General features: G+C 48.1%; 1 protein-coding gene and 1 long non-coding RNA gene across 5 annotated transcripts in view; both read left to right on the forward strand.

The window, feature by feature from the left end:
* The first annotated feature begins 18,028 nt into the window (after positions 1 to 18,028).
* Positions 18,029 to 48,409, forward strand: CXXC5 (CXXC finger protein 5). Of its 4 annotated transcripts, none has more exons than XM_072630487.1 (4): positions 18,029 to 18,580; positions 36,290 to 36,473; positions 43,973 to 44,967; positions 47,391 to 48,409. In XM_072630487.1, exons 3-4 carry the CDS (start codon positions 44,140 to 44,142, stop codon positions 47,433 to 47,435), a joined length of 873 nt encoding a protein of 290 aa, XP_072486588.1. In that variant the 5' UTR covers positions 18,029 to 18,580; positions 36,290 to 36,473; positions 43,973 to 44,139; the 3' UTR covers positions 47,436 to 48,409. The 4 variants fall into 4 exon arrangements, with proteins under 4 accessions (XP_072486588.1, XP_072486589.1, XP_072486587.1 ...); XM_072630488.1 differs by lacking the exon at positions 18,029 to 18,580 and adding an exon at positions 34,123 to 35,397; XM_072630486.1 differs by lacking the exon at positions 18,029 to 18,580 and adding an exon at positions 34,123 to 35,392.
* A 10,738-nt stretch (positions 48,410 to 59,147) lies between these two features.
* The window catches only part of LOC140525932 (uncharacterized), a 13,688-nt gene continuing 2,249 nt past the window's right edge, over positions 59,148 to 70,586 (forward strand). Inside the window, exons 1-2 of the long non-coding RNA XR_011974158.1 lie at positions 59,148 to 59,386; positions 69,419 to 69,507. This is a non-coding gene — a long non-coding RNA (uncharacterized lncRNA). The remainder of the gene's footprint in view (positions 59,387 to 69,418; positions 69,508 to 70,586) is intronic.

The following is a 70,586-nucleotide window of genomic DNA, read 5'->3' on the forward strand; positions in this document are numbered from 1 at the left end:
GTTTTCACATTTTGAATGATAGACTCCTTCTACCCATTTGACAGATGAAAAGACCAAAGGAGGGTAGTTAGATTGGGATTAGACTCTAGGGCAATTGAAGTTTTGACTTAAGGGTATCTTTTTTTGAAAGCAATGGGCCCCCAAGGCTGCTTTCCTAGTTTGGAGCTATAAGCTAATTGTGATAGTGCCTCCTAGAAAAGGTTATTGCATATGTTTGGGTAGTGGGGTCCTCTCCACAGTAGGTCTCAGTATTTATAGTCATAGCCCAATTTCCTGGGGGTTGGGAGCAGAACATTAGGCCTTCCCATTTCAGGTGTTCCCCTCCACTTTTCACACACTAAATCAATGTATGGAGATGTCCCAGTGCATTCTCTCTATATCTCCCTTCACCCCACTCCCTCCCACCCCTAGTATTGGAGGAGTGTGGGGTGTATGGAGAACGCACTGGGACATCCTTGATTAAGTGTATTAATAGTTAAACTCAGCTCATAGCTTAGACTCACCAGACCACGAAAAGCCTCTGCCAGTTACTCACGCTCTGTTGCTCAGCAAGAATATCCCGCTCAAGTTTTTTTCCCCCAGCTTTCTCTTTTTTTTTAGCTCCCCCCCCCCCAAACCAGGTCCACTCAACCCCACCTCAGTATGTAACTGGGAAAGGGCCCTAGCCTGGTTCCCTGGAGAAAAACCAGGACTCCCTCTCCCTCCTCGGTATCTCCACCTGCCTAAACTCAGATTCATTGTCAGCTGACAGAGGTGGCTGTGATGAACTGTGTGTGTGTGTGTGTGCGCGCGCGCGCAGCATTGTAAGAGATCTTAGCCTAGTGTGTTTGTATATCTCGAAATATATACCTATATTAATGTGCTTTGTACATAATAAGCACCTAATAAGTACCTTTCCATTTATTTACGAAGCTGGTTCAAGGTAGGGTCTGTCCTCATCCGTAAGTGTATGTATGTCTGTACAGACTCCCTCTTTGGTGGATGTGCATGCAACCATGTCTTTGTACAATTGCAAGTTTGTGAAAATCCCTGTGTCTCTGCATAAGGGAACCCCCATTCCTCCCCAGCCCTCTCTGAGATCCTAGGTCAGACCCCTCAGGCTTAGACTTTGGCCCTCCCAAGCATTCACAATCCGTTTGTTACCTTCCCCTGTTGACCATTCTTTACTCCCCCTTCATGGGGCTGATCCTCTGTTGGCAACACCTTTTCCTGCACCCAGAATTTGGAAAGCTGGAGCAAGACGGACTGGGGCCCTGGGAGACAGCGCTTTTCCACTGAGATGGCCGCCTGTGGTTATAGGAAGAAAGGGATTTTAAGGTCATAGGTTTGGTTTTCTTCCCTCAAGAAGCCATGCAGTAACATAAGGCGATGGTTGTATGTGTCTGCAGGTTGAGAAGAATCTCCGTGTGAACATCATAGATATGTGTGTGTGTCTATGGATGCACCTGTCAGCTAGTGTGTGTACCTGTGATTACGCATGTGTGCATATGTATGAGATGGGTATAGTGTTAAATATGTAAAGATGTACCTGACCCTACCCTAGGAGGGCCTCTCCTGTCTGTGTGTAGCTTCCCGTGTGTGTGTGTGTGTGTGTGTGTGTTTGTGTGTGTGTGTGTGTGTGGCATTGATCGCCTGTAATTTCCCTTTACTACAAAGGGGCAGGAATTTTTCAGTACATGTCTATATAGGTTCTTTGGGTTTCCTCTCCCCTCAAAGATACCCTAGGTCTAGGAATCCTACCTCTCTCACCTCCTTTTACCTCTAGCTTATTTTTTGGAGTAGAGATGAGGGGGAATGCCCTCAGACCCAGGTTCTCCCCGGGGAGTGGAGGTCATTGATTAGGGTCCCCTACTGCCCTGGTCACCTGGTCTCTCCTGGCTGCGGTGGAGAAGGGTGTTAACCCTGCCCCTCTGGCTCGACTCCAGTACTTATAATTGCATTCTGCTGCCTAATCCCCCAGCCAGCTCAATTAGATCTCAAATTCTAATTCATTTCCTGCCTCCCATGCTGGCCTCCATTCTGGAACCAAGGCCCTCCCCAGTCATACTGATCCTGCTAGTGCTTAGAGATCTCTGGGGAGGATTAACCCTTTAGACCCTGGTCCTAGTTTACTCATACTTAAATGGCCGGGTGACCAGAGAGAGAGATCCCTGGCTGGGGAAGGCCATGATTGGGTCCTAGCCCTTTAGCAATGACTGGTAATGTCACAACAGTCATGACACCTATCCTTTTACAAATGAAGAAACTGAGGACCATACAGTTGAAATGACATCCCTTTGTCATGCAGACAAGTCTCCCTAGTACCAAGTCCATTGATCTTTTTATTATATCTGGGTCCTGATTAGTAGGAAAAATGAATCCGGGAAATGGTTACATTATTTGAATTCTTGCTGTGTATTTCAACTGGAATGGAACCAATAACCATTTTTACATAATTATAATTCCAAATAGTGTGATTTTTGAATATGTATGTGCCATGCTGCCTCACTGTTCCTCAGTCTCTTCATCTTGGAAATGAGGGTGCCAGTATTGACTCATTTGGAACCGGAAGGTCTTGAAGGTTGATCTCTTCTACTCACAGCCTTGGTTGGTTAGATTTCTGTGGCTGGGATCTGAGGTGTGCCTGGTGCTCAGTGGAGTCTCATGCCTACTCCTGAACTCCTTTTTAACCATGACTGTCTATATTCCTCATTAGACTTTTTAGCATAATCTATGGCCTTGAGACAGCCCTCATGCTGTTGTTAGGGCTTCCTGAGTAAGTACTGTCTTTCCCACTAAACTGTAAGTTCTCGGAGGGTAGAGAGTATCACATGGTGTGCACACAGGAACTTCTCAATAACTCTTTGTGGATGGTGATAATGAGATGGTGGGGGCAATATGCATGTGAAGATCTAAGAGCCTGATTCTTCCCCAACTCACAGTTCCTTGGAGCGTCTCCCCTTCCTCCCCAGACTCCAGACTGAGCCAGGAGAGGTCAGCTGCCTCAATCCATTCCCTGAGACAGACAGGGAGCCTGTAAGGAGATTTGGGGAGGCAAGGGCTGGAGGTCACCTCCTCCTCCCCAGGAGGCTCCTCTGTGGCTGGGCTGACAGGCGGCCTGGCCTCCCTGAGGTTTGCTGGCAGCTTTGGAGACAGCTTGAAGATGCAGGGCTGCCTACAGATCAGCTCACAGAGCTGTAAAGGTCTCTCCATCCCATTACTAATCCCCCAGAGCTTCCCTCCCCCCCAACCCCTGTAACCACCTCGTCCCTGTCCTTTGCAGGAAGAGGGAAAAGAGAAATAATACTGAAGCCAGAGAGCATGCCCACAGCTCTCAGCTCTTCTGGAGAAACCCTCTGACTCCTGGTTCCTCCCTTTCCTCTGTCTTTTTCTACTCCTTTGGCCTCTGTTGTGCAGTGATCTCGGGGGTAGACTTGGATACGGAATGATTAGGCTTAGGTTTAAGGATAGACAGGCCATCCTCCATATTCCATGCCTAAGTCTTCAGCCTTCATTCAGCTGATGGAACTTTTAACTGAGCAAGTGGCCAAGGTCCTAATTTAGTCAAACCACTTTGCAGGGAGGGGTCAGGGGTTTTTAGGGTTCTAGGCTTTTGCCCAGAAGATTCTGTCTTACCTCTCTTTTGGGGGGTGCCAGTTTTCTTCCAACTTGCTCACCCCCTTTCCCCTTACATTGCAGCTGCCTCCCTACCATGGATGAATAAGTCTTAGTCCCTCCCCTTCCTTGGCAGATGTAGCATCCTTGACACCTTGAGACCACCTCCTGTTAACCCCAGGAGCTAAGCTGGCTCTTCCAGGCAGACAGGAAGTTGTTGGGGAAAGGCCTGAGCAGAATGAGAAGGCAAAGGGGGCTGCTTCTTCCAGAAGGCCCTCCAGGCTTTCTGTGTTGTGTCTCTCTGGCCTTCTCTTTTGACCTCATCCTCTGTTTCTGTGACACTGTGTCTGCCCTGTGTGTCTCTTCCATATGGTCTCTATCTTTATCCCTTTTACTCTGTTTCTGTTACCTCCATCTCCCCCTCCCACCCATATCATCCCCTATGTCTTTGTCTCTGTCTCTGTCCTTTCTCTCTCTCTCTCTTTCTCTCTTTTTTCCCCCCTTCTTTTGTTGCCATCTCCTTCTCCTGCCGGAACAGAAACCTCAGAAACCTCAGCAACTGGTCCAAGCTGCTTCTCCTCCCCAGGGTCCACCTCTTCCTGTCTCCTCCCCCCATTCCCCCCCCCCAGCTGTGCTGTCCATGAGAGAGCTGGTTTTTATTTATTTTTCTTTTTGTTTGGGAAGAGGGCAGTGGTGGCCCTGGCTACTGAGGCTCTGAGAGCCCTAGAGCTGAGAGCAGCGGGTACTCCTGCTTGGCTCCAGCCCTCACAGGAATTTGCCGGGATGGCTGATGGCTCTATATTTATCCCCCCCTTCACCAGCACTGGCCTTGAGCTAGGCAGGGCCAGGCCTGCCCAGCAACTCAAAAGGAGGGGAGGGGAAAGGAAGGGAGGTCAGGCCAGCCAGAGGACCTTAGTCAGTAGAAAATATCCAGTTCTGTCTCCCTGTACCAGTCTTTCTGGGGACCTGTCAAGGTAACTGGGCTCCAGTGGTCCCCTTACACAGGCCACCAAGTCTAACCAATGCCCTCTGCCTTTCTTTTCTCCTCCTAGCCGGGGAATAGCCTTTGTTGCATGGAGTCTGGAATCTGTCCTTCAAGTAGGAGAGGGAATCAGAGTCCCAGAATTATATCAGCACATTTAGATTCTGAGGCATGAGGCTGTGGGTGGGCCTTGTTTCCTGTATGTGTATGCATGCATGTGTTTAGGGGGTGGGGGTTGAAGTTGGTGGGACAACTGGTGGACTGAGCTGGGGGCCACTTCAGGACACTTCTCCCCTAGTGGGTGGCCTCAGGAACCACGGTCCTGCCCCTTTCCCCTCCCTTGGGCAGCTTTCTTGAAAGTCTTGTGTGGATGTGAACACGCATATGTTGGGTGGGTGTGTGCAGGGGGGTGTTGTCGGTCACTGGGAAACCTTCCCAACCCTCCCTTGGCCTCCCAAAGATCTTTACTTCTGGGAACTGTTAGCCACCTGGCCTAGTTGGGCAGATGGGGGCTAGTTGGTTCTCCCCGCTTTCCCCCAGTTCTCCTAAAGTTCCCTTATTCGGGGAGGGATCCAGAGCTCAACATCTCCCAGCCCCCTGCTTCTGCCCCTTCCCAGGGCTCTGCCCTAGGCTTGAAATCTGGTGACCAGAACTATGCAAAGTATTTTAGAACTGCCTTTCCCTGCCCTGCCCAACCCCCTTCTCCCATAGGGCCCCAACAAGTCTGGTACCCTGGACACAGTCACATGTGAACATTCACACATGCAAACACATGTTTTTCAGGCTGATGTATTTGCATACATGAAAAACACAAATTCTCACTCCTCATGCTGTCAGCCACTTCTCTGGGGGTCAGTGATGGGATGTGGGATCTTCATGGGACCAGCAATTTTGGAGGCTTAGGGTTTTCTTCTTCCCTGATTGGTAAGAACCAGTGCTCCTGGGGATCACTTAACCCCCATCCTTTTTCCAGGTGTCTTTTCCCCTGGATTTCTGCCTCCCTACCCTCCAGCTCTGCCCTTAAGGAGCCCTGCTCTGCCCTGCCTTTAGGGGAGCAAGCAGTTCTTTCTGGGTCTCTGAAGTTGGTCCTTAGTTGTTTCAGATTGAGGGAAGCAGACTCAGGACAGGACATGACAGGCCCTGCTAGTTCAAAGCTAGGCAAAGACCTTAAAGGTCCTACTGAGGAAAAGGATCTCAGGGGTCCTGTAGAGTTTGAGGGTCTAGCCAGTCATACTTCTGATTCTTGTCTGGGCCTGCAGCTCAGTATAAAGTCAGGGGACATTAGAGTTATGGATTTAGAAATAGAAGAGACCTGATAGGTCAACTAGTCCAGTCTTCTTATAGTTAAGACCTAGAGCAGTTAGGTTACTTGCCCAAGGTTACACAAGTAGTAAGTAGCAGTGGAGGGATTGGAACCCAGGTCCAGGTAGATGAGGGGAAACCTTTCCTCTTGGCTGAATTTCTGGGTGCCTCCAATTTAATTAAGAGCTGTCCAGAAACAAAGTGGACCCCTGGGTTCAGAATTGTCTCTGGTAAAGAAATCAAAGTGAATTTGTGTTTTTCATGTATTTCATGTACTCTGTTCCATGAGAAATGCACTAGCACAGAGTGTGTATGTGTGTATATATGCATATACATAGATATGCATATATGGTACATATACATATGTTTAATAATTTATTTGTCAAGCATATTCCATTGAGCACCCACTGTATATAAAGCCTCATGCCAGGCTCTGGAGCATGTGTGTGTGTGTGTGGGGGGGGGTGGAGATGAACAAGACTCAGCTAGTAATAGAGATAAAACAGACATAAACAACCACAAAACAAGGTAGCGTGTGCTAAGTGCGCCAGAGAGGGACATAGTGATGGAGAGGAGAGCCCTAAAGGAGGAAGAATCACTTTTAGCTGCGCAGAGGAAGTGCAGTTTGAGCTGAGACCTAGGATTTCAGCCAGTGGAGTTGGGCAAGTGGGGAGAATGGTGGCACACAGTTTATCCCCATGTGTCTATGTCAGTATGTCCTAGAGGCTCAGTTTCTGGGTCTGCAAAATGGAGACAATAAAACTGAGGTCACAATTGATAGGAAAAATTCTGCTTTGTAGCGTGTGGAGTGTTATATAAATATAACGTGTGTCTCCTGCTTAGCTTTAGTCATGGATGGGTGGGAACATTGATAGTCCCTGTTAGGGTTCCTTGGGAAGAGAGGGAGCAGTAAAGGATTTACTTTTCTCACGAAGGGGTAGTGGGAGCTGATGAAAATGTACATAGCTGACTTTTTTCAGGGACACACTGAAAGATCAGAGAAGCCACTTGGAAGAAAATGTAACGGGAAAATCCTGGGGCGTGCTCGCTGGGGTGTCAGTTTTCTCATCTGTAAAATGGGCTTGGCAATTCTCTGTCCTCTAGTGAGGTTCAGATGAGATCATGGGTGTGAAATCACCCTATAGCTGTAAAAGTACAAGCAGAGGCAGCAGGTCTGAGGATAAACCTGGGGGAGCTGCTTTCTTTTTCCTGGCTTTCCTACTTTCTTTTTGGCTGTTAGCCTCCAGGCTGGGTGGGGGGACTGGGAGCCCTCATTATATTCTCTCATGCTCCCCTTCTTTACCCAGAACACGACCAAACGGCTGAGCTGGGGCAGGGATTGATGGGAATTCATTGTAGAAGACTTGGAGGGAGAAGTGTGTGATGAGGAGGGACTCCTGAAAAGCTTGGCTTGGCATATGAGAAGCTGGTGGGAGGTGGGGCATGGAGCTGGCTTCCAGCCCAAGGGGATGGGAACCCCAGTGTATATGGATGCCTGTGTGTGGGAGGGCCTTGGGCATTTCCCCTCTTTCCTCTCTAATGAACCACAGGTGTTGGGAATAGTCCGGTGGCCCTGGAATGGGAAAGCACTTTGGGATCCTGTGTTGGCAAGGAGAGGAAGACAGCTCTAGACCTGTAGTGGAGTAGAGGGGTGGGCTGTTTCTGTGGCTGTCTCCCCATCCCTCACTATCTTTGCCTTTTTTGAAATCTGTGGGGAGAAGACAGGACAGGGTAGGGGACAGTCATTGGGATAAGAGTTGGGACCCCTCCCAGCTTCCTCCCTCCTCTCCCTCTGTTTAACCTCCTGGGTTGTTTTTCAGTAGCCAGCCAGTGAGGCCTGAACTTGTCTGAGCTTCCTGACATGTGTGTGCGCGCACTGTGTGGGTCTGGGGAAAACTCAGTTTCATAGGGCTGATACCCTGGGAGGTATATAGGACACTTATACCAATGATGTGTGGTGGATTGGTGTGCAGGGGGCAGGGCTCAGGACTGGGCCTAACCAGGGCTGAAGGGGAGAAGAGACCCACTTTGCTCACCTTGCCTCCCCAAAGCTGTGTAGGAAATTGGTTAATTGGACTAATGATGGGTGAGTCATCTAGTGGAGAGGGTTCAGAAGCTTCTGGCTATTCTAGGAAAAGCATTCCTGGTGGCACCTCCCCTCAGGATCTCAGAGCACCAGAAATATTAAAACTAGAAGGGATCATAGGCATCATTTAGTTTAATGCATTGTCATGTTAAGGAGAGGCAAACTGAGTCTTAGAGAAAGAAAGTGAATTGCCCAAGATCACTCACATTGGTGTAACAGTTAGAACCAAGCCTAGGACCCTGGTCTTCTCTGATGACTTGGGGTAGGAAGGGAGAGATGAGGGATAGGGTGATTTGGAGTTCTGATAGAGACTTTCTTTTATACACAAGTGGAAAGAGAAACCACCAGTCTATGCTCACCACAATTGCCCCCTTGCGTCCCCCCCATCTGGCAGTGGGGGGAGCAGGATCTGGTGGCTGGGAGGGGCTGAGTGGAGGCCTGCCATGCCTGCTGCCCCTCAGTGCCCGCCTACGCTCCCGAGTAACCATCATGAGGAAGAAACATGGGTTGCTGCTTCCAGCAACAGCAGGGCAAGCCGGGACCGCTTCCCAGCTCCCCTTGTGACTCACTCCCCGCCGGCGACTCCCCCTCCCTCCCCGCGGGGGCCTCAGCATCCCCCATCTGTGCAATGGGGAGAAGAGACCTACTGCTCCCACCCCCCTGCTGGCCAGTCCGAATGCTAAGCTGGGAATCTGATTCTCTTCCTCCCTGTGGGAATTTGGGGAGCCACTGCGGGCTGGGGAAAGCTGAGGCAGATGGTCGCAAAGACCTCCAAGGGTTATCCTCTTTCCTTTTTCTTGCCTCCAGGAAGTGCTGCCTCCTAAACCAGCCCAGGTGGCCACTCGACCCCAGCTCCAGGCTCCTTTGAGGAGCACACTCCCTACAGCCCAGCATGTTCAGGGAAGTCTTTCCTTGTGTCTGATTTGAATCCTTCCTGTGGCACTAGAAGTCCAGTCTGGTTTACATGACCCGCAAAGACCCAGTGGAGAGAGAGGGAAGGGAGGGCTCCCGGGAATGGCAGTGGGTTTGTGGGTAGACAAAGGACTGTCTGGGTGGTTCTCTGAGAGACTGTGCGTGTTGGTTGGGGGCGGGCCCCATTGGATGAGAGCATCGGAAAATCCCAGCTGGGTATCAGGAAGTGTTTCCTCTCTGACATCTGTAGGTCTCTACTTTCCCAAGGGAAGCTGTCCTGTCCAGGGCTAGGGTGGAAAGTAGAGGAGAGCCCCCAGAACTCCCCCCTTTCTCCCCATAAACCCCAGTTCTGCCCTAGGTTAGCTCTTGGTTCCCTTTCAGTCATACCTAAAATCCCTGGTACCGGAGGTAGCCAGCTTGAGTATAGCCCAGTGCTGGTGCCATCCTGGGATGAGGGAGGAGAGCCCCTATGGAGTTCTCATTTTCAAAGAGCGCCACCCCCCCGCCCCCCAACTGTAGCACTCTCAGCCCCAGAGTTATGAGCTGTGGGGATGTTGGATTACTATTTAATCAGTTTTGAGAGGTGGAGGAGACTGGGGTAGGAGGAGGTATGTGCATAATTTGGGGGGAGAATGCCTCTGAGCCCTCACCTGAGATGTTTCTAGGGAGAAGCATTTTGTAGTTGTTCCAGCTGTTTCTGGGTTTGGCCTGTTGGGTGGGGGCAGAATGTGTATAAAGGGTGGTATATGCCTTGTATTTGAAGGGAGCTGAATTCAAGGGGCTGGTTCATAGGTGATGGGGTAACTGGGGGTGGATTGGAGCCAAGTGCTACAACTCTCTGCTTCACCCAGTTATCTCACTCAGTGAAAGTCAGTGTCCAGGAGACTAGGACTGGGGGCGGTGGAAGATTCCTGAATCTAGCTGGGTCTGTCTCCATGGCTGGGCCTTGCTGGAACTGGTCACTACTGGGGTCCTTAGGGATGTGCGGGTTACAGTGACCATATGGGTTAGCCCTGAACAGCATGGAAATCCTTTCCTAGGCCTAAGCTTCTGAGGGAGACAGAGCTGATGGCCCCTCTCCACCCTGCCCCAAGGCATCTACAGAGACCTCTAGGGAAGGTGAGGGAGGGAGCAGGAGAGGAGGGAGAAAGGCTATGGTGGGAGCGGGTGGAGAGCAGAGCTCAGGAACAGCGGGTGTGAGAGCAGCCAAGTATTTGAGCTAGCTGTCAAAGACAGACAGGCATGTGGGGAATTCAGTTCTTGGGCTAGAGATCAGCCCGGCAGGGAGGGGACTGTCCACCCACCTCCCTGCAGAGCCTTAGAGGTTTTTTAGCAAAGCAGAAACTGCCCCTTTCTCCTTCTCCTCTGACGCCCCCCCTCCCCCAGCCCTTTGGGACCTTCCTGAGAAGATCAGCCTCCCATTTCAGTCTCTGCCTGTGGGTGGGGGTTCAGGTTGGGGACAGGAGGTGATAGAGTTCATTGGCTGAGTAGCCAAGGGTGCCCGGTAGCTTTATTCGCTGTGAGCAAAAATTGGGTGAGGGTTGAAATCAGGGGTGCTCTCTCTAGGGCTATTAGGTCAACACTCTAGACTTCTGGTTTTGCAGGGCAAAACTCCTGCCTCCAGGGACCAGGGTCTAGTGTCAGATGACCACAGGCCTCCCCAGGGAAAGCTGTTCAGGTGCTAAAATTGGGGATTGGGGTGGCAGAGGTGCTATAATCTGCCAGAGCCACTCCCTACATTATCCCCTCTCCCTTCTTCCAAGGGTCTAGGGGTCCAGTGAAGTACCTGGTATGAGCGATGATCTGGAGTCAGGGCAGGGACCTTGGTTATTTTAGGATAGTGATCTTGTACAGGGACCTTTCGGGGAGGGAGGGGTATGGAGTGCTTAGAGAATATAGGTGACCAAGAGGCAGATGCTGCCATTGGCTAGGGAAGGGGAGACTCTGAATTGGCATCCTTGGACACCCTTTCTAAGAAGGTTGACCCTTGCTGTCTGACAAGGTTTGTTTCCTTGTAAGCTATAGAACAAGGGGAACTTGTGCTCCCAGGTTTGAGGATGAGGCCACTCCGTGAAGAAGATGAAGTCTAGGGGCCTGAGTTTGAATCTCGAGTCTGACACTTAACCTGGGTGACTTATCTGAGACTTGGGAATATGGATTTTGCCTTCAGATTCCTACATTGTCCTGTATGAGGGAAGGGGGAGTTGAAGGTAGGATGGATTTCTGCTCGGATCATCCATTTCCTGTGCGTTACAAGGGTTACTTTAAAGTATCTTATCTGGAACAGATCTTGGGGCTGGTCACCTCGGTCCCTTTGCTACCTCTAGTGGGAAAAGACTGGTTTAGGGGAATAGTCAGAATGGGGCATGTTTAGGGGTAGCAGGGTTATTTTTAGTGGACAGCTTAGGATCTAGGCGGCTCTGGGGCAGCTGCCTGTCCCTGTCCCTCCCACTACTTCTTCATCTTCCCCCCATCCCCTCCTGCCCCGTTTGCATTTGATCTATACAGAAATATTTTCTCCGCTCTTTCTCCTCCCTCCCCTCCCTTTGCTGTTTGCTCATCAGGGAGGGGAAGAGCCCTGCCAGAGGATGGACAAGATGACCCGATAGGCTTTTCCTGTCTTGGGTTTCCATGAAATAGGAACCAGAGTGACAGCAGTGGGCCAGGCCCACAGGAGGAGACCAGAGCTGAGATGTGGAGGAGCTTAGACCCAGGAGTGGGTGTGTGTGTCTGTGTGTGTGTCTGTGTCTGTGTGTGTTTTCAGGGGGAGGGAGATGCCAGCCACAGTGCTGGCCTTCTCGAGGCCTCTGAAGGCAAAGATTATTTATCAATCTGTCCTCCCTCCCTGCCGAGCAGTCCTCCTCCACCTCCCCTGTCTCTGGTTAAAAAAAAAGTATTGGACGCTGCTGAGCTGAAGAGAAGCAGCAGGATTAGCTTGGGGAGACGTGAGTCACAGGCTCTCCCATCAGCCCCACACAGTCAGCGCCTCCGGCTGAGCAGGGGACACACACACACACACACACACACACACACACGCGCACACACACACACACACACACACACTCTCTTTCTCTGTCTCTCTTTTCCTCTGTACACACACACACTCTCTCTTTTCCTCTGTACACACGCAGACACACACATACACATGACCTGGCAGGTTATTTAAAATATCCCCAAAGTTCCCTGGGAGTTGAGCTGCCTTAATTTTTATGGGGGCAGTCAGTGTAAGTAGCCAGGGTGAGGGTGTAGAATTGGAGGGAGCCCTAGGAAATATGGGCCAAAATTCCTTGTCTGACCATAGAGCTCTCCACCACCACCCCTCTCTCTCCCTTCTCGACCCCACCCCCATGGGTGAAGTTTCCACTGTGTAGGAGGCAGAAGCATAGCAGGATTAGGGAAAGGATAAAGCATATGACCTCAGGTAAAGATTAAGACAAAACAGCAAAGTTTTCATGCTGATGCACCTTGGAGATTAAAATGAGAAAATCCAGCCCCTTGCTAGCAGTTGACAGGTCTTGGAGGGGTGGTACAGAATGGGAGAGACAAGCTGCTGGCTGGGAAGGGAGGGAGTGGAGAAGAGGAAAGAATCGAGAAAGAGAAGCGGAAAATCGATTTCCCCAGCAGCCAGGCTTTGTGTGGACAGTGGCTGCTCTCCTCTGAGGCTCCCGCCTCCCCCTCCCCCAGCAGGCATCAGGCTAGGGAGCTGTTTTTTTTTAGAGGAGGGGGGAGAACAACAGATTTCCCCACTCCCTACCCCCACAAAGTCCCTGGTGCCTGAGTTCTAGGAGCCACATGAGGTATGGGTGGAGTGACTGAGACCCCCCTCTACTCAAAGGCCTGCTGGGCTGGTTCCCAGGCCACTGCCCTGCTATTGGATAGGGCCCCAGGAGTCCTGGCTCCCAGCCCTTCCTGCTTTCACATTTCTGGATTCTCACTGGCTCCTTCAGCTGGGGAGGGTGGGAGGGGGAGGGAGGCTTTCTTGTTTTCTCTCCATTGCCCCTCCAGCAAACTGGCACAGTGGAGGCACATGACTTGGCCCTGAAACAGGGTGTCTCAGCTTTGGGGCCTTCGTCTGACCTCCCTCTCTGCAAGCCAGTTTATGTCTCTAGCTTAGAAAATGGGGAGAGGGTCTCCTAGACGGGTGACGCCTGTGGGGGAGCAAAGGTCCTAGGCTTGGGAGTCACCATTACCATGGGAACCTGGAGCCCCTGACTGTTTTTCCCCCTGCTGTGGGGGTAAATGGTGCTGGATAGTCCCCCAGCCAAGGTTTTTAACTTCACTGCCCACCAATTGTTCATTCTACAGGCAGCTGATAAATGAATGTTTAATGAGTTGGGGTCCCCTGGATAAGCAGAAAGATCACTGAGTATGGAATGCACAGTGCTCCCTGCCCCCAGGAGCATACAGTCTAATGGGGGAGCCAGACTGACACACAACTAATCATCATGGATGTGTCCGGGTCGATAGTCTAATTATAAGCTTGGGGGCCAGGGAAGGAGCGAATAGGTTGGGAGACTAAGGAGATTCTCAATCAGGGAAGATTCCAGACACACACACACACACACACACACACACACACACACACACGTGTGTGTGTGTGTGTGTGTGTGTGTGTGAGAATTCCACTGGGAGGATGAAGCAGAAACCTTGGGACCTCAGGATGTGGGAGTACAGGGTAGGGAACTGAGCTCCTTCTCTGCTTGACATTGCAACTTTAAGACGGTAAAGTGGAGAATGATGATGATGAAGGGAATTTGGCACAGTGGGAATAGCGCCAGATGTGTCCTTCCAAAGCCCTGAGCCACCACTTTTTGGGCTCAGTTTTCTCATCTGTAAAATAAAGGCATTGGAACTGTAAGGCCTGTCTAGCTCTGACGTTCTATGGATTTTCTCTTTTAGTGTATAAACCTTTCATAAGTACAAGATTCTGGGTTGGGGTGGGGAGGAGATCTGTGACAGTGTCTTTCTCGGTACATATAGAGATATAGATATGTACATAATTTAAACTTAAACATTTTTTATTGATACTTTTTTACATCCGTGACTCACTTCCCAGTGACTCCCCTGTGCCCCTCCTCAGTCCCCCTAGATTCTTCTCTTGTAGCAAATAAGTACAGTTAAGCAAAACAAACAATCCATTGGCTGTGTCTGGAAATGCATGCCTTATTTTGCTCCTGTAGACCACGCCTTTCTTCCTTGACAAGGTGTAGGGGGCATGCAAGCTTGCACTGTCAATTCTTAGAGTCACAATTGATCCCTTTATCGATCAGAGTTCTGGAGTCATTCAGAGTTGTTTCCTTTAGATCACTGTGCTCATTGTATAAATACATTGCTGGTTCTGCTTACTTCACTCTGAATCAGTTCATGTAAGATTGCCCAAGTTTCTCTTAATTTCAACTCGTCATCTTTTCTTGTGGTACATTAATAGATTCTGTTTCATTCATAATACCACAGTTTCTTTAGCCATGTGTCAGTTTATGGATACTGACTTTCCTTTCAGTTCTTTTCCTACTATAAAAAGTACTGCTAAGTGTTTTTGTGTATAAGGAACTTTTTTCCCCCTCTGCCTTTAACTTCTTTGGGATATATGTCCAGTGGTGGTATCATTGGGTCAAAAGGCATGTTCACTTGAGTGACTTTTCTAAACTATTCCAGAATGGTTTTCCAGAATGGTTCATGACCATATTTATATTTCAGGTGGAATCAGTGTAGAGAGTGGAAAGAACCCTAGACCAGGAGCTAGGAAGCCTGGTTTGTAATCCTGGTTCTGGCTGTTGCAAAGTCATGTGTCTTTGGGATTCAGAGATCTTGTCTTTATAATGATGGTAGGGAATAAGACGATTTCTTAAAATTCTTTACTTACATGACATTTGGGCCTATCTTCTTGAGCCCAAGCTATTATTCAGAGTCCCTAGGTCTGAATCTTCTACTCTGTGATTCCTGAGATCCATGCCTCCCCTGTCTTCTGACACTCTTTGACCTGGGGCTGCAGCCAGAGACTTAAGTAGGCCAAATGGTTCTGTGGCTTTTCCAGCTGAGCAAGGGCTCATTGTACAATGAGAGGGAAGCTGAGGAAAATCTTCAAGAATGAGTAGGAGGACTGGGAATGGGGAAGGACTGGTGTTGGGAGAGAAGGAAGTCAGGATTGGAGCTTTGGGGAGAGGGCAGTAGGGATCTGGAGAAGAACATTGGGAAGGGGAGGTGATGAGGGACCTCAGGCAGGGAGGGCAAGAGCCCCAAGAAAACAGTCCTCTGAAACAGGGAAGTTCAAGTAATGGCACAGGTTGGAATCCCTTCCCTAGTTCTGTGTGCTACCATCCCCCTGGAGGTTGGGTGAAGGTTTGCTCCTCTTGAAAGATATACCTTGTCCCAGTAAGATTTCCTCTAACTTAAAGTAACGTCCTCCTTCTGGGAGGCTGATGAGAGGATCATTACAGTCTGCCTGTCTTGGAACATTATAAAAGCTGTGGTCTAGGTGGACCTTAGCAAGGTAACTGGTAATACCCGGGCCCTCCAATGCAATCACCCATATGAACCAGAGGATATAGATGAATGATTGTAACATAGACCTATGTGTCATGGGGAGATGCTGTCAATCAACAAGCACCTACTGTGTACCAGGTACTGTGTTAGTCACTGGTGATAGATAAAAATGAAAAATGAAAAGATTGTCTCTGTGAGAAGAGATAGATACATGTGGTAAGGGGAAATCTGACCCAAAGGGTTGGAGTTAATCCGGGTCATTCTTAATGTCCCAGAACCCTGGCATGTCAGTGGTCATTTAGACTGTCTTGAACAGCAAGGTACAGTATCTTCCAGCAAATGCCATCTAGCTCCTACATGAAACCTCCAGTGATCACAGACTTCTAGTGGCCAGATACCCTGTTTCCTCTTGAAGAGCTTTGGTGCAGTTCTAAGTCAGTGGACAACAGACCAAGACAAAGCAAGTAAGACCTAAGGAAGAATTTGGCACCTGGTACCTGGGGTACCTCTGATAAGAGAGAGAGGAAGCTTGTCTGGATTGGGAAGGGGGTGCAGTTCCATTGTGGAGGGGCAGGGAGAGGGTGGATCAAACCTCCTCCTTCCACTTGGAAGTATTAGAAATGCAGAAAGAGTTGGGCTGGGAAGGTCTCTGATCACAACCAGAATTGAGGGAAACAGGGAGTTCACAGGAAATGAGAGAAGTGTATAAGAATCCCCAGTATGATGGTAGTTATAAAGGGAGGCAGGAAGTGTCACCATGTGCATGTAGTATGTCTGCCTCCATCCTGTGTGTTGATCCAGTTCACCTAGAAATCCACCTAGTGGTGGGAGTCAGTGATAGAGCTATTGCCAAGATCTGACTGCCTCCTGCTTTAGGATTTTAGGGTCTATTCTGGGCTGCAGCAGGTATTCAGAAGCACCCCAGGCCTCAGAGCCTCGCCAAGGGGTAGTCCTGACAAATTCTGCCCCTGGTTCTCCTGGTCTTTTCGATACCCCTTAACTGTTGCAGTGATGGGAATTCTGGATGGAAGCTCACAGGTAATATAGTTTTATTATTGATCAAAGTGTCTGTATGTAAATGGTATTGCTATTCATTCATCCTGGAAATGTTGAAAATATGCTATATGTGTAGCTTAGTGCTGGACATTATAGATGATAAGCTAATCTTTATCCTTTGGGAATTTGCCATCTCATATATCAATTATTTATACTTTTTAAAAAAATTAGACTTGAATATCAGAAGGAACTCCCCAAAAGGCTGTACCTTCTACCAGTACAGCTAACTACCTGCTCTGCAATCTGTAGTCTTAGAGAGTCGCCTAGGACCCTTAGAGGTTAAATGACCTGTCCAGAGTCATCCTTATGAGTTTTAAAGCTCTTTCAAATCCATAATTGCCATTATTCCACCTCCATACTTTGTATAAGCTGTGCCTCATGCCTGGAATGCCCATCCTTGCCATTTTGGAGTCCATCTAGTTCCATCCAGACCCAGCTTAGGCCACACCTTTTTTAACTGGCAGCTTCGTGTCTTAGTACTTCCTCCTGGCGCCCTCCACCCTCTCCTCCTCCCTTCCTATCTTGTTACTTTATTTTGGTAACAGTTTGGTGTTTCCTCACTTAAATCCATTGTTTTGTTTTGTTTTTTCCTCCCCTCGGTGGAATGTAAGTTTCTTGAAGACAGGGGCTGTTTCCTTTTCTACCTGTGAGTCTTTCTATGCCTACCACCTGACTTTGGGCCAGGCAGTGTAGGCTCTTAATGGGGATTGAACTGAATCCATTCTCTTAACACTCTGAGGAGGAAGGTTTTGAAATTTTAATGGTGGGGCAGTTGAGACAAAGAGATGGTCTGACTCCCTCCTGACAGGAAGGGTGAGAGAGCAGGCCACTGCCCCGGGCTGATGGCCTGGATTATGGACTGTGGTTTAAAAGCAGCCTATCTCTTCTGTTGGCCTCTCATTTAAGAGGTTGAGGTGTAGTGGGGTTCTCGGCCACCGGAGCTATTCCTGAGACCTCTGGGGTCCAGATGGCCTGCAGCAGATGGTGGGGGCCCAGACTTGGAGGAAGTTACCGTGTCGCTATATGTGGGTAGAGGCGTCACTTTGGCCTTTCCCCCTGTTCCAGGGCCCCCTCTTTGCCAGGGAGTGGACCTATCTGCGCTTGAAACCCAACCCCAGAGTCGCCTATTTGTTACCCTGCCTACGTGCAGCATTAGTCGTCAAGTATATGAACTCCCTGGGGCTTTGGGGAACAAAGGACTTTGTCCAAAAGGGGCTGATTATCTAATGGTGGGAGGCCTAAAGAACAGGGGAGAAGTGCTAGATTGGTGATGACGTTGTTGGGGGAGGAAGAACCACACAGATAGACTGAACTGGTCACCAGTGCCCCATGGTTCTTCCTCCTCTATGAGACCTGGGAGAGATTTGGGGCTGGGAGGGAGAATTGGTATGTAGCTCAGTGGTGTGAACATCCCGAGCTCCAGGGGCCAGGCTGGGAATGCATGTGTTTGTGATAGGTGGCCTGCCATCAGACTGGGAAATGAGGGATAGTAGGAGGGAGGAAGAGGATGGGGAATATGTGGGGAATCTGGGAGTGTGGGAGCCTGCTGGACTGGGGAGAGGGGGGAGGTAGGGAGGAAGAAAGAGACAGAGAAGGGAGAGAGGGAAGGAGAAAGGAAGCAGGGAGAGAGAACGGAAGGTATCTTTTAGGATACATTTTCAAAATCGAGTGTGAGAACTGGCTTGAGAGATTGGTTTAAAATTCACCAAGGCTCCTCTCTTTTCCTTCGTCTTTCCCCTCCACTCAGTGCCTCTGGCCTTCACCTGCACCTGGGTTCTATCCATCCATGTGTGGACCCTCCTCCAGGGAAAAGGACAGGCTCAGATTGTGGAGATGGAAACTCTCATGGGCTGAGGCCCACCTACTTGAGCTAGCAGAGTATGCTAGAGGAAGAAAATTATCCCATAAGATGCCCTTTAAATTGCTGTTTCAATCCTTTATCCCTCTTTCCCAGATTCCTACTACTCTGAGGAGGGAGGGGCATGCGTAAGGAGCTGGTCTTTAACATGGGCTTTCTCAGTGCTGTTCCTGGTTGCCTTGCCCTATTTATATTCTGTCCTGGTTCACTGTGACCCTGGGCAAGTGTTCTATCCTTGGCCCCCCAAGATGAAGTAAAGTCAGCCAAGCTGTTCCCTGGACAGCGTTGTCACACCTTCCACCAGGAGGTAGGTGGGCTAACCTTGTAGTCCTGCCACCAAAAGGATCCCTGTCTCTTCTTCCTTCTCTTCCTTCCTCTCACCAACATCCCCCCTAATTCCCAACACCTGACCTTGAAGTGCCATTTGCACAAGTGAACAATCTCTGGTCCTCTAGAAGTCCCTTCAGATCCATTACCAAAAGAACTTGAGCTATGGGAAACACAAGCCTAGGGAGGTCAAAGGCCTTAACATGTGACAGACTCAAGAAAAAGAATGGGAACAGTTCAGTCTAGTAATAGTATAGGTAGGAAAAAATGCCATACTTAGACTCAGGAGATCTGTGTTCAAATACTCCCTTTTCTGCTATATGGACATTATAGATGATAAGCTAATCTTTACCCTTTGGGAATTTGCCATCTCATATATCAGTTATTTATACTTGTAAAAAAATTACTTTTGAACGTTATAAGGAACTCCCAACGAGGCTGCACCTTATACAAGTGCAGCTAGCCATCAGGTCTGTAATCTGTAGCCTTAGCGTTGCCTGGGACACTTACAGGTGAAATGACATATCCAGAATCATCTTTATGAGGTTTAAAGCTCTACCGCTAGCTGTACCAGAATAGGCGTCACCTTTCTGAGTTCCAGTTTTCTAATCTGTAAAATGGGGAAAATCTTGGTACTACTCCCTCACAGGGTATGGAGAGGTCAATTTTTCTTTTTCTTTAATCAGTGACTTGGATAAAACCATAGAAGTTATTGTCAGATTTGCTGACATGCAGATGGGAGGGATAGTTAACACGCGGGATGAACTAAATAAGATGAAAGTTAATAGGGAAAAATGTAAAGCCCTACACAATTCAAAAAATCTTGTATGGGAGAAGGTATGGTTAGGTAGTTTGAAAAAGATCTGGAGTTGGGTTGTTGTCCTTTTAGTGGACTAAACATTAAATCTGAGTTGGTAGCGTGACATTGATATAACCACCCCACCCCCAAATTTAATTCTAACCTTAGGTTGCATTAAAATAGGCATGATGTACAGAATGAGGTAGGTGATGATACTGCTGTTTTCTCCCCTGGTCAGACCCCCATATCTGGAGTATTGTGTGCTGTTCTGGGGACCACATTTTAGGAAGGTCATCAGTGACCTGGAGTGTGTCCAGAAGATGGCAATCAGGGTGATAGCAGAAAGGAACTGGGAAAGTTTAGCCTGAGGAAGAAAAGGCCTGGGGATGGGGAACCTGAGAGTGATCTTGAACTATTGAGGGCCCTTATGCAAAAGGGGGAGAATAAATAAAAGATTTCATTCTGTTCCTCAAAGGAGGAACTTAAAATAATGGGCAGGGATTTCAAAGTAAGATAGTTTTAGACTTGATGTAAGGAAAAGCTTCCTAATAAATGGAATGAACACAAAAGTTAGATAAATGGACTACCCTTGGAGCAGGGGGTTTCCCTTTACTAGAGGTCTTTAAGCAGAGGCTGGGTGATGGCTGGACAAGCTAGGTGCAAAGTGGGATAGAGCTCAGGAAGACTTGAGTTCAAATCCACCCTCAGATACTTGTGTTTCTTTGTGACCCTGGGCCAAATCACGTAGCTGCTCTCCGCTTCAGTTTCCTTAACTGTAAAATGAGAGGTTATGATAGCGCCTCTCTCCCAGAGATATTGTGACAATAAATTGAGGTAATATTTGTGAAGAACTTAGCATATCATAAGTGCTTAATAAATGCTTCTGGTGCCAGTGGTTAGTGAGGTAGTTGAGAAGAGTCTTGGTCAGCTCTAGATGACCTCTTAAGGCCCCATCCAATTCATAGATTTAGAGATTCTCTGAAACTGATAAAAAACAGTATATCCATGAGTCGAGATATGACACCACCGCCACCACCACCACCACCTTCACCTTGTAAATACTTAATAATTATAGCAGCCAGCATTTATGTAGAGTTTTAAGATTTCCAAAGCTCTCTTATAAGTTTGATCTGCTTCCATAAGAGAGGGCAGAACCCCAGCCCCCTGCACCCCTGGGTGGCCCTATCCCCTTCCTTAAGCTGCTTGCTGGCTCCCTGGGATTATTTAGGTACAAGTTGTTTTTCTCGGTTCCTGTGTCTTCTGCTCTTCTGGTCTCTGACCTTCAGAATCACTCTCTCTAAGGCCGCCTGGCTGGTAGGGAAGTGGTGGGCGCCTCTCCTTCCCTCTCCTTCTCTCTCCATGCCTGTGTGTGAGCTAATTAATCTCAGCCCCTTTGGGAAATTAGAACGCCATGGCGGCCCCGTAAACAGTGTACTGCCTCGCCAGGCTGAGGTGACCCTGCCGATGGGTTTGAGGGGGCAGGAGTGCGATTGAGGGAAGGGGGTTTAAGCTGGCTGCTGGCCGACTCCCATAACCACCTCTTTTCTCTTTTCACTGAGCCTTCAAAATGTGTTCAGGGATTTAAATTTCTCCTTTCTCTACCTAGTATTTCTACCCTGTCTACCCAACCCCCCATTTCCACCCTTTTCCAGGGAAGCTAGCTAGCCCTGTTTGGGAAGAAACCAACGTCTTCAGTCCAGCCCCCTAATTAAGGGGTGGGAAGGTGACTGTGTCAGTCCTGGTCCTATTCTTTGCCCATCACTGTCTCAGATATAGATAGAATTATGGAGTTTTGCTTTGGGAATTAATTTGGAAAAGTTAATTAATTGAAGACTCTAGGTGCTGCCTGACCCACCATGCTTAGTCCTACCAATGTTGTGAGTTAATTTGCCTATAGCAAATATCTCTTGTCTGAAAGCTCCACTCCTGCAATGAACGGGAAACTGGGGTTTCCATGTTTTTGCTTTCCCTCTCTCTCCCTCAGCCCCCCAAATCATTGGGATGTTTCTGGTCAGGGTATGTGTGTGGTTGAGTGGGAATGTGGTGATAATAACAGCGGGGGGCCTGGATCTAAGTCTCACCTGGATCACAGTTTTTGTGTCTAGAGGAAGTCACTTCTGTGGGCCTCAGTTTCCATATATGTCAAACTTCAAGTTTCTTCCAAGTTCTGGGTTTTTTTAATAGAGACTACAGGGGTGGGGGGACAGCTAAGTGGTGCAGAAGATAGAGCACCATGCTGGGATCCGGAAGACTGAGTTCATATGTGACCTTAGATACTAGCTGTGTAATCCTGGGCAAGTCACTTAACCCCAATTACCCTCCCCCCCAAAAAAGACACTGGGACCACTTTTAGGGTTGACCTTAATCTTTTGCTTTTCCCTTGCCACCCCTTCCAAAAGCTAGTGTTCTTCCTTAGCTATGCTTCTCCCTACCCCCACTTTAGGACCCATGTCTGAGTAGTTTCTCTCCCCTAATTTCCCTGAAATCCCTTCCCACCCTGCCAGAATCCTGGGGATGGGCTTCACACTGAGAACCTGAGGCAGGGAGGCAGGCTGATTTGGTTGTCATGGGCAACAGAGTGAACATGACTTCTGGCCTCAGGATGCAGACCCCACTGGACTCTCCCCAGCTGTAAGAAAGCCCTGAGCAAAGAGTGGTAAAGTCTAGGGGCCTTTGGGGCAAATCTGGTGGCTTCTAGGTTGAATCTGGATGTACTCTAGACAAAGAATCATATTAAAATGAATAATTCCTTGAAGGGGACGTAGTGGTGATAAAAAGGTGGTTCCCATAAGGCTTGGAGGTCTGCTCTAAGTTATTTCTTTAGCTCCCACCTCAGGCTTTCCCCAGCTTTGTCTCTGTCCACCCACCCATCATTCAGTCATATCCCTTTCCCCCTCCTGAAACATACAACCTCTTTTAACTAGTTCCTCACTTCCTATACCCCTGAATTGAGAAGCAAATCCTATAAAAGGAATCCAGCTGAGAGAACTTCCCAAGCCCCTCAGGAAGGAAGGGATAGAATATGAGTGAGGCAGCCAGGCTGGTACAGTAGAAGGAGTGCTAGCCCTAGAACCAGGAAGACCACCATTCAGGTGTAGCCTCAGACACTAACTAGGTAAGCTTCGGCAGTCTGCCTCAGTTTCTTCATCTGTAAAACTGAGATAATAATAGCACCTACCTCCCAGGGTTGTGGTAAGGATAACATGAGATATTTGTAAAATGCTTTGCAAACCTTAAAAGTGTTATATAAATGCTAGATATTATTATTATCATGATCATCATCCTGGCTGTTCACCAGGGTCAGCACCAGAATAGGGTATATCCAGCACCATTTGGGATGATACCCCTTCCCATAGTTCACTGATGTGGTGATAGGGCCTAGGCTATTTGCTAGAATACTAGAGTTGGAAGATACTTAGAGACTTTTTATTTTTCAAATAAATCGAAGTCCATAGAGGGCAAGTAGATTGTCCAAGGTCACAGAGGCTATGACTGTGTGGCAGACTTAGGAGTCAAATCCAAGTATTTTAATTCCAAGTTCTTCCAGCTCTCATACTTTCTTCCCACTACTGTTTAAGTTCTGATGGCATGGCAGAGTAGGGAGTCAGATTTCTGAACTTTTGAGGAACCCCACTTTTCAAGATGGTTGGGAAATAGCTTTTCCATAAGAGTATGGGTGGAATCTTCCTCACTTTGACCCTCAGGGAAACCATTTCAGATTCAGTGAGCTGAATGTTCTGGGGCCAGTTGGAGGGGGAGTCTGGAGCAGGGTGACTATATCTTGGGCAACCGGTTGGACTCTTGGGGACTGTTGGCTATTTCTCTTCCTTCCTCCACTTCCTCTCTCTTGTCTCTGGTTCCCTTTTCTCCTGACCCAGCACCTTCTTCAGTCATTGTCCAAGCATCCTTGTGGAGTTGGAGATAGGAGGCTTCAGCACTGAGAAGGGAGCCAAGGCTGTGCATTATACCAAGAGAAATCATGAGCAAACAAGGAATACAAAGTAATCGCAATTTAATTCATGTTCACAGAAGGTATCACATAGCTTGGGCTGCTCTCTGTTTAGCCAGTTAGCATTGACCACTGCAGAAATATTTTTTGGGCTTGTTGAACCAAAATTGTTCATCAGTAAGAGACCAGTAGTGTGTAAGCCTATCCCCTCTCCTCCCAGGTCAGGAGCTCTCCCTATATCTCAAGGATGAATCAAAGCTCCTATTTTTTATCACATTTTAATGTTTAGGGAGTGCCCATGTCTACACCTGTGTGTGTAGATAGTCCAGTTGTTTTAAGGAAACAGACTCAGCGAACTTAAATGACTTGCCCAAGATCACACAGTAAATAATAATCTGAGACTTGGACCCAGGGTTCCCAACACCCATTCTGGTACTCTTTCCATGGCCCATAGCCATGTAACAATGTGGATACACTTCCCAGTCTTATTCCCTTTCAGTTTTTTTTAGTGACTTTAGGGAGTGGTGTCCAGCCTCCTTCCTGTCTGTGCAGATACCCCAGCATGAGATGAAGAAGGGAGCCACAGTTGTTACTGGCCTGTCCTGGAGGGATATAAGCGTTAATGAAATTGGAATACTCCCTTTGTCTCCTTAGCTCTTCAGAATGCTCTTAGTGTAGTGCTGTTGAGAACATAATTAAAAACACACTGACCTGGGATTCAGGAAACCTGGGTTCTAATTCTGTCACTGCCTTGCTTAGCAACCTCAAGGCAACAATGTGGCTCATTTTCCCCATCTGTTAAATGGAGATAAGGTTTCACCTTACAACTGCTGCCTTATAGGGTTGTTGTAATGATTGATTTAGCCAGTCCTTTTTGCTTTTTTAAAAAAAAATTAAAGTTTTCATTGATGTCTTTTGTTTTTAATTATATCACTCCATTCTCTGCTTCCCATCAAACCATCCCTTATAATACAGAATGAAAAAACAAGCAAACAACCAGTTCACCAAAACTAACCAACATATCAGCTGAGTCTACATTTTAATAGTCAATTGTTTTATACATTGTCACCAAAGGGAGAGAGGTTCAGTCAGTCCTGGTTGAGGGCTTTCAGGCTGTGTGCTAGACAATGATCAAGTATCCTCAAGGCACTTACATTTTATAGTCTACACAAATGACTATAATTCATGAAAGAATGTGATAAGTGCTTAAGAGAGGATATGACCAAAGATAAAAAGGAAGAAAGCAAGGGATCTGTTCAGAGGGCATCCAGTTGTCTGATCTGGCTGCAATATGGCACTGGCAAAGGGAACTAGCCAGAGATAAGGCTTGGGAAATAGGTGAGGGGAAGAGCATGGAGTTCTTCAAATACCACAGTGAGAAATAGTGATAGGGAGCCATGGCAGATTTTGGAGCTAAGTAATGACACAGTCAAATCTATAACCATTAATCTTGTAGCCTGTGTGGGAGGGATTATAAGTAAAGGTATTTGAGGGGCAGGAAAAAAATCCAGCAAAATCCTCCCAAATTAAGGAGGTGATTGTGGAAATAGAAAAGGAAAGGACTGGTTGGATTCCAAAGATTTAGCACATGACTGGATGTGAGGGGGGAGGAGTCCTGGGCCCATACAACCTTGAGCCTGGATGACTAGAAGGATGATGGGGCCATCAGCTGAAATGAGGAGGTTAGAAGAAGGACTTGGTTTGATGGGGGCAGGAGAGGAGGAATTTGAAGAGTTTGGCTTTGGACAGATGAGGTAATGGATATTAAACCCTTTGGAAAATAGAGAGCTCTCTCCAAGTGTGAGGTGGTGGTGGTGTTTGAAACCAGGGCACAGAGAGGTGAAGCAACTTTTCCAAGGTCATACAGTTAATTGGTGATGAAGGCAATTATCAGAGCTCTGAGGGCACAAGGATGCTCATGTTTTTTCATTCCTCCTGGGACCTTGGGTCTTCCTAGATCTAGATTTTCATTAGGTAATAACCTCGCCTCTTTGAACATTGCATCATCCTTTCTGAGGGGCCTGCATGACTACTCTGACCTTGGGCACAGCACCTCCCCTCTCTATGGGCCTCAGTTTCCTCATTTGTCAGTTGTAACCTTTAGAGAAATGATCCTCAGATTCCCCTTTCCATCACAGCAAGTCTGTGAGGGGTTGGCAGAACAAGGATTACTTTTTCCCATTTGTATAACTGAAATGGAGACCCATTGTCAGGAAGCAAATTACCCATGATCACATAGCCAATCAGTAGCAAAGCTGGGACTGAAATTTAGATCTCTTAACCATTATCCTCTCTTCTATAGGGTCCAGCCAGGGTTGAGGCTTCACCTAAAATGATTTCCTCCTCTTAACCTTCTGGGAAATTCTGATGCCTCATTCATCCCTCCTCATTCCCTTGGCTGATCGCTAGGTTTCAGTAGCAAATACCCCTGCATCTTCTGTCTCTTCTAGGGCACTCTCTCATGCATCTGCCTCTCTGGCACCTCTCCCTAAGGAAACCTAACCCAAGTTCCCTTCCCTCCACCCACCAAACCAAAATAACCTTTGCCTGCCAGTGCCTGGGGCCAGCTCTTCTTTGGGACCCTGGGCACCTGATGTTTCATTTCATCTGCCAAGGAGGCCAGAAAAGGGGGAAGAGAAGAAAAGGAGAAATTGGAGTATGCTAAAGGTAGAGTGGACCTTAGAAGTACTGTATTCCAAGTCCTTCCAGAAAGATGGGAAGGAAAACAGAAGGGAAGTCCATTTTAGAAAGGGATGATACCTCTCCAGATTTGGTTGGACATATCTCTGAGCTATGTGCTGTGAGCAAAGCCCCCAGGGTCAGCATGAGTGTGTGTGTTGGAGAGAGAAGTGTGAGGTCACCTCTGACATTAGAAGCCAGATTCATTTTGGGCTGGCAGGTTAGAGGTGGGAAAGGAAGCTGTGTAGGGGGGTGTGATGTAGGGGCATGGGAAGGTGGGAAACCCAGGCTGTGAAGGAAGGCGTGTTGCTGCTGGAGGAATTGGACTGAGCTGGGAAGGAAGGAAAGAGTTTGTGACTGACCTGCTCGTGTATCCATCAAGGGAAATCAATATAACCTCAAGGAAAGATCCCACACTGGATTTCAGCTGGGCCTGAAGAAACCACCTCTGACCTCAGGCTACTTTGGCCAGTTTGTCTGGTCATAGGAGTATATAGTAAGGGGTCCTCTATACCTTTTCTCAACCATTTTAAAAAATCAGTAATTATTTCAAGAGAGCATTGTTGTCACCTACCTCTCATACTTTTGTAGATCTCCTGAGGACCAAATAATTTTTTAAAAAATATATAATTATTTAAATTATTTTAAGGAATCTCTTAATAACATAATTAGATTCTATAAAAATACAACAACCTGTAGTAGAACCCTTCTTTTTAACAAAGAAGACGAAATTAGCCAACCCTAAGATCTACCTTTTCACCTTCTCACCTTTCTGTTGAGAGGAGGGAAGCACATCCTTCCCCAAAAGCTAAGCTCTCTGGGAAGAAAATAGATCAGCACTGCACTGGTTGGAGTTTTGGCATCTTTCAAAGTTATTTTCTTTTACATTGGTGTATTTGTCATTGCTTTGCTGTTTCTCACAGAAAAAATCTGAAATGGTGAGTTGGAAAGATGTACTTGGACTAGGGTAAGCTTCATGCTTTTCTGAGACACTGGAGAGCTCATCTTACTGTTTCCTCCCAGGTCTGCAGTTAGAGTAACCCCTCCCCTAGGGCCCTCTCACACTTTTGTCATCCTCCTGAGAACCAAGTCATTTCTTTAAAAAATAATAATTATTGTTATTTAATTTTAAATGCTTTATTAATAAAGTAAATATATTCAATGGAAATACAATTATAAATTAATCAGTTTTCGGTTACTATTTAATAGTCATTTTCTTTTATTGTTATCTTTCTTTTTACATCACCTAAATTTCTTTCATATCCCTTTCAAATCCCAGAAAGCCATCTCATATAACAGAGGATACAGGTGATTTCCTAAGGTCCTTTTCCACCCTGAGCTCTCTCTGTAGTATATTAGAATTGAAAAAGATCTTCAGTATCTCCTTGACCAGGCCAGTTTTACTGATGAAGAAACTGCAGCCAGTGAGGGGAAGGCACAGAAGCTTAATAATTCAAGTTCCTCAATTGAGGATCCCACCCATTCTTCTGAGATGGAAGCTGAAATTTGGGGGAGAATTCCCTTCAAGGTATATCCTAATTACTTTGCTTTTTAAGAGTGGGAGAATTCCACCTTTGTTTTTTTCAGTGATCCAGGACTGTGGTATTAGGAATGCCTTGGTACCAAAGGAAAGTGTGTCTTCTGATGGAAAAATTTAAATGGGTCTGGGTTGTGAAGTGTCCATCTCTATGCCTCTCCATACACATCTTTATCACTATCTGCCTTATCTCTCCTCCCCACTCCCAGCCTTCTCTCCCACACTAGACTTCCCCAGATTTTCACCAATTTACCTCAAATGCATTATTAGCCAACCACTCACTGCTTAACAGCAAGCAACTTTGGGTCTTGGTCTCCGTGCTAGGACCTCCTCCCCTCAGCCCAACCTGTGGAGTGCCTGGGGTGTATCGAGAGGGAGTGGAAGGCAGTGGGGCAAAACTCCTTCCAAATTCCCTTCTGTCCCCCATCTTTCGGACCTTGGGGACCATGAGTCATTTATGAGGGAAAATGAAGCCAATTAGGAACAAACTTTGAACACGGCTAATTGAGGTGCCTAGTGGCACCATAGGAATTAAAGGAGCCAGTGTTCTGGTACAGCATTTCCACTGGCCTTGGGAAATGACCATAGAGGCGAGATGCTCAAGGCTCCTCCTCTCCATCATGTCTCTTTCTCCTCTTCTGTGCTTTCACATCCCATAGCAGAGGTAGCTCCTGTTTTTTCAGCTTCTCCCTCCTCCCCCACTCGACCACAGAAACCCCAGGCCCTGCTGCGGACATTTGTGAGAGGCTGTTCCCCTGGTTGTTTCTGTAAGAGCTCGAGGCGCAGGCTCCCAAGTCCTGATGAAATCCCAAGCTGGCTAATTAGGCTTTACTCCCTACCCCAACAGCCCCCACCCCCACCCCCTTCTGCCTGCATTGCTTTTTCCTCCAGGCCTGAAGTGTTGGCATGCTGTTCCAGGACACCATTCCGGGAGAGAGCAGCAGCCTTGCTGTGCCCCAGAGCTGGTTGCATTTCTGCGGGCGGGGAGCCATTTCCAGCTGGGACTGGATTAATCTGGGGGTGGTGGGGGAGTTACAGATCCAAGAAGACTGTTCCATTCTGGGGATTTCAGAGACACATGGTAGGGTCTTGTACCCTATGCCTTTCTATCTAAGCCATGCTATTGTGGGGTATAACCTTTGGGTGTGCCCTTGGAACCCAGTGGTGATTTGGGCTGGGTGCTCCTATGTTGTATGTTTTGGAAACAGTGCCAGGGGAGGGACTGGCTACAGATGAGAACACGATGGAGGACTAGAGAGAGGAAAGGGTCAGAGTGATTTCATCAAGGGAGGCGAAGTCATCTTCAGACCATTGTGGGGGTTGGTGTGAATTTGTTGATTAGAGGGGAAAGATTTTTGGAGAAGGAAGGAGAAGGCTAGCACCTTAGGGAGTGGCAGAGAGAAAAATTAGGTTACAAATGCCTTCTTTTTTCTTTAGCCTGAGCAACAGGGCTTGAGGTCCCAGGGGCAGGCCAGGGGAGAAGAGGGTTTATCTGAAGGCCAAACCTGCCCCGCTTTTGGTCAGTTCTATCTTTGCTAAAGCTGAGATCAGGGGATATTGAGCTTGTCTTCACAGATGAAATGTTCTGAGCTTTTTTTTTTCCATAATTATATTAGAAGGTGGGATTTTTCTTTGGGGGGGGGGGGTTCTGGTATGGTATTCCCCTCCCGCCTCTTCCTGTGAGCTCACACTCCTTTCTCTCCCTCTAATGATTTTTTAATTATGTAGTCAGTGTGCTGAATCACTAATCTTCCTCTGGGCACCTCCAGCCCAGCACACTCTCCCCACCCATCCCAGTTCCTACTCAGGTCTACCACCCACTCCACATCTGATTCCCTTCCCAGGACAGATTTTTTCCTTATCCTCTACTTTCTGGCTATACCTGACTGCACATGGGTACACTGGAGAGGTTTTCAGTCTGACCAGGATGTTGGTTGATGGTGGATGAGTGGTATAGTGTGGGAAGGGTGGGGTTAGATGAAAGAAAAGAGATGCTGAAGGAGACAGGTGGAGGAATGGTACATGTACACCTCCTGGTAGGGCTTGGGTGGGGGGAAAGGGGCACTCCCTTTGCTTCACCCACTGCCCTCTGCTGCCTTGTCACTGGTACCGACTGGCAGAGCTGATTCTCATTCTCACTGTGCCAGCTGCAGCACTCATAGCCTCCCTCCCATCTCGGTGGGGTGGAAGATTCAGCTGGTCTTGCCCGACTGCAGGGCTGGGGGCCTGGCCAAATGCAGAGGCTGTCCGTCTTTCCATCTGTTCCCAGCTTGTTTTAGGGGCTGGAGTTCTCCCAGACCAGAACAAGGTCTAGCTTCCTCAGCTTTGTGTGACCCTTCACATCCATACATACACATAAGGACCACTAGTCACAGTTACATGTGCACACGAACACAGGTGTATGTGCTCAGTCTTTATTACACACAGGTACACTTGTCTACATTCATACATAAAGGCGCATGAACCTTAAAGTACATACAAACATATAGAAACCTAGACATACATAAATAATTACACGTGCAGATGACGTGAGCCATGAGCAGTTATATACAATTGCACACACATGAACTCAAACACAAATCACCTATACAATCATTCAGGTCCGCAAATACAAACATCTCCTGGAACCCTAGCATGTAGGAACTTACAAATGGTCTGGTCCAACAATTCATTTAAAAGATGATAAAACAGAGACCCATCATCATAAATGTTCTCTCTCTCTCTCTCTCTCACACACACACACACACACACACACACACACACACACAGTCAATAATAATAGAGGGTTCCCCAATGAGTTGTTGTGGAGAAGAGGACAGGGGAAATGCTGGGTTGACCTCAGCCTTCTTGCCTATGGAAAGTTGACCTCTTTTCCATCAGAGTCACTGGGCCCCAGGTTAGATGAGGTGGGATCCTCTGTCTGGGCTGAATGTAAGTGGGCCTGTTCCTGTGCTTGGAGAAGCCCTAAGGAATACTGTCAACTCTTTTTCTCTGATCCTGCTTTCTCCCTCCTTCCTTCGGGCCTCCTCCCATATGTGGCCCTATCTCTGCCTCAGTGGCCAGGTTAAGCTTTGGCTGGAGGTTGAGGGGCAAGTAGGGAAATCTGGGGCAACTCCCAGGCTGCCAGTCCTGAGTTGTGTGGTAGCCTTGCTTTGGGCTGGTGGGAGGATAGGGGAGGAAAGAGGGCAGCATTTTTCTCCGGCTTCTCTCCAGGGCATCGGCGCCATGGCATCTGTCAAGGTCAGATAGCGAAGGCCGGAAAGAACCAGCTCTCGACTCGAGCCTCCCTGTGCTGGGCGGGCAAGCTGGCCTTGCGGCCCCTGTTGGCTCATTATTTTTGTGCTCCCGAGGCCAGAGCGACACCTCCCTCCCTCCCTCCCTCCTTCCACCAGGCCCGCAGTCTGGGGGCTTTTGTTTTCTCGTTATTTCTCTAGCTCCAGCCGCAGAGGCCCTAGCCCACAGATGTGACAGTGGACTAAACCTGCCAGGGAGAGCTGTTAAGCCCACAGACAATTATCATCGTTGGCCGTTGTGGGTGGTGGGCAAGGGATAGATCTACTTGCCAAAGGGGAGTACGTTTTCTTCCTAGGTAGGTAGGCTATGGCCCCATTCCCCATCACTGCCAAATAGGGGGTGGGAGCAGGTGGCCAAGAGACCACCCGGCCATCAGGGTTTACATGCAGTCTTGCCTTTCAGCTGCCAAAACTGTCGGACCCATTTTATAGGGGGAGTGGATCATGCTGGGGAGAGGTAGGCATAGCTAGCTCAGGTGACCCTTCTGTCCTAGACATAAATCACAGCTTACTGTGCCTGGCCCCTCTCCTTCACAGATATAACCTCACTTACATGAAACAAGAAACCCTTGACTGGATGGAGAAATAGGCACAAGGGTGGACATCCAAAACCCCAGCTCCTCATTCTTCTGCCCAGGTTTCCCCATCCAGTGGACTCTTGCCAGCCTACCTCATGTCTGGGAGATAACAGCCTGGTTTCTGCAAGAGAGGACCTCCCTGGATTCCAATCCTTATCTACCTTCTCCTTCCCTATTTTCCCCTCTTCCCTTCCTTCCAATGGAACCATTTCACATTTGCAAAATTTCACTTGTCAACATCGCACTCATATCTTGGAAGGACTAGTCATCTTCGGTAAACCTCTGTGTCACTCTCACTATAGCCTCAGTAGCACGTCAAGGAACCACAAACCTCTGTACCCAAGGACACAGATGTAGATGGATACACACACTTTTTTTTTTATACTTAAAAACACATACACACCAGTGCTGTGGGTTTCTGGCACTGTTAGGCCCTGCCATGTACAATAAATCCCTCTTAGTTTGTGGATTATTGACCCGATAGAGCGTGGCTGCCCTGTCAGGCCCCCGGGCAGGGTACATCTAGCTCACCCGCCAGCATCATGGGTGTGTGTGTGTGTGTGTGTGTGTGTGTGTGTGTGTGTGTGTGTGTGTGTGTGTGTGTGTGTGTGTGTGTACCTTCTATGAGCCCCTTGTGTTTTTGAGTAAAAATTTCCAGAGAATTTTTTCCAGGCCAGCCATGTGCTCTGCTGCTGATAGGGAAATCTGAGTCTCACAGCAACTTTTCTCCCGATTCCCTTTGCTGTACCCTCTGGCTGCAGCCTGCCTTAGGGACCCATATCCAAAAATCTACCCCCTCCTCTTTCCTATTTCTAAAGTCCCATATGTTAAATTCTGGAAGGGAGCTGGTACCAATGGCCAACATGGAGGGGTACCCATCTCTCTCTTTGTGTCTATCTTCCCACCTATATTCACTCAACTAGTGTTTGGGGCCAGAAACCTGGCAATCAATCTAGAGGAGAATGATGCTTGTATCAGTCAGCCCCTGCTGGAATTTCTTGGAAGGTCTTCCCCAGCCTTCTTCTCTCTTATCTTCAGTAGTCTTTCTCCCTTCCTTTTCAACACAGCCAGGCTGGTTGAAACTTCCTAGGCCAAGGTCCCTGCCTTTTTACTTCTTGTCTTTCCTCCCTGCCACCCCCTCTCTTGCTCTGGGAGCCTCTTTCAGCAATGGCTGGGGAAATCTCCTAGGTTGGAATGTGGTTCTCATCCCCTTTACCCTGTGACCCAGTCTCCTCTGATGTGGAGGGGGTGGATAAGTTTGCCGGACAAGGAAGGGGACAGGAGCAGCTGGAAGCCTTGTGTGGTGGCTAAGGCTGATTCTTCCAATTCTTCACCCCCCAGAAAACTCAGAACCCAAGAACCCAGGGCTGTGGCATAGCTATGCAGCCCTTGTACAATGAGAGCTTGTGTGGAGCCTGCTGGGATAGCCTGTGGGATGCTGGGGGAGGAGAACAAGTGGTGTTTCCCTGCTGTTTGACTTCCTGCAGAGACATCCAGCCGCCCCCTCCTCCTCTTCCTCCTCTGGCGCTGCTATCCCAGCCACTCATCCATATCCCCCCAGTTTCTGTAGGAAAGACCAAGAAGAAACTAGATCTGGAGGTTCAGTTCTGGCTCTACTATTGATAGTGTGACCTTGGGAAGTCACTTTCCTCTCTGGCCCTCCTGTCCTCTTTGTGTAAAAGGAAGGGGTTGAATTCGATGTTTTTCAAGGTTTCTTTCAGCTCTAATCTGCTATGAGTCACCAAGATGATAAAATCAGTGTTCTAGAGTTGGAGGAGACTTCAGATCTAGTCTAAATCTCTCATTCTACAGATAAGGAAATCAGGGCCATGTTGGTGAAATGACATGTCCAGGGTCACATAGGAAGGGTCAGAGGTAGAATTTGAGTCCAGGTCCTCCAACTCCAGTCAGTGCTTTGTCCTTTGTACTCTGAGGGCAGCAGGATGCTTTTTTCTTCATTATATCCCCTACTGATCTGTAAAACCCTGCCACTTGAGCAACATGGAGTTTTTAGGGTGAAGACCAGACAACCCTCTGACCCTTAGTGGGAGAGGGAAAGCTCATTGAGGCTCTGAGGATCTTAGGGAGGGACCACTTCCTCACCACCACCCTCTCAACCCCTGCCCCCATCATGGTGTTGTGGATAGAGGCTGGAAATGAAGTCAAGAAAATCTGTGTTTGAATCCTTACATACCTTAGGAGGCAGATGTGTGACCCTGGGCAAGTCATTTAATCTCTCTTTATCTATAAAATGGGGATCCCAATAATGTGCCATATAGGGTTGTTGGGAGGATCAGATAAGTGAATTTGGATAAACTGTTTTGCAAACCTTAAAGAGCTTTGTAAATGCTGATTCTTTCCTTTCAACAATGATCCTAGATCTTAGGTGGAGAGCCTAGATCCCAGGGTTCTGGGTAAAAATTATAAAGACAGCTGGATAGTGTTGTTGGCAGTATAACAGATTGGGGTGAGACAATATGGCGTCTGCTCCTGGTTGTACCCAACTGACTTGATGTTTGGCCTTGGGCAACTTCTTTGGACCAGTTTTTTTTAAATTTATGAAATAGCGGAAAAGATCTTCGCCTCACCTCCCTCACAGTGGGGGCTTGTGAAGACCCAGTAAAAAGGGGTGTGTGGGTATGGGTGTGTGTCTGTGGGTGTGGGTGTGGGTGGGTGTGTTCTGGAAAGACCCAATCGTTAAGTGTATTTCCTTTGGGTTTCCGAGTACTATGTACCCTCCCTCCTTTTAAGAGGGCTCTGAAAGTGCTGGGGTTAGGGGGCTGTAGGGACCATTTCTAAATTGCCCCCCCCAGTCCTATTGTTCAGGTCTCATTGTTGATCCGGCATGCCTTTGGGGGGCAAAGGAGCCCCTTTATTCTTGTGGTCTGGGCTAGTAAGTAGGTAATTCATTTTGTCCACATGTCAGTGAAATTAAGACCCTATGTTGACATGGTTGCTCAGGTTCTAGCAGAGCAGTTGTGGGGGGAAATGTTGGTCATACAGTCTTTGGGTCTAGAGATGACCTTGAGATAATTGAGACCTTTCCTCCATCTCTTGGTAGACTTGCCAACTGCCAACACACATTTTCATGTGTCTTCCTGTCTTTCCATGTGACTTTCTTCCATGGAAGTTCTCAGAATAGAATCAGGGATCAGAGAGGAACGAAACATCCACCTTATTCATCAGCCCAATTCAACCAACTAGTGTGGCTTGTAGCTTTCCTGCCTAGCCTTCTGTGCAGTTTGCACTGGTGTGCCCAGTTTGGTATGCGTACTTGTGTCCAACAGTGTTTCTCTTTCTCTGTGGGGACCTTTATCTTAGTGGGGCCACAGGCAAAGGAAATCAAACAGGGATGGGACTTGACCTTCGCCCTAATAGGATTTGGGACTGGTGGCAAAGAGGAAGGATGGGGGAGGTGTTCAGATGTTTTAGAGCAAAAGGATAGAGAATTGGGGGCAGTATGTTTAGTAAACTGGGGGTATAGTGAATGAACCAATCTAGTTTGAGCAAGGCTGGTTTCAGTAGGGAAGTGATGAGATACAAGCTAGAAAGGTAAATTGGGACCACAATTATATAGAGTCAGCTTAGAGTTTGTTCTCATTTTGGTAGGTACTGGGGAGCCATTTATGGTTCTTAGTCTGGGATGTTATGTAATCAGAGCTGTGCATTAAGAGGATTAATCAGATTGTAGTGTACAGGATAGATTAAAGGAAATGTGTATGCCAGGAAAAGGGATGGACAATGAGAAGTCTAGAGAAGGCATTCCCAACCACTTTGTCCATGACATCAGCACCAGCATTATGATGTCACTGGCATAGCATTCTAAACACCAGGACAGAGCTCTGTTCACACAGGGCCAATGTTGTTCCCTTCCTCTGCTCCCCAAAGCCCTGTAGTACAGAATCCCTTGGTAGGAGCCCTGCCCACAGCCCTCCCTCTATCATTGGGAGTTGATTGGTAAGGTAAATTCCCAATCCCTGCTCCCCTTGGGGCTTGGAGGTACCTCCAGGGATTCTTTTGAGGGTCTGAGCTTTTTTTTTAAAGATGACTCTCACACAGAAGGGTAGTGGTGGCAGACAGAGAGCATTTAGAAGCAAAGAAGGGAACATTGGAAGCCACTTCTCCATTCCGTGCCCTGGTGCTGAGCAAATTCACATCTGTTTATTCACAGGGACGAATCTCCCCATTTCTCAGATAGAGAGTCCAAGACCTTGAGAAGGATGATACAGGCAATGCCTCAGAATGTGTCAGGCAGAGCTGGAATTATATCCCAGACCTCCATAAACCCATGACCTACTCTCTTGTTTCTTGGGTTTGGTTTTAGAGCTAAATATAGGACTCTAATGGGTTGGGGGGATTTTCTGGGGGTCCTACCTTCATGAATTGATCCTGGGTTGGGAGCTTATTGAGTAGAAGAGCATAGTCTGTTTAACAGAGAGAGAACACCAGGTTTGGAGTCAGGGAACCTGAGTTGGAATCCTAGCCTCACTATTTTGATCTTAGACAAGTTGTTAGACTTAAGCTCTCTGGGCCTCTATTGCTTTATCTATAAAATGAGGGAGTTGGATTTGTTGCTTTCTAGGCCTCCTCCTCCCCCCACCTCATCCCCTATCCCACCATACTTATAAATCCTATAGGCCTCTGGGGTAATGATGCTAGGGTTACAAATGGGACTTGGTGCTGTGGTTTTACTTGGGTGATGGGTGGGAAGAAGGATACCAGATGAGTTACTCCCCCTCCACTCATCCCTCCCAGAAATGAGCTTGTAGGGATGGGGAAGACAGAGGGTGTGATCTCACCAAATTGTCCAGGAAGGAATCCTTCTAAGTTTGATGTTCACCCTTTTTTCTGCAGTTCCACCAATGAGGCTCAACTTGCAGGAGGAGACACACCGCACTGCCAGGCCCTGACACCGGGAACTCCCCTGGATGGTCCAGCACTGACACCTTATCCCTACTCCATTTTCCCCATTTACTCTGACTGGCCTTCTTCTGGCTGGGAGCTCCTGCAACTGGTGTGAAGAACTTCGTGGAGGGAGGTGGGTACCCCCTGGCACTGAAGTCCAGAGGGGGAGGGAAAAAGACCAAGGGACACAGAAAAGGTCAAAGGTGACTACAAAGCTTCTAATTAAGCCTTGGGCCTAAAGTGTGATTGGGAGCCCTGTTTGAGGACTGGGACCTTGGAGGAAAGGGAAGAAAATGGTGGGTTGGCTCTTCTGCAGTAGGGAAGAAGGAACTCCTTCTTTCAGAGCAGGTTGAAAGACCATTCCCTTGTTGGGTTTTCATATTGAAACATCTGTCCCCAGAGTGCCAAGGAGGTCTCAGGAGGTCCTTTGGCCTGAGCACAGAGTTAGAGGAGTGAGGGTATCCCAGTCTTGGGCTAGAGTCTTTTGCTCTAGGCTATGCCAAGTCTTGATGCTCCAATAAGAGACCCTTCTGAGGAAAGACCTTCAGGGGGAACTTCTAATGGTTAGGAGGGTCTTGTGGTGGTTGCTTTGGAACATTCTTTAATACATTCCTTGGTTTCCATTCATATCTGTCATTCTCTATATCTGGCTTATAGCTTCTCTTACTGTTTCTCCTTGGTTTCTAGTTCCTTATATCTGTCTTGAACTGTCTTTCTATCCTGATGTTTCTGTGTCTGTCTTTCCATCCATTATTCTGTCTCTGACATTTTGTAATTCTTTTGTAATCTCTGTCTCCTTGTCTGTCTTTACGTCTGTTTCTCTGTCTCCCTGTCTATCTTTCTGGGTCTCTCTGTCCCTGTTTTTGTGTCTCAGTCTTTCCGTGTCTCTGACTATTCCCTGTCCCCTGCCTCTGTATCTCTGTCTGTTCCCATATCTGTGTCTCAGTCTCTCTGTCTCTGCCCTTCATCTGTGAGTCTCAGTCTCTTTGTATTTCTGTCCCTCTGTCTCTGTGTCTCAAGTCTGTTGGTGACTCTGTCTACCCCCAGTGCAATGTTCCATCCTTCCCGCCCCCCCCCCCCCATACACACACATACACTCAGACAATCAAGACCTTTGTGGGATGACCGATGGGCTGGCCGGCCGGGCGCCGCTGGCTCCGCATTGCTGATGAAACGGAGTCCTTTGTTGTTCTCTCTTTAGTCGGCAGTATTTCTTTTTGGGGGCTGGATGTATTCCTGGCAGGGATGATGATGGATGCTCTCTCCCTTCCAGCAGCAGCATTTTGGATTCCTTGCCCAGGGTCCAAAGCTTGTTTGCCTTTCTTCTCCCCTACCCCTCCTACCCTCTCAACCTCCCCAGGCTGTAACTCCTTTCCATTGGCACCTTGGTAGCACATGCCACCCCAGTCTCTCAAAGACTTTCATGACCAGTGGGGGCCTTTGTGCTGGAGGAGGGTATCACATGTTGAAGAGCAATCTGGCTGTGCTGACTTTGACCAGTCTGGTGAATGGTGAATGAGAATGTAGGCTTCGGGGAGCTGGTAAGGAGATTGGGTGACCTCCTTATAGCTCCATTGTGGATGCTTCCCCCTGTTCCATGAGCAGATCTCTGGAACTACCAGTGAATGGGGAATGTGGGATTATGACTGAAACAATCTTGTCAGAGCATAAAGCACTTTGGAGGGGTTTGGGGGAGATCCTCTTCTTTTTCTGAAGTTCACTCTTGGGTCTTCTGCCCTTTGTTTTCTAAGTATCCTGGGTGATTGTCTCAGAAACCACCTCCCAAGGAGATTGAGGTCTACTCAGAGCACAGAACATTAGTCTTACTGACCTCAGCTAACTCTTCAGTTGTCAGGGTACCCCTTCCCTCCCAGCTCTGCTCCAGGAGGCTGGAAGGGTCTGAGGATTCATCAACCTTGATATTTCCACTCCTGCCCCCACCCCAGGCTAAGTTAAAACAGATGAGGCATGACCAGAGTTGGGTGGGAGGACAGACTGGAGGGAGGGAGAGAGGAAACTGAAGGTCTTTCCAGAAGCAGGCAGGCCTCAAGGGAAAGAGTCAAAGGAAGATGAGCCATAGGAAGCTTTGGGGGCAGGCCACAGGTTGAGGGAAGAGCCTGGAGTGACTGGTGACTGTGCCTGCCAGATTTCCCTATCTCTGGATGGCAGAAGCTCTTCTAAGGACCTTTCTGAACAGCCTGCAGGAGAAAGGCAGGGGCAGGCTGATAGGATGTGCCAGTGTGGGGGTAAGGGAGGGGGTGCTGAGGTGAGCAGCATGTTGGAGGTGGAGGGGAAAGGAAATAGAAGCTTCTGTATAGAGGTAGACCCTTTCCTCCCCCTTACCCCCAAATACACACACACACAGACACACACCCTCTTCTAGGTGGCTCGGTGACTTCTGGGCTTGGAGTCAGGATAATCTAAGTTCAAGTCCAACCTCAGATACCAACTAGCTGTGTGACCCTGGGCAGATCACTTAACCTCTGCCTCTGTTTTCTCAGCTGTAAAATGGGGATCATAATAGGGTTGCTGTGAGGATCAAATGAGATAATATTTGTAAAGCACTTACTGTGGTGGCTGGCACACCCTAGGTGCTTCTTCCCTCCCTCCTTTTCTGCTTTTCCTCCCTATCCTCATCCATTTCCATTTTTCCTTCCTCACTGTCTCTTGCCTTTCTTCTTCTTTCTCTCCTTCTAAAATAAAGATTTCTTGGTTCATGGAAACAAATTTGAAAGGCTTTAGGGTTTACCCTCTGCCTATTAGGGTGACTAAGGACAAATAATTTATTCTCTCTGAGGGTCCATTTCTCCAACTGTAAAATGAAAGGGATACTCTTTCTAGTTTCTTCCGTCTTTGACTTCTTTTGGTTCTGTGAGTTAGATGTCAGGGACTAAGAGACGCTTGCCTGTCTACTCCCCTCTATTCACATTTCCTTTAGGACATTTTGAGAGGAATCCATTTTCCTCCTAACCTTCTTGCTATGACCTATTATTTGAAAGAAGGGCTGGCTCTTGCCTTCTGTCTGGGCAGTGGAATGGGGTTATTCCAGCCCCAGCTTCCTAGGTTGATAGTACTTTGTCCCAGAACACCTGATCTTTGATATCTCATGTCTGCTGAGCGTAAACCTGGCTAGTCTGGATGTGATGGGGGAGGACCTTGCTGCCCAGACCAGGATCAGGGTTAGGGTCCTATACAAGGAGGCCCTGCTGAAAAAGACAGGGGCCTGTCCCTCACAATCTCCAATTTCCTTTGCCTGAGGCAGGGCAAAGAAGAGTTTTTGGAAGAGAGTCTCAGGCAAACAGATAAATGGCTACTAAAGAGACTAGACAGGGAATTCAAGGGAGATACAGACTTAACAGATGCAAACCCAGCGAAACTGGAATTGGAGAAGGGCTGGAGGGGGGGTCAGGGGGAATCTTAGTGTCCCATACTGCCTCCTTTTCTTATATATTTCCCTTGGGGGTGTGGCAGAGAATAGAATGGTGGTGGAAGAAGGACCTGACTTTTATTTGACCTCCTCTGGAGGAGCCTAGACCCGGAGGAGAGAGAAGCAGGGAGCTGAGTTCCCCAGTAATTCGGCTATTGATTTCTGTCACCAGCTAGGGCTGGCAGAGAGCACCAGCTCAATTACTGCCTCCTAGGGTAGAGAGATTCCTTCTGCCTCATTCTCTGGCTTCTGGAGGGCAGTTGGTGATGTGGGAGGAGGAGAATCAAGATTTTTAAAACTGGAAGAAGCCTTAGGATCTCTTACTAGAAAGGAAACTGAGACACAGAGAGATGTGATTTGGTCAGAAGTCACACAGCCAGATCTAGAATTCAGGATTTAGCATGCTCTTGTCTAGCATACTTCTCATTTCATGTTGAGATTGAAATCCTTTTTGGGTTTTGAGGATCTTCTGGGACATTAGCAACTTCTAGAGCTTCTGGAGGCTGTGGAGTCTGGCTGCCCCAGCTCAAAGTCCTCCTATGTCCTGTGGTTCTGTCCATGACTCTATTAGGTATATCTTGTTACTGGACTTAGATGGCTCTGGAAGAGAAAGTGAGGCTGGTGACTTTGCAGAGCCCTCTCTCACTTAAATCCAATTCACTTGCATGTCATGGCATCACCTCCATGATGTCATGGTCCTCTTTGAGAAGGAAGGACAAACTGACAAGAGGAGAGAGTGGGAGTAGGGCTTTCTCAAGACATGGCCCAAAATTGACCTATCCCGTTAACACTATTTATAGGGCAAATCCTTCATAGGACTTCTCCTGTCTCACAGCTAAATCCCTCCTTCTCTATGACTTTGTTGGGGGGGTGGTGGGTAGGGGTAAATTTAGGTTGCACACAAGGAAGGACTCCATGGGTTTCAAAGGCTCTTGAACAAGTAGGTTCAGGAACATTGTAAAGATGGCCTTCTCTCAGGGGGATGGGGGTAGGGGACAGTAAGATGGGTTCTTGGAGGAAGGGGTTGGGCAGGATGACTCTGAGAGGTCATTGTTGTTGGGAAAGTCACTTTGTTCCTCCAGTTCCTCTCTATTCTGGGGACTAGGGACTGTCTCTCTCATTGCATTGAACTTCTTTCCATCCCAGCCCAATGGGAACCAAAGTGGGAATGAGGCTAAGCTGAGAGGCTTAGGGGATATAGGGAGATTCTGGAAGGGGCAAAATCATAGAAGGGTTGACTTTTGGCTGCAGCCCACTCCTTCACAGTGAACTTTTTTTACCTGGGGTGGGGCTCGGTCTGGTATTTTCAGAAATATTTCTACTCCTTCCACTTACCTCTTCCTGTTGGAAGCCCAATACTGTCTTTGTTACTCATAGCTGGAGATGAGGGAGTGAATGTCATTCTGGGCCTTGATCATGGAGATGTGGGGGCTCCTAATTTGGTCCAGAGGCATTCTTTGGAATAGATATCTCTGGAGATTTCCCTTTGACTCTGTCTACTACGATCAATCCCTACCCTCCTTCCCACCCATCCCCATTGGTGATCACATGATATCCATGCTCATTCTCTCTGGAGTCCCCACTTCTCACTCAAATACCAGAAAGGGTCTCTATCTTGGCTGCAGGTTGGTATCTTGGGATCATAGATTTGGAGTTGGAGGATCTTTTAGAAGGTCCAATCCAACTAATCCATCTAACCTAACCCCCTCGTTTTACAGATAAGGAAATTGATACCTAAAGAAGTAATTTGTCCTTGGTCACAAAGATGACAAAGTTCCAGGTTTGAATCTAAGTCCTCTAACTTCAAATCCAGTATTTTTTCCCCACTGTACCAGATTTATACCTGGGGATATCTTGAAATATTTGGCACCTCCTGTCCCTATCCCCAGGTCCTGAAGCTGAACAGAATGGGCCCAGAGAACAGACCACAGTGCCTTCTGTGGGCATCCTTCCTTTGCATTTTCTTTTCTTTCTTGTAGCAGCACTTGCTGAGGGGATTGTCAGCCCAAGAGCATCCCCAAGGCCTAAGAGCAGGGTCTATGGGGATCTAAGGGCTCTCAGGAGCCATTGTCACGCTTTGAGATTCCACTCTCTCATTTTTGCTCAAGGACCATATCATGTTAGCCTAAGTCAAACGGAGTTGGGAAAATCTACCCATGGGGCAAATTTTAATGTTCCAGAGCCTATGAGACACAGGTTTCAGATTATCTGTGCCCTAACCTAGCTGCCATCCCTCCTATTGCTACAGATAATGTGGAGTTGGCAGTGTGTGTTGTCAGCAGATACCCACCCTTGTCTGTGTCCTTGGGGTGGGGTGGGGAAGTGTCTAAGCACTTTGGGGGAGAGAAAGCTGTGTCCTGCTGCTGTCATTACCCATACTCGGGGCTCTGATGTCCCTTCATGAACCAAGGCTCCCAATATTATCCCCTGTTCTCTCCACTTCTTTCTCACTCTGGTCATTATCCCCACCCCCACATCCCTCTAATGCAAGGGCCACTCATTGGAGCGGGGGTGTGTGATGGTGGTGTGGGAAGACTAGGGAGGAGGGCGGCAAAGGGCTCCAGGGCCTGGCGGGCTGGCGAATAGGACAAAGAGTCAGTGTGTGCCCGGCTGGGGGGTGGGGGTGGAGCTCTAGCCAGATGTGAGTCTCTCCCAATGAACAAACAACCCGCTCAGCGGGCGGCACTGTTCCACCCTGCCCAGACCCTCTGGCTCTGACCCTCCCTCCTGGAGCTCCCTGATGGGTGGGGGACCATGAGCTGCCCCCACCCCCAAGCAGAGGAGGGCAACAGTTACTACAGATGCTAGAAATCCACCACCGGACTATCAAGGCATGAGGATGGCTCCTGAGAGCCCTTGGGTCCCCATGGACCCTGCTCTTGGGCTTACCCTAAATGAAAGCCATACCCTCATCTTCTCAGATGCAGTGATGGTCACAGTGTCCTCGGGGACAGATTTTTTTTTTTGAGGGCATAAGGTAGAAGACTGGCTAACAATGGGAATAAGAATTCTTTTCCCCCAGTCAACATTGCAGGAAGTGTAAAGTAGGTATCACATAGTACTGTGTGAATCTAGACAAGTCTCTGGAACTTAATTTCCTCATCTGTAAAAAGATAGGGTTGATCTCAAAGTAGCAGGACTATTAGGAAACCTGAAATGTAGTTATTAACTGGCCATATTAATTTAGAAAATGTTAGTACTCAGAAGGGCCTAAAAGACCATCCAGTCTAATTCTTTTCAATTTGATAGATGAGGAAGTAGACCCAAATATGGGGAAATGACTTAAACAAGGTCATATGGTTGGGAGAGGGTGGGTATAGGGCTATTTATCCCCATTTCTTTCCAGTTTCATAGATACCCAAGTCCTGGGGGAGATGGGTACAGATCCCTAACTTGAGGTAGTTTGACCTGTAAGTCATTATGCTGATTCTTCAGCCTAAACAGGAAAAAGTATGGGTGAGAAACTTTCCAAATGGCTTTAGAAGTAAAGGTTAGGGATGGGAGAGTCAGGGGTGTTGGGAATTAGAGATTAGGAAGTGAAGTTGGTGCAGACACCCTGTACCCTCTACCTGCTGCCTGGGTGAGGGGCCTCTGTCAACACTGTGGTCCCTCTTTGTCCCCCTTGCCTGAACCTGATGGGGGATGAGGTTCTGGGGGATACTTTATGTACTGACTCCTCCAAAAATATATTCTGGCCCCTGCAGATTTTTCCTGCTGATTCTTATGCATGAAGTGCTATGTGTTCTTCAACCATCCCTCCTTCCCCCCAAAAAAGAAAAAAAAAAAAAACAACAGAAAACTTTTCAGGATCATAGGAACTAGGTGAGAGGGTAGAGGACTAACCTAATCCTCTCATTTATAGGTAAAGACTCTAAGGAACACAGAGAAATAACTTGCCTAAGGTCACATAGGTCATTGGATCATAGATTTAAAGCTGTAAGGCACCTTAGAAACCATCAAGACAAACCCCCTTGTTCTACAGCTGAGGAATTGTGCACAGAGAGGTTGATAAATTTGTCTGGGGTCAACCAGCCAATGAGTCCAAAGTGGAAGATGTTAAGTAGCAGAACTGATATTTGACCCCAGATGCTATGACTTTAAAGTCAGTGGCCTTTCCACTTACACAGTTCTCTCTTTGGGTTGGGGGAGAGTGTTAGAACCATGGGATGACTGTGCCCTAATTCTGCTCTCTCTTGTCCTTACAGAGTAGCAGGCTTCCAGACCATGCATCTGCCTTGAGGTCACCTCCATATTCTCTTGGTGTTGGCATCATCCCTGGCCATCAGGGGCAGGAGCCGATCACTGGGCTCAGGGTCGGTTGGGAAGCTCCCCTGAACGGGGTTCAGTTGCCATCCCGGCCCTGGCCCCAACCATGTCTAGTCTTGTCGGCAGCCCCCAGCCCGATAGCGGCGGCAGCAGCAGCAGCAGTAGTAAGTCAGGCACTGTAGAAAAATGCAGTTCAGATGAGGCCCTGCCCCCTGCCAACCCAGAGCGACGCAACAAGAGCGGCATCATCAGTGAGCCCCTCAACAAGAGTCTGCGCAAGTCCCGGCCTCTGTCCCACTACTCTTCCTTCAGTGGTGGCAGCTCAGTGGGTGAGCTGGTGGACAAGGCAGCTGCTGCCTCTGGGCTGGCCAATGGGCATGACCCGCCCATGGACAAAACCAACTCTACCTCAAAGCACAAAAGTGGTGCTGTGGCCAGTCTGCTAAGCAAGGCAGAGCGGGCCGCAGAGCTCTCTGCTGAAGGACAGCTGACACTGCAACAGTTTGCTCAGTCCACTGAGATGCTGAAACGGGTGGTTCAGGAACACCTTCCCCTGATGAGTGAGGCTGGGTCTGGGCTCCCAGACATGGAGGCTGTGTCAGGCACTGAGGCCCTGAATGGCCCTTCCGACTTCCCCTACCTAGGCGCCTTCCCCATCAATCCGGGCCTCTTTATCATGACGCCCGCAGGCGTGTTCCTGGCTGAGAGCGCCTTGCACATGGCAGGCCTGGCAGAGTATCCTATGCAGAGTGAGCTGGCTTCTGCCATCAGCTCGGGCAAGAAGAAACGGAAACGTTGCGGCATGTGCCCGCCCTGCCGACGGCGGATAAACTGCGAGCAGTGTAGCAGTTGTCGGAACCGAAAAACTGGCCACCAGATTTGCAAATTCAGAAAATGTGAGGAGCTCAAAAAGAAGCCTTCTGCTGCTCTGGAGGTAACCTGCTAGAATAGGGTCCCTGCTCTAGCCCCCCAAGTCTCCGCTGTCTGTCCCCCGACCCTGCTGTCCTTCTGAACAAGCCCAAGTGGGAAGGCTTGCTTAGATTCTGGGTTACTACTCTAATGTGGGGAGGGTGGAGGTAGGGGCTTGGGGGTGGGATTTGCCCATCCATTGTGGTCCCTCCAGATAAGCCAGCCAACTCTTTCCTACCCTCCCCTGCTCAGCCCCCATAGATAATGAGATTTCACACATATACACCTCCACCCTTGCCCACCCTGGATCTGGTCACCTCTTCATTAACCAACAAGGTCCTAGGTACATGGTCATTCCCTTGTTGATGAGACCCTGTGAGATTCATTTCCTCCAGCCCTTAGAATGTTCAGCCAAACCCATTGGAGAGATGGCCTGAGTTTAAGGAGTGTGGGTCCTCTGTGTTGTCCAAAACCTGGCAGACTGCTTGGTAGTTAGCTTTCCTTTACTTCTGGGGAGACAGGGTAGGGGGTACTCTCCAAGTGGGGTATGCCTCACTCCAATAACTTTCCTTCAAAGTGGGGTTGTCTGGGAGGCATGTCATCCCAGGGAGGGGATGCCATCTAGGCCCAAATTTCAGGGGTCATAATACCCTCTCTTTTCCCCCACCCCTTTCCCTTGGGCTACTCTCCTTTGGAGGATAGAGCCTGTTGCTGGCCCACTGGTGTGGTATGTCTCTAGCACAAAAGCATCTTTTCAGACAGGCCCATCCCTCCCCCTGCGGCCCCCCACCCCCACCCCAACTTGATTTGATTGCAAATTGTAGGAATGGTTGGAAAACAATGATTGTGTCCCTGGCACCAAAGGCCTGGGCTACCCCCTCAGCCCCCTCCCCTCCCTCTTTTCTGTTTCCCTCCCTCCCTTCCTCACCCAGAGAATTAGCTGTTACACAAACACAGACTACATAAACAGATAAATAGAATAAATGGATACATATACTTTCATAAAATCTGCACACAGTGTAAGCATGCAGATAGACACGTTGACTCAGTAGGAAAAAGTACACAAATACATAGACTTAAGCACAGGCACAAAGTTATACACTGGCTCAGTTTGCTTGTTCCTTTGGACATCTATGGGCCTCATCCTGGGTCTTCCATGTTGAGACCCTCCATGTCAAGACCTACTCCCATCCTTCTTTGATGACTTCAGTAGTCCATTTTGAAAAGGTCTTAGGAAGTGATTTAGAGTCAGCTTTGGATGAGGTAGGCAAAAGGACCGAGACAGGTCAGCTTCAGAAAGGCTAGGGGAGAGTCAGGGCCACCTGGCAGCCCTTGGGGATTATGAGTGCAGGATTCCCACAAGATTAGCGCCCCCCCCCCCTTTCCCCGGGAGACATCTGACTTGAGACTCCAGATTTCAATTCATTGGGTTTCCTTCCTTCCTTTGGTTCACAGGACTAAGTGGAACAGGGTATTGATGTGTAGGTATCAAAAGGCCTGGAAGCCAAGGAGGACTCCCCCTCTTTGCCTTCTCTCCATACAGACCCAGCTTAACAACCTCACTGCTGTGGTCTAGAGTTAGGGAATTCTGGAGGGCTCAGGTACCTGATTAGCAGGTTAGCTGGCTGGAGGCAGAAAACAAGGAAGGGTAATGTGTAGGGGGGAATGGGCTTAGAATCAGCCTTGACTTCCCTCGTGTAGTTGGTGTGGCCGAGAACCAAGGGTAGGATTCCAACAGAAGAGAGATCTGCTTCCCCCCCTCAAAGAAGCAAAATTCCCAGCTCAGAGGGAGTAGGGGAGTAGGATAGGACAGGACACGTTTTAGAGGAGGAAGTCTTCCTTAATGTAGCAAAACGCTGAGTTATAAACTTCCCCCCTCCAAAGGAAACAACAGTCAGCAAACATTTTAAAACCCTTACTATGTTCCTGACATTGTGCTAAGCATGGGAGATAATAAGAAAGGCAAAGCCATAACCAAAACCAAAATTTGGAATCATTCTGAGAAGGGGAAAACCTGACTCCTCTGAGAATCCAAGGTAGGACTGGTGGGGAGTGGGGCACCGGTTTTGGAAGGGTCTCTGATACAGATAGCATCCCAGGACTAAGCTTCCTACAGACAGCGTGGCTCAGCACCTATGCGCGGCCTGTCAGTCATTTGGTGGCTTGGAGAAGAGATCCTTTTCCAGAGCTCAATTGCCAAAGAAGTGCAGTGGGTTTCTTCTGTTCTCTACTATACTCCAGTAAAAGAGTCAAGACATGTCAGTGATGGCGGCGGCAGCTCGGAGAAAGAAAGGAGTGAAGGCATGCAGAAAGCAAGCCGACTGAGGTCTAGGGTAGGGGATAAGTGAGGACTTTTGGGAGGCCAGCCACCCCCAGCCTGTGACTTAACTCCGCTTGTTTGTCTCTCCTGTCCCCACCCCATCCTTCCTTTTCTTCCTTTCTCTCCAGAAGGTGATGCTTCCAACGGGAGCCGCCTTCCGATGGTTTCAGTGACGAGTGGAGCCCCGGAGCTGCCATCTCGTGCAATGTCCTTGCTTGTGTTGTCTCAAGTAGGGGATTCGGGCGAAGACGAATGGATGCACCTATGTCTTTTAGAACCAAAAATATTCTCTCGCAGATTTCATTCCTGTTTTTATATATATATTTTTTGTTGTTGTTTTAACATCTCCACGTTCTAGTATAAAAAAAATCAAAAAACAAAAACATTTAACTGCTTTGCAGAAGAAGAAAAAAGAAAAATGAATCTGTAAAGTACGGAGACTTAATAGCAGAGGATGGACAATCAGTTTCCTTCGTGTGTTGATGTTTTTATTGTTTGTGTGGAAGATGCAGTTTCTGTGTAGAGAATGTAAATTTTCAGTAACCTTTTGAAATCTAGTTACTAATAAGCACTACTGTAATTTAGCACAGTTGTTTAACTCCACCTCATTTAAACTGTTTGATTCTTTCCCATCATAAAATAGTGCATAGTTTTCCTAGAGTACGCCACTTCATGTTTATAATGAGAATATGTTTATAGCGATATAGAGTCCCCACCCCGGAACCATCCACATCTACAACTTACCAGCCAGGAGCAAATCGTCAGAGGTGGGCGCCCCCCGAGCAGACCATGTTGTACCCCAGTGGTCCTTCAAAAGAAAATTAAACATGGTGACAATGACGACTTAAAAAGATCTGTTATCTGATTCATGTGGATCCAGGGCTCCAACATACAGAGGTGCCCCTAATCCCAGTTTTACTTAGAAAGAAAAAAATCATTTTTATAATCTTGCTGAAGTTAAAGACAGAACTGACCCCAGGGCAGTGGGGGTGCCCTGGGGTTGAGGATTCCCGCCCCCCACCCCCCCACCTACATCACCACCCCCAGGCCCTGGTCTCTTCCTGCTGATGGACATGCTGTTTGTATTGTTTTAGCGAACCAGGCTGTTTTGTGAATAAAATGAATGCATGTTTTGTGTCTCAGTTCACATCTTGGTTCTTGATTTTCAGTTTTGTGGGGAGGCCTGGGTATGACTGAATTTTCCTGCTTCCCCCTCTACTGTCCCCAAGTGGATGTGTTATAAACCTCCCTGAACATCTATGGATCGAGCAAGCAGTTGAAGCACTCCATCCCCATTACAGGACCCAGGAGACCGGAAGAGCTGGGGATCTACAAGGAGACAGAGGAAACACAGACTGTTTGAAATGGTCTTTTCATCTAGTGGGGGTAGAAAGAAGGTAGTGGTCTCTTCTATTTTCTTTTTCCCACCCCCAGCCCCACCAAGTGCCTGGACCTCAGATAACCCACAGCTGGATGAAGCTGTGAACCTTCTGATGGTGGGTGGGGTGGGAGGGGAGGATGTGCTGCAGACCCCATGCTGGCGTAAAGCCAACAGTAATCACAGTCTTATCCCCAGCTGGGGGTTTGGAGCTTTTCTTCTTTGCGACCCTCTCCTTGCTTTGTGCTATGCAAAGCAGCCACATAGTCTCATGCTGGGGAGTCGGAGGAGTGGAGGACATGACAGTGTAGTCCTTGTCTGCCCTACACGCTTACTTCCACACTATTCCTCCCTATACACATAGGGCACTGTTCCTGGCACCCCAGGCTTCTACTTGACCAGGCCCCTGATTTTTTTTTTTTTAATTTCCAGTCCTGTTTTTCTGACCTGGGATCTCCGGGTCTATATCTTTTTATCTCTAACTGTCCCCTTCTCCATTTCCCATGCTTTCCCTTTTTTCCCCTGAAGCATTTGGGGTTAAATGACTTGCTCAGGGTCACACAGTGTCTGATTTGAGATCTGAACTCAGGTCCTGACTCCAGGGCTGGTGCTGTATCCACCTCCACTCCTAGCTGCCCCACACCTTCCTTTCTGACAAGCAGCTCATTAGCTTAGCTGGTCCCCCTCTCCTTATACATGATTTGGTTCCCCAAATCATTCCTTACCACATGCAGAACACTCTCCCACAGGATTTAGCTTATCCTACAGTATTGACCAGTCTTACTCCAGTCTTCACTTGGGGAAGTAAGCACAGGAACCCTAACATTTGTCCTAGCTCTCCCCTCTATCCTTGGGCTCTGGGATTTCTTCCAGGAATTGTTGCTCGGCCAGTGAATCATTCTGTGTTGAGCCACATCCAGTGAAGATGCCTCATGGGCCTGGGGGGTAGAATGATATTGAGCTGGGGAAGCCAAGAGGGGTCCATACTCAGTGTGGGAGGCTGTTTGCAAGGTGGAAGTTTCTGAAAACTTGAAGGGGAAAGCGGGAGTGAATATGATCCAGGTGGGCAGGGGGAAGCTGCTGGGATCGATATAGGAGAGGGTGGTGAGGGCCCAGTTTGTTTAGTGGGGTATTATTCAAGCTTAGGCTGTATGGGAGGTGCAGAGGATGAGATATTGGAGAGGTGGGTTAGGGTAATAGAACTTACGATAGGCATGCTGGGTATCAGAGGATAGCAGTAGGAAGCTGGAATTAAAAGATCCAGGTCTACACTATACCTTCTATTGATTGTATGACCTTGAATAAGTCAATAACAGTGACTTCGTATCTGGATCTGTTATTTTATATGTAAAATGAGGGGGTTGGAGTAGAAGACCTCTAAGGTCCCTTACAGTAAGCTCTAATATTTTTTGATTTTGTGGGGCTTGGGTTCTAGTCTTGGCTCTCTGCCTTTATCTGTGTGATTTGGAGGTCCAAGTGTTTCCCTGGGACAGTTTCCTCTTTTATAAAATGAGATGACTTACAGTCCTTTTCAGCTCTTTAACATGTCCTTTCCAGCTCTTAACATTCTAGAATAAAATGAGAGTTTATGTAAAGTGCTTTTCAAATCTTAAGGGCCTATGTAAGTGCTACCTATTATTATAAGGATAATAAGTGAGGAGATATATGTATGTTAGGAGGAGTCTGATTGGGAAGTTGCTGTCCTGAGCTAGGTACTACTTGTCTTCAGGGGACCTGAATCCTTTTGGAGGGTGGAATTACCATGTGAGGGATGGAGGTTAGATGTAAGGAAGAGTCTGGTGATGGCGACAGATGGTTGGCATGGAAATAAATGAGTTGGGTGTGCTGAGAGAAGGGCACAGTCCTTTATGGAAGTGGGGAGATGAACAGGGTGACCTCAAGTTCCCTTCCTTGGATTTGTTGACAGTTGAATCATTGGGAGAATCTAGGATTCTGCCAACCTCCTGGTCACCCATTTGTGTGTGTGTGTGTGTGTGTGTGTGTGTGTGTGTGTGTGTGTGTGTGTGTGTAATAGGGAGGTAAGGAAGGGGAGGGGAAGCCCTTTCCTAGATGTCTATGAATGCACTGGGGAAGACGTGGGTATGTGGCCGCATGGATGTGCCTGTGTTGTGCATATATGTGGGAGTGGGTCTGGGTTGAGTTCCCAGCACCTCCCTTCCCTTTTCCCCAGGCCAGAGAGGAGCCGGAGGGCCTTTGGGGGAGGGGGCATGCAGGCAGGGGAGGCAGCTTTCAACTCCATCTCTACCCCAGAAAAATTCCCTTTCATGTGGCTGTTTGTGATCTCTCCAGGCGGTTGGCTTCTCCGAGGAGCTGGGGGTGGGGTTGTCCAGCCAGGGTAGGGGCTAGAGCCAGTGGGCGTGCTTCTCTCAGACCGCCCCCATAGTAGTGCAAGGACCCAGAAATGAGAGACACCCACACAGGCCGCCTGCCCCGAATCCCTGTGCCTGTCTATTCCGATGCAAGGGCGTATGTGCCCTATAGTCCTCCCCACCCTACCCCTGTGTTGGCCTGGAGTGTATATGGTACAGACTGGCCTGTTTCCCTTAGGCACTAGCTAACACTCAGCTTAGGTAACGGGCCAGGGGAGTGCAGGGGGAGGCAGCTGACAGGCAGCTGGAAAAGGTTGGATACTTGTGAGTTGAGCCAAAATTTAAGGTGGGCAGTGGTAAGTAGACCTTGTTCAAGGGACAAGGATGTCTGAAGCCCAAATTTAGGGAAGGCAGGATGAGGGAGAAAACCGGTTTGGTTGTTTGGGGAAATCTCAGGACAAAGATGGAGTGTGCAGTATGGAGCCTCAGAGTCCTTACTAAGGGAATTGTCCTTGATGTGGAAAATGATCGAGGTCTGGGTTTGGGATGGTGGTGGAGGGCACCTAATGGGAGGGTTAATGCTTCCGTCCGAAAGAGACCACCAGGCCACTGTCCATTCTCCCCCTGTAAGGGCTCGATCCCCCCGCTTTCATTCCCCCCAACACCAGGCAGCTGGCACTGGGCACAGTCCACAGATGGCACAGTACAGGCCCCTCGCTGGCGCCTGTACAGGTGTTTGATTGGGGCCTCTAGTGCCAGGGCTTGGGGGGGCGGTTTGAAGAGGGGGGAGTTGCCCACGTCGCCGTCCGGTGACTCATCCATCTATCCCCTGCACTCATTAGCATGGTAATCCGCCTGGTCCCCAGCCTGGCCTTTCGGGCTGGAGCCAGGACTCCTGGGCCCCCCACCCCCATTCCTGTCTGCTCCTCTCACCTCCTCCAGCCACTGGGGGTGGGAGAGCCTGGAGGGGGTGGAGGGAGGACAGGGCTGGCGGGAACGTGACAGGCACAGGTGGTAGGAACAGCTGCAGACTCCTCTCCGCCCCTTGCTGGCCAGGCCACTCACTCCCGCCCTGGGGAGGGAGGGAGGGGGGATGGGTCAGCTGCCCGCTTGCCCACATCCCCCACTGCTGTTTAAATAGCCCCCGCAGGCTCTGCATCTGCAACTCGGCCTGGCTTGTTCCCCAGGTGGAGCAGAACGGAGAGGAGAGAAGAGAGGGAGGTAGGGGAGGGGGGAGGGGAAGGCTGTGGGGGAAATGTTCCCGAACCTCCCTCTTCCTTTCATCACTGGAAGAAGAAGGCGCCTGCGGCTTACAGACTGGCTCTGCCCCCTGCCCCTGCCAGTTCTCAGGGCTTAGAGATCCCAAAGACTAGAACTATATAAAATATTAGAGCTAGAAAGGGCCAAGCCCTTCATTTGACAGATAGGAACCCAAGAGTCAAGAGAGGGAAAGTGACTTCCCAACATCACACAGTGTGCTGGTGGCTGAGCAGATTAGAATCCAGGTCCCCTAATCTTTTTAACACACAGTGCTTGCTTGTGTTAAGAGCATGTCCTCAGAGCATGGAATCTGATCCTAAATCCCATGAGAGCTAGGGTACACAGGTGAACAGGGAGGGGGGCAATCTAGTCACGAACTAGACCTCAAGTCTTTTCCCCAGAGGGTCTGGGAACACTTTTCCTGGAGGTAGACTCCAAGATGAGCTGGGGAATAAAGGGTTGGGACTGAGTGGTTCTTGGTCCCTTTCTGGAATTATTGACTAAAAGTGTTGGACAATCCTTAGGCCTAGGATGGCTGGCCCTGCATGACCACAGGGGGTTGGGGCAAAGGACATTCTCCTCTTCTAATTCAAGCAGGTTTCATCCTGTGTCTCCAACTCTTTATGATTCAGGGGTGATTCCAGGTTTGGGGTGGCAAGATTGTGAATCTTGAGCAGCTCTGTCTTCCTCTCCTTTATGGTGTGATACATCTCCTGACTTCTTCATTCAGCGATGGATTCCAGTTCCCAATACTGGGCCTCCTTGGCTAGACCTAGCTCTTCACATCTCCATTTTACCCTCTCCACATCCTGCAATTTCTCTTATGTCCGATCTCCCCATCCTCATCTCCTTATACCCAGACCAATGCCCGTTCCTCCCCTGTTTGGTCCAGACCTCCTTCTTCCTCTGACCCTCCTGCCAGAGATGCAACATCTTTTCCCTTCCTAACATGTGTCCTGACCTTCTGTGAACTCCATCCCTACTCTTCCTCTTTCAGATCCTTCCTCTGCCTCAGCCCTGACCACCCTAGGCTTCTCTGCCTATAGCAGAGTCAGGGGAAGTGTGTGTGTGTTCGTCCTTCTTTGCTGAAGAAGACCATGCCATCAGAGAAATAAAGACATGACTTGCACTTGACTTTGTTTTGAGTGAGGGAGGGCTGTGCAGGTCACCAGCCTCACTTCTCCTCCAGAGCCATCTGAATCCAGTGACCACATATTCATCAGGATGACCGGAGATGACCCAGGATGAGGCAACTGGGGTTAAGTGATTTGCCCAAGGTCACACAGCTAGTGACTGTCAAGTGTCTGAGGTGAGATTTGAACTCAGGTCCTCCTGACTCCTGCACTGGTGCTCTATCCACTGCACTACCTAGCTGCCCCCAGGGGAATTAGGGAAAAGTAGATACTTTTGAATTGCAACTTTTCCCCCAAGACTCTGAACCTCAACCAAGCCAATGCTCCCCTTCATTCCTGCCCTCTCTTTTCCTTTTGTCTTTTACGTATTGGAAGATTTTTTAGAAAAGTTGGGGGTGGGGGTTCTGCTAGGGTCTTATTGCTCCCTCTCCACTTTAGCTATGCCTGACTGTGGCCCAGTACCCTATCCCTCTGGAAATCCATCTATTTTTCTCTGGCTAGAACCCTTGGAGTCAAGGCCTTGCCCTCCAGCAGCCCGTGATCTAATGGGAAACATAAGAATTCTGTCCTCAGCCCACTCTTCTGGAACTGTCTCTGGTTGGCTTCTACCTTCCTAGTTTTCCAGGGAAACCCTGTTCTCTGCCAAAGTACCCCTTTGCAAAGATTGTGAGAAAAAGCTACTCAAAAATGGAGGAGCAGCGTGAGCTGTGTGTGAGAGACTGTGAATGTGAGAGACACTGTGTGTGAGACTGTCTCAGTTGGAGATATGGTGTCTCTGCTGCTGACCTCTCATCCCTCATCCTCCCACCCTCACCCTCCCTGAACATACACTTATCTCCTACCCCTTAGCCTAGATCTTAGACCAGCTTGTCAGTAGGGGCCCCTTTGGGTCAATGTTCAAGGACTCTGGCCCCTGTTATCCCCTCCCACCCTGATGGAAGAAACCACAGGGCAGGCAGCTCTAAGTCATCTGGAGCCAGGTTGAGGATGGCAGAAAAGGATGGATGGTCTGAACCAGTGACTCCGTAAAGGCCTTTCTCAGCCTGGTAACCTCCAGTTAGAGCTAAAACAGGAGAAAGTCAAGGTTCCCAGGAAGAACTCATGGTCTCTATTTTCACAAAGCTTGGCCCCCACCATCTATTGCCTACCGGCATCCTTTCTCCTGCCCTGAATTCACTTGAACAGGGACCTAGAGGCATGGGGGTAAGGATGTTGCCCTAGCTAGCCCTCCTCACCTCCAGCTGACATCAGTTAGCCTTGTAGTTTAGCTGTAGGCCAGGGTTATGTGTTTTCTAGGCTTTAGAGATGGAAGAAACGCCTCAGAAATCATGAAATCCAATCTTAGAATTTTGCATTGAGGAAGTTTTAACTCAGAGAGAGGAAGAGCTTCCTGAAAGTCACACAGGAAGTGGCAGAGCTGGGATTTTGAACTGAATTCTGACTCTAAATACAGACCTGGGTCCATTAAACTGTTGTCTCCCTGGGTTTTATGAGAGATCCCTCAATCCAGAGCGCCTAGGTCAAAGTAAACTGTAGGGATAGACTTTCACGTAGGTGCTACACGAGGCAGTTGTCTAGGTGTCCCAATCACGGAAAATGGGCAGTTGTCCTAGGTCAGACAACTGAAATAAGGAGCTTCCTCAGTCCTAGACCATGTTACCACCTGAAGGATGCCAAGGTCCTTTTCTGTCTCGATTTAACAAGGATCTGTGAAACACTTATTAGAGGCTAGACAATGGGGTTCCAAAGACAAGACCAAAATAATCCCTGCCCTGAAGCAGCTTATTATTGGGAGGAAACTATATGGACACATGATACAAATACACATTTATACAAATATTAAATACAAAAATATACCGATTAATTATGGCGAAGGGTACTAACTACTGGGAGAATCAGGAAGGATGCCTATTGTATGGCCCCTGAGCTGACAACTGAGCCTATCAACAGAGCCAAGTGTTGCAAGAAGAGAAGTAAGGAATGTGACATGTGAGTATCGAAGCAGTTATTCTATGGACTATGGAAGTTGGAGATTAAATGTGTGTGAGAACATCAAGTAGGCCAGGTTAGCCGGAGTATAGGAGGTATAAGTGGAAGAATGTGTAATTAATTAGTCTGGAGAAAGATTTGTGAAGGCCTTCCAATGCCAGAGAAATCTGTTTATCTGGGGCAATAGGGAGTAAGGGAAGCTTGTAGAACAGGGAATTGACATGGTTAGACCTATATTTTAGGAAAAAGTAGGGGAGATTTCTTTTTTCCCTGTTCTAAGTGTCCAAGCTTGATGAGAGGCCTAAGATGAACAGAAAGGCCAGTGAACCTGTGAGTCACTAAAACATCTGGCCCCATGTGAACTATGGATGATCCATTTCCTGCCTCTCTGTACCCCCCTCCCTTGGCCTTGGTGGGAGGATGGCCATAGGATAATACAGCTAGAGTAGAAAGGGCCCTTAGAGGTCTCTGGTCTGACCCCCTTCATTTTACGGAAGAAGATTCTGAGAACTGAAGAATTCAAGTGATTTGCTCAGGGTCACACAGCGAGTAAGTAACCAAGCCAGGATTCCTATATAGGTTCTCTGACTTCATCTTGCGTAGCACCTACTCTTTCTATCAAACCAGTGGGAGTCAACTGTTGGATCCTCAACACTGCCTCCCCACCTGGGGCATCTTAAGTTGACCTATCCAGGAACTGAAAATTCAGAGTGTACGACTCAAATGTGAGCTAGAGATTTTATTCTCAACCCTCTATCCAGGTCCCTGGCTTTCCATGTACACACATACAAGGAGTGGATGCATTTTCCTGTGCCTCAGAAAGTAATGCAATTCTGCTTATGGAGTTGCACACGAGCCGCTCCAGAACTAACTGGGGCTGTCTCTAGGAGGCCAAATTGTAGGGCTGTGTCTCCTGAGCAAGGCTCAGGACATTTCCTCAAATGCCTGACATCCAGGGGCCTCCCATTCTCCACCCTGTAAGACAAGGTGGGGGCTTAGTCTCATACCTGGGAGAGGAGACATAGCCTGGATTATTGGGGGCCTTTTCTGTCTTAGGAGTTGGAGAGGATGCTGCTGCGTCAATGGGAAAAAATACCTCTCCTTGTTGTTAGGAATCTGATAGCAGTTACACTAGTGAAATTTTGAATGTATATAATGGCTTCTACTTCCCAAAGTGCTACTACATATATCCCAATAGCCCTGTCAGGTAAGTAAGACAGGTATTATTTTACAAGTGAAGGTATGGCTTAGACCAGTTGAAGGCCTTACCCAAGAAAGAAAAGACATTGGGAAAGCCCCCTCCCCCAACAAGAGAAGGTCTACTGGAGAACAGAATTGACAACTTTGATTTATCCCCTGAAAGGTAAACTGCAATTGGAAAGAGGCAGGAATTTATCAATTTGGGATTTCTGGGTTCTCGTGGGGTAGTAAAACTTGTATTGAGTTTTCAATCATAGGACCAAAGTTCAAAACCTGGAATCTAACACTTTGTTACTGGCCTTGTTTCTTTCTTTGGTAAAATGAGAGAATACAAGAAAAGCTTCTTGGTGGTGAGTTTTCTTTTTTTTGGGGGGGGGGGCAATCAGGGTTAATTGACTTGCCCAGGGTCATGCAGCTTGTGTCAAGTGTCTGAGACTGAATTTGAACACAGAGCCTCTCGATTATAGGACTGGTGCCCTGTTCACTGCCCTGGAAAGCTTGTTTTTAAAAATATTTTGACAACTGCATCCCAACATAATTATTTTCCTTCGTAATTCTATGTATTATATATTTTGGGCATTCAAAGACAGTATTCTGAGAAAGGGGTCCATAGACTTCACCAGACTGCCCAAGGAGTTTGGGACACAAAAATAGGTAAGAATTCCTAATTTAGCTCAAAATCCTATTCTACTTTGTTCTTCAGGGGAAGTAAAGGACCTGAGTTAGTCCTTAGACATCACCTTGAGCAAGTGGGTTGTTGTTTTTAAAATAGCAGTCTCTAGCATCATTCCCTGCTGGGGGTCTTTGGGGAGTGTCTCAGGGATTTTCTGGTAGACATTTAACAACCAGCTGCGGGGGATGGAATCCTTAGGAAAGACTTTTAAGTTTAGTCTGCATTATTATTACATTCACCATCACTTTCTTAAGTCTAGACAATCAACAAAATAAATCAAGCCCTGATTTGTGGGTTTCCAGATTTCTGAGGTGTAAATGGTCACAGTGAAAATTTAACAATAGGACCAGCTTGAGCTGGCTCCAGCAAACCCTGGGTTTGGGGGTGCGGTTAAGCCTTAGAATGCTTTGCGCCTGAGGTGGGGGTAGTGAGCAGACTGAGCACCTGGAGGGGAGGTGTTTACTTTCTCTTTCCTTACTAGCTCAGTTCAAAGCCTCAGAGACACCTGCATATTGAGGTCACCTCACAGCCAGAGAAATGACTGGGTGGTAGAGTTGGTGGGGGTGGGGGGGAGATGAAACTGGAAGGTCAAAGCTAAGGAGTTGTTATTTTCCTTGTTTTTCCCTGTTTCATTCCCAAACCCCTAGCTCCTCAGCCTAAGCCAATCCCAGGGGGAAGGGAAGGGGCAGGGGAAGCTGTGCTAGTGGGAGAGGAGACCAGAGCTCCTGATTGCTTTGTGGGGGGCGTGGGAGGGAGGGCGCGTGGGAGGGAGAGCTGGCTAGAGCTGAAGATGGGTTTGCAGAGATTGTCGCCTGATTGCGACGCCAGCTTGCCTCCTCGGCAATCTCCCCTCCCAGCTGCTGGAAGAGATGGACGGATGGATGAATGGAGGTCAAATACTAAACATCTTCTGTACCCCAACTCCCTCTACTGTCTCCTCCCACATGGCTGCCCCAGGTACCCAACTGCCCCTCCTAGAGGCTTTGGGGCTAAGCAGAGGGGACAGAGCTCTTTAAAAAGGTACTGAACACCACTTTTAATGAAACAGCCCTCTTGTCCCTCCCTTGCCTCCATGAATGAAGGGGCATTGTTTTGTGTGCTAAACCTGATGAAGAGAGGCCAGCCAGTCGACTTGCCCAAGGCCACAAGGTGGCCAAGGCAAGAGTGGTTTGGTGGGGGTAGTGTGTTCGTGGGTGGGGGTGTCTGGGCATAGGTGTCTTCAGACAAGATCTCGACTCCTTGAGAAGGAGGAATAATTTGGACCATGAAGACCAGGGGAAGGAAAGGGTTGCTGGTGTGGGGAACAGTAACCCTCCAGTGCTAAGGGGTAGGGGGTCTGTGGAGGCCAACCCTGCTTCTCGGCCAAAGCCTCGGGCTTTAATCTCTCTGCCTGTCAACCTGCCATCTCTCACCAGCATTAAATCCCCTTCCCGGGCCAGAAAACAAGGGCTGCTACAGATTCCAGGCAGCCAGGCGTGAAGCTGGCTGGGGGTCATGGGGGCAGCGCAGAGATGCCTGGGAGGCCAGAGGAGAGAGGGGAGGACTGGATACCCCTGGAGGGACCAGAAACTTTGGGGGCTCCACCTTGGGGAGCAGCTGTACTACAGCTGCTGAGAGGAGTCCCAGCTGGCACAAATGTGTGTGCCCCCACAGCCCCTTCCTCCCCTACCTTGAAGTTATTACTTCAGGCTGAATCCTTCCAGGTGTGAAACCTGTACTAGTGAGGAAAAGGAGGGAAAGAAAGGCCTTACCAACTCTCCAATTCCCCGCCCTCCCTCTGGTCCCCCAATTTCTACCCTAACACTCAATTCCTTTCACATTAGAAAAAGTCTGGAGTGCACAAACATCGAGATGATTAGAGATAAGGACAGAAACACCAGTAAGGACCTTGTCCCCTTCCCTTCCCCTGGGAGGAGGGCACTAGGGAAATACAGGTGTCCTGAGTTCAAATCCATTGAGTCTTTATGGAATGGTAAAGATTATGTGAGACCAGAGAAGTAGCCAAGTTCCTCCTGGGCAGGAGTCTCCAGTCCATTGTGGGAAATTAGACACCCATGAAGACGAAAACCAGTTAAGACATATTAGTGCTAGCTTTCCTGCATCCGAGCCTTCAATGCACTCCTCCTTGGCAACTGTCTTTAGAAGCCTTATCTCCTTTGAGGTAAGCTCAGCTTGGATGAAGCCAGGTGTTTCTCCTGTTCCCCTCCTCCTACCTCCCCACCCGGATGAAAGTGTTTCCTTTCTTCCCCAAAACCTGTGGTTTGGATTCCTCGCCTTCTTCTCCCCATCACTCCCTATCTCATATTTTACTCATATACTTACACCCCCTCCTATCACTTTTATCTCATTTCATTTCTGGACTTCACCCCATACACAAATATATATACATCAGAACGTCAACTCCTTAAAGGCAGGACCATTTCATTTTTGTCGTGGTTACTGGAATTGCCTAGTACGATATCTTAACATAGTAGCACTTAATAAATGTTAGTTTAATTAAATTAATCAAGGGCCACGTTGTTTGGTATAGACTGCCAGCTCTTGCCCAGAGGAGAGAGAATTCAAATCCCTGGGGGTTTCATGTATGGCCTGGTTGATGGAATCCAAGACTGGAAAGCAGACCACACTTGTTTTCTAGTCCCAGGTCTCAATCCTTATTAGCTCCATGCAGGCCTCAGTTTCTTCAATTGTAAAATGGTGAAGGTAGGACAGGGATGGCCTACAAGGTCTCTCCTTGCTCTTAAGATTCTAACATCCATTCCATTCCCCATTGGGCATAGGAGATGCCAGGATTGGCCACAGAGGTGGGGAGAAAGGGGGAGTCTCAGTCTCCAGAGAGAGCCCAGCTGGAAAGAAAATAAAGACAAACCCTGAGTTTAGAAAACCTCCCTCCTCCTCTAGCCTCTGGAGACCTAGATGACAGCTTCCCCTCCACTCTTTGCTGCACACTCCTCCTCAGCTTCTCTCACCTGCACTAAATCAAGAGCAAATGCCAAGTCCCCTTGTCTCTGCACCCTTCCCCCCTTAAATCTTTTCTCTGGGGCTTCAGTTCCAGCTCCCTTCAAGTTTCTGGTTCAGTTGGTTTAGATTCAGCTGCAGCCTGGGGTGGGGGAGTTATTGGAAGGAGTGGATGGATAGAGAATATACAAGGAGGATGTGGTTGAAGAGTTATGGAGGAGAGAGAGAGAGAGAGAGAGAGAGAGAGAGAGAGAGAGAGAGAGAGAGAGAGAGAGAGAGGAGGGAGGGAGGAGGAGAAGGGGGAGGATGAGGAAAGGAGAAAAAAGGGAGAGGAGGAGACCTGTTGATAAGGTCTATATCTAGACTCCTGAGCTGGTGGCCCTGGGAGACAGAAGCATTAGGAAGCCATGGTAACAAGCTGAGGTGTGAGGCCCTCATAGGGTCTTTGGGCCACCAGGTACACTTAAGTCTCTTCAGCCAATTGTGTCCTGAAGTAGAGATGACAATGCCTCTCCCTTACCGCTCTTCCTGATTTTACTGCCCTGCCTCATCCATCCATAAAAGGGCCTAGTCCTCCATTTTGCTTCAGAGCAGGTACCTGGATTTCCACTGGTACAGGGTGATCTGCAATGGGTGAGAGTTCCAGAGGGTCTTGATGAAAAGATCCCAAGCTGGGGACTCTCAGGGCCATGAGATCAAGTATGAAAGAGGCTGGGTTCTCTCTTGTCTGACCTAAGATTTCTCTAGCAGAGATTGTCTGATCTGTCATCCTTAGGACATGAGTCAGGTTCGAATTCTAGTTCTAATCAGGGGTAAAGGGAGGAGGAGGTACCTGGATACCTTCTGCCCCCTCCCCAACACACATACACACACACACACACACACACACACACACGGAGGGAGCATGTGTGCTTTTCAGCTGGGCAGCCCCAGTCCCACCCCCATGCTAAGGACTCATTCCCTCTGGGGTCCATTTCTGTAAATATGTTTTCATTATTTACTTTAAGGATTTTGATAAATCATAATAGGAGAGACATCTGCTGTCAAAACTGCAAACTGCATTCAGGGTCCTGTGCTGGGAGGGAGGGAGAGAGGAAGGGAGAGGAAGGTGGGGGTGAAGAAGAGAGGGATAGGGAAGCAGCTTAGAGGAGCTCTGAGCATTCAGAGCTTAAGGAGCAGAGCTGGATGCTCCCTTTTCATTCCCCTTAGAATCTTTCCTGTGCTTTAATGTAGAGGAGGGCACTGATGGAGAACTGGTTGAGGAAGGGACATTTGTGCTTTTGTTGGGGTCCAATGTTTGTAGGATCCTTATTCTTCAAGTCTGGAGATCCAATACCTTCTCCCTCCTCACACATGGTCCATCCTGATGAATAAGGAAAACATTTCCCAAAGAGGGTGTCAGGCTGGTCCCTTGTTCCTGCTCTCTTGCAGCCCCAAGATGTGTCCCCTCCTCCTTTCTTCTGGGAATTAGCCTGCCTGTGGCTTCTGTGAAGTCCCACCAGAGCACAGATTAACCCCTGGAACTAGGGCTGGCTGCAGACGGGCCAGCCTGGGAGAGAGCTCGTTGAGGAGATGGGGGGGCTGACGCACAGAGCACAAAAGATTAATCTCTCTTGTCCCAGAATTTCATCACTGCAGTTCTTTTACTCCTGCCTCACCTCTCCCCACTAGGCTTGCCAAAAACTCCCTGGAGAGTGTGCTTAGCCCCGGGAACCTCCATCCGTTGTCCCCAACCCAGGGCAGGAGCAGACAGACTCTGCCCTTAGGGAGGCTGGATAGGCGCCCAGACCAGTGAGGTGTGGGAGGTTCAGAGGGAAAGTTTTTCATTTTCCCATTCTCTCCTTCCTAGCTCTGCTGGCTTCACGAAATCCCAGAGCATCATCACTCCTTTTTCTTTGGCCCCAAGGAAATAGGAAATACTGTACAACTGAATCCTTAACTTGGGATCTTTTCTTAGCACCCTATCACATGCTGTCTGCATTCAGGATCCCCTAAAATCCCCCCTAAGGAGCCTGTACTCCAATTTTCTTTACTGTCTCAGGCAGCCCCTCCCTAACCTGATTTCTTGGCTTAAATTGAGAGTCAAGGCATTTTGACTTTGGGGATGGCCTCCCTTTCCTTGAGCCTACGTCTCTAAAGGGTCACCAACTAGGACCTCATCAAATATATTCCACAGTTGATATCATATTGCTTACCTTCTCAATGGGTGGGGTAGGGTCTGGAGGGAGGGAAGGAATTAGGAACTCAAAATTTAACAAATGGATTTAAAAATAAAGTAAAATTATTTAAATCACACACACACGTGTTTTTTTTTTTCCTTAGAGGGAGAGTGTAATATGGTGGAAATAGGAGTCTTGGTCATGTGACCTCACACAAGTCACCCCCTCTCCTGGGTCTTCCTTTCTTCATCTATAAAATGGGGGAGCATGTTGAAATGTTCCTTCTAATTCCTTCCTTTTAAAGTTCCTTCCGGCTCTAACATTTTGTGATTCTGTGGTCAGCTGGGGTGAAGATGAAGCAGGGAAGATGAGAGATTTTGGGCCATGGGTACTATGGAAGTGACCCACTGGGAGAAGAATACAGATCGAACCCCTGTATATATCACAGGGAAGGGCAGCTGGGATGGGGGTGGGGTGGAGAAGAGATCCCTGGGACTTGACAACTGAATAGAAGTTGGCATTTCTGTTCCTGGAGATGCTTGAGATGCATTTGCTTCAAGGCTCCTTGTGCCCACCTTACATAGGGAAACCCAACCTTGAGGCAGAGGGCTTTACCTCCAGAAGGCTCCTGAATCTGGGAATGCAGACAAGTCAACAAGCATTTGTTAAGTGCCTACTATGTGCCAAACACTTCGATAAGCAGATAGGGAGGGGAAAATAGTTTGGCTATCTGGGGAAAGAAGTGTTAAATCCAGAGAAGATAAAAAAATCTGGGAGAAGGATAGGGTGACCTAGCCAAGAATGGGAAAAATGAGACCAGAAAGGAAGGGATGGAACTCGACCTTGCTGGGCTCTTTGCTCCAAGGTTTATGGTTCCTGTCTCAGGTCCTCTTCCGTGAAAGCTTATCTCCTTATATCTGGGGTTGGTGGGGTACCTGCTTCAGCCCTTTCAAGGAATGTAACTTGCAGTGGGTAGAGATGGTTCTGAATTTGTAGTGTCCCCTCTTACTCCCTCTGCCCTCCCACATTATGGTACCTTTTGGATAGAGGATGTTTTTGTGGGAAATTCAAGAGCTTGAGTTGGACTGTGGAATGACCAGATGACCTCCCAGGCCTGGCCTCCCAGAAAAATAAAAGCGTGAGTGTGGGCAAGGAAAGGTTGAGTTATAGATCTGCATATAGATTCCCCTAAACCCTCCAGGAACTATATTCCCACTCCCCTTTGGCTTCCCTGCTAAAAAGAAAAAGGCCATTTCTGGGACAAAGGGAAGGTGTGGGGGGGAAATCTTTCTTATATCTTACCCAACAGAATCCTCCCTTATAGATGGTCACCTGCCCCCACCTCCTCTTATTTAATAATACCTTGAATTTCTATAGTACTTAAGAGGAAAACTTACCAGGTTTTTCATCCAGAGAGATCAAGGCTAGTTCTGGGGTCTCAGAATTCATTTGACCTTTATTCTGATATCACCCCCTCCCTCCATGAAGCATACTTAGCATCAATTGCTTCCCTCTCTCCAAGTATGATTGAAGAAGGTTACATGTATGTGTGGGTGCCCTCTAGTCCCCTCCCTTTCCTGCCTCATCACCTCATCTTGATGCTTGTCTTGGAGTCATTCTCTTTCCCTACCAACCTGGCACATCCTGCTTTCCTTGGCTCCAATTCTCCGGCACCTCAATCTCACCCCTGACCCTGTGGTCCTTCAGCTTCTTTGTTGCTGTCGTCTGTTGCCATGGGAACTATCCAGCCCTGACCTGGTGATGGAGAAAGCCCAGCTCCTAGAGCCCTGATTAGGAAGGAGAAGAAGAGGGAGAAAGGGAGTAGGGAGGAATGCCTGTTCTTACTGTCCTCTCCCGAACTCCCTCTAGAATTAGTCCTAGGGATGGCAGTCAACAACCCCTCTTTGGAAAGGGATGTGGCTTTTGGGAGCAGATAAAGAGCATCAGGAAGTCTCTATCCCTTGACCAGGTCCTAGGCTAGTTTTGGGCAGGTGTGGGGGGTGTTTGAGGAGAGCAGTAATCTCAATTATGTCTCATCAGGGTGTGACCATTGCTCCATTCTTCCTTCTCCCTGCCTTGGATATTACTCTGAGGTAGAGGAATTTAAGGGGGGAAGGTATATAACCTTGTTGACTCTGGTACCAATGACCCTGGAATTATTCTCTTCCTGCCTTACCCACAGCCTCATCTCTATCTTCCTCTCTAAGAAGATGAATTTGGAGAGAGGAAGAGAGCCAACTGAGCTCCATGGAGTAGCCAAAGAGTCAGTTACTGCCCCTAGAATTTCCTTTCTTTGTTCCCATGTCCTTGTAGCTATTGTATCCCCAAGAGTAGGGGGTGAACTAAATCAGGGCTTGAGAGACCCTAGGAGCTAGCCTTCCTCTCCCACCAGAACACTGTGTTTTGAGGGATCCTCAGCAGAAGAATCTTACCCAGATCTAGTCTTCTGGGCATCACTACCTCCCCTCCCTCTCCCTTCCCTACTACCACCCTTGGCACCAGGTCCCCCGTTTCCTCCCCCTTCTTCCAAGAGGCTGCATGGAGCCCTGAGCTCAGCTCATTCGGGCAGCTAAAAATACCCAGGACAGCTCTGAAGGCTCCAGTGCTCCTCCAAACCCTGCTTCTCTTCCTGGGCCCCCCACCCCTATCCCTAGCCACTGTAGCATTGATTGTTCCTATGAGACCACTTAACTCTCTGAGTGCCAGTGCCTGGCATCTGAAGATCCTGCGTGAAGACATCTGGCCCAGGATGGAGCCAGGACTGCTATGCTAGCCCCCAGAGATAGCCAGCTACTGGAGAAAGGCCAAGAGAGGAAACCTGGCTTCTCTAACCACTACTGGGGGCATATATGTGTATGCATATGTCCATGTGTCTGTGTGGGGATTTGAGGGGTGTTGTCAAATAGCAATAATAATACCTTGAATTTCTATGGTACTTAAATTTATAAAACCCTTTTTCTTTACAACAGCTCTGTGAGGCATACTTACCTACAATGTAAAGTATTATTCTCTCAGCTCTAGAGATGGGGAAATTATGGATCCCAGAATTTAGAGTTACAAGTGACCTTAAAGTTCATCTAGCCCAGTGCCCACAGGTGAGATAATTGTGACCCGTAGGAGAGAAGTGACTTACCCATTTTGACATAGCTAACTAATGGCAGGGCCATGACTAGAATCCAGGTCTCCTGATGCCTGGTCAAGGATTCTTTCTACCGATCCGTGTCTAAATTTTGTTCCATTTGCATGCACTGCTTCTTGGGGCAAAGAGAGTTCAGATTCACTGAGTACCAAAGTGGATCATCTTGAGTTTGCCGCCTCTATCTTTGTCCAGATGGTGGGACCATTGGCTTGTTCCACCTGGTCAGTCATTTGTGGCCCTTTGAGATCCTCTCTATAGGTCAAGTAGTGCATTATGTCATTTATTCTTCTTCTTAGGGGACCCACCCTGAGTCACTTGGTCTAATATCGCTGGATATATTTCCCTACAATGCTGGGTGAAAACCTGCTTAGGTACTTTCTAGCTCTAGAAGTCTGATTTCATGTCTGACCTGAGATGTATGTTTGGAGGTCCTTCTTGGTTTGGGTACTAGAATGGCTTGAGAAAAGGGGTTCTGAAGTAGGCTTCAAAGGATAGAGAGGAGCAAATGGAAGATGGGAGGGCATCCAGGGCAGGGGCCACAGTCCCATGGGTAACGCAAAAATGGAGACATTTCTCTTTTATTTTATTAACATATTCACAGCCCATAAAAAGACGCCCTGACTAGGTAAAACATTAATAAAATGCTCCACGTTGGTGGGGAAAATTAAATGTAAATTAGATAATTAAAAATGAAGCTGTTGCCTGCTGCTTTGTGCTATTAAACTCTTATTAAAAGTTATGAGATGGTGAGACTGGATGTGAGGCTGACCAGAGTGGCCCCTAATCAGCAGGTGGGGAGTGGGGTGGGAATGGGAAGCCTGAGAGAATGAGGGAGGAGGGTTGGGTGCCTGCCCTAGGAAGGAAACTTGTGGTCTTCCCAACCTTTGGTCCTGTGTCCTGGAGAAGCCCCAGGAAACTCTAGGTCATAACGTTTAGAGCTGGGAAAGTACCTTAGTGCAGTCCAGACTGGTGACTTTGCACAGCCCGCCCTCACTTCAGTTCACTTGCATGTCATGGCTTCACCTCCCTGATGTCATGGTGTTCTTCGAGATCGAAGATCAAACAACAACATACACAGGGAAACTAAAGTTTAGAGAAGGGACAGTACTTGCCCCAAGGTGAAGAAGGTAGGAAATGACAGGATTCAAACCCATGTTTCCTTTGGCCTCTGGTAGGCTCTGGGTGCCCAGGTAGCTTTTGTTATAGAAAGTGGGGTTGGAGGGTAGGGATCAGGGAAGACTGCCTGACCCAGCTCTGAGGGGGGAAAAAACCAGAATCAGGGATTCATATAGGCCAACGGATCTGGAATTGTGCTCACCCAGGAGGAGGGGAGAGTAAGACGAAGGGATTAAATTCTCAGAGTAGAGTCTCCCAGTTCATCTCAGTCTTCTTCTCTACCCCTTGGTCCTCTCACTACTTGGCTTGAAATGGGAGGTCCTTGGCTCCAGAAGGAAGTGAAAAAACATCTCTGGATCATCTATCCTTTACAGTGGGGGTTCTTAATCTTTTTGTGTGTGTGTATATGTCATGGACCCTTTTGGTAGTCTCTGAAGCCTATGGACTCCTCAGAATGTTTTTAAATACATAAAATAAAATATAGAGGATTACAAAAGCAACCAAAAGTTGGTAAAAATAAAAATGTGATTTTTTTTTTCACATCCAAGTTTACAGACCCCTTTGAAATCTGTCCATGGAAACTCTGGGGTTAAGAATCCCTGCTTTATGAAGTCCCTGTGGATTCTAGATACCCACTCATAGCTTAGATTGATATAGGTTCTAGGTGCCATTTCGACAAGACTAGGGTGATGAACCTCATTGGGAGCTTCAGGAGAATGCCTTCTAGAGTGACTGATACCTATATGGGTTCTAGACACAGGGAATAGTCTATCTCATTGCCTGTCTAGGATTTAAGTGTTGGCCCATGTTCTGGGTATCTGGGCAGGCTAGGAAGAGGAAGCACAGGGCTTAGCTATTTGTGGTGGGGATAGCATATGTGTGTCTGTGGGGAGGGGGGAAGGGCTACTGGGGATCTTACTTCCTGATGATGTAATGGAAATGCCTCAGAGCATGTGTAGACAGTTTGTCACTGGTTCTGGTCTGCTAGCCACATGGTGAATGGCAGTTTTTTGACTGTCTGCAGTTGAGGAACCAGAGCTAGGGGCACTTCAAAAGGCCTTATTAAGCCTCAGTCACTCCTTTCTGCTGCTCTCTCTTGGCTCAACTCCTTTGTTTATGGCTTCTGGTGAAAGACCATCCTATAAGGAGTGAGACCTTGGGCCTTCTCCCCTTAAAGGCTGGTTGACCTGCCAGCCCTGTCAAATGGGCCTTGGTCCCTTGCCCCTACACTTATCCTTTTCTGTTTTAGGGGAAGGGATTAGAGATTTTGTGTTTCAAAAAGTCAGGATAGGGACATACGTCAGGGATCCTGGTGTCCAAGCATCTAGCACAAGGGTGGAGAACCTGCAGCCTTGAGGTCACATTGTAGCTACAGGTTCTCCACCCCTGCACTAGCATTTGTAGCCGACTCAGCATGAGTGCCCCAAGAAGTAAGGAGTAACCTTGGGAATGACCTTCAGAACCCAGCCCAATGGTAGCTGAGAATGAGGACTCATCAGGCAGTCATGCCACATCTGGATGTGAACTCGGTGGGAAAAACCTGTTAGAAGAGTGAGCCTACTCTCCTCAGATCCTGAAGTGCTATAGGGCAGGGTTTCTTAAACTTTTTCCACTCCTAATCCCTTCAGCACTTCTTAAATTCACAGTTTAAGAGGCACTGGCATAGGGGACAATGTGCCCTAGTTTTTTTGGGGAAAGAGATGTCTGTACATTTTTTTCTGGCTTCATCTTTGAAGCAAAGAAACCCAACCCTCTGTAAAAGTTAATTGATGTTAGGCAGCTAAGTGGTACTGGGTTTCTAGTCATTGGAACCTAACAGAAGGGAAAACACAACCGGAAGCACTCTAGGTCAGTGGCAGAGGAGACATACCCCAAACCTCTCAGGGCATCCCTAAAGCTTTGAAAGGAGGAGGTAGTTCATCTTGCTCCCAGGTGAGAGGTCAGAGTGTGGGTACTCAGCACTGTTGTAATTAAGTTCTTGTTACAAATTCTGACCATTCAAATTACCCCCAATCCCCTTTCTCCATTCCCTAAGAGAATTTGGCAAGGGAAAGGATTTAGCTTAACTGAAGAAGGCTGGATATTTGCAAAAGATAAACGTGATGTGTCACCTTCTTGCCCCAATTCCCTTTTACCTTTGGGAAGCCAGGCTGGAAAGAGGGAAGGGAAAGATCTTGTTATCAGAGAGCTAGGGAGTCCAGCTAAGCTGGAGAGAGAACAAGGAGGATGGAGTCCTAACCAAGTCATCTTCCAGTTTCAATCCTCTTGCTTATTAGAGGAATTCTAGAGAGATGCTTGGAGGGTGAAGGTCAAAGTTTGGAGTGAGCTTTGGGGAGTGGACACACTCTTCCTGTGGGGCTCTAAAGGACGAGGGGCCTGAGTGTAGGGTGGGGTTAATTTTGTGAATCTTAAGAACTTGAAGTCTGAACCTCTTGTTTTGGAGCTGGGGAGATAAGGCACGCCATCCCTGGAATCATCTTGGTTACCTATCCTCCTCCAGGCTTACTGAAAACCTTGAGGGCTGGATATTCCTGGGATTTTTTTGCTCTCATTTCATTTCTCAAGGATCAATATTCTCTCTATTGGGCAGATCTCTCCCATTTGTATTTCCTTGTATGCACTAAGGAGGACTACCAGGAGGAACTTGGTGTCTACATGTGCTTGTGCAAGATGTGGATGCGTGTCGGGTGTAAGCACACAGCATGAGTATATGGATCATGTGGGAACATGTTAATTTTGTGCCAGGTCATAGAATCATAAGGACATAGGATTTAGAGCTGGAAGAGCTTTGGATATTTAATTCAACCCTTTCTTTTAACAGAGATGGAAACTGAGCTCTGCTTCATACATGTTCATTCCTTGGGTATCCAGTTTCTTCTGTGATAAGTGCTGACTTCTGTCCCAACCCAGGTACTCAGCTCTATGTTGTCATACCAAACACACCATTTTTCATGACCCTATAGAATCCCTTTCCTAACTCCTTGTAGGGTGACCCAAAGTGAGACATGGGGAGTGTCTTGCCTTCTGTGTAATAGGCTGGGTGAGTGGGTGGAGGAGCTCAGGTCAGGAGTGGGCTAATGGGGAGAGGGCTGGCCCCTAGGCCTATGGTGGGATGGAACCACTGAGTTACTAGCTCCTTGGCCAGATAGGGATGGGTGGAGAAATAGAGGCCAGAAAGAAGTATTCTTGGGTGGGAGTGGGGGTGGGGGAGGCAATAGTAGTGACAGTGACCTCAGAAGCCTGAATAATGGTTTTTCCACATGGCTCTAAATTCCTGCTCCAGGTTATACTCACCAGGAAGCTCCTTAGCCTTCCCCAGGCCCTGTACCCTAACTGGATAGCTACTGTTTTAGCACATAGCAACTGCTGGGAGTGGTAGACTGGGGACTCCAGAAAGAGGGAAGTAGAATCTCTGTCCAGAGAACAGAGATTGGTAGTTTAAGACCCCCTTCAGGGTTCTCATTTTCTGGATATTGGTGACAGGGGACATGTCCTAGTGTCTAGACTTGTGGGCTCCCCCAAGTGTGGGAAGAGAGACTGGATCATTAATATTTCCTGTCTGATATCTTTCCTGGTCCCTCCAAAGTACCCCAAAATAGTTCTTCCAGAATACGTTGTTTTTCTTTGGTTATTCACCTCCATCATTATGTCCAGTTTTAGAATCCAGAGTGTCTTTCAGATTGGGAGTTCTTGAATGAGAGCCTGGATCTTGATGATTTGATGGGAGAAGATTAAATAGAATTATGAGGAACACTGAACTTAGCCTTAGGAGACATGGGTTCTGGTCTCATGTTTGCCACTGATTCACATTGTGACCCAGTTTAACTTTTCAGGCTGAATACACATGACTCTTTCTCCACCACTACCTCCTACCACTTACACACTCTGTGTTCCAGCCAAATTGGACTACTTATAGCTGTTCACTGTGTATTTTCTTCCATTTCTGGCCTCCATGGTTTTACACAGTTGACATGGCTCCCATTTCTAGA

This window comes from Notamacropus eugenii, chromosome 1 (assembly GCF_028372415.1).
Source record: "Notamacropus eugenii isolate mMacEug1 chromosome 1, mMacEug1.pri_v2, whole genome shotgun sequence".
Classification (NCBI taxonomy): domain Eukaryota; kingdom Metazoa; phylum Chordata; class Mammalia; order Diprotodontia; family Macropodidae; genus Notamacropus; species Notamacropus eugenii.

Coding starts and splice junctions, on each gene's coding strand:
- CXXC5 (XM_072630487.1), top strand. CDS start 44,140: ATGTCTAGTCTTGTCGGCAGCCCCCAGCCCGATAGCGGCGGCAGCAGC. Junction 44,968..47,390: donor AGCCTTCTGCTGCTCTGGAG/GTAACCTGCTAG, acceptor CTTTCTCTCCAG/AAGGTGATGCTTCCAACGGG.